The 69308-nt window shown below is 55.4% G+C and overlaps 2 protein-coding genes across 4 annotated transcripts; one reads left to right on the forward strand and one right to left on the reverse strand.

Moving 5' to 3' along the window:
* Window positions 1–8924: 8924 nt before the first annotated feature.
* On the forward strand, window positions 8925–10214 carry ISLR (immunoglobulin superfamily containing leucine rich repeat). The gene has a single exon (XM_065872714.1). It carries the CDS (start codon window positions 8925–8927, stop codon window positions 10212–10214), a length of 1290 nt encoding a protein of 429 aa, XP_065728786.1.
* A 3811-nt stretch (window positions 10215–14025) lies between these two features.
* Window positions 14026–41237, reverse strand: STRA6 (signaling receptor and transporter of retinol STRA6). Of its 3 annotated transcripts, none has more exons than XM_065901149.1 (19): window positions 41193–41237; window positions 34573–34703; window positions 29593–29659; window positions 29220–29305; window positions 27585–27724; window positions 26966–26989; window positions 26616–26782; window positions 25141–25263; window positions 23358–23425; window positions 23115–23191; window positions 22783–22844; window positions 21680–21842; window positions 18679–18754; window positions 17505–17638; window positions 16253–16370; window positions 16062–16163; window positions 15252–15415; window positions 14847–14996; window positions 14026–14195 (listed from the first exon to the last, which is right to left on the reverse strand). In XM_065901149.1, exons 1-19 carry the CDS (start codon window positions 41196–41198, stop codon window positions 14026–14028), a joined length of 2028 nt encoding a protein of 675 aa, XP_065757221.1. In that variant the 5' UTR covers window positions 41199–41237. The 3 variants fall into 3 exon arrangements, with proteins under 3 accessions (XP_065757221.1, XP_065757214.1, XP_065757204.1); XM_065901142.1 differs by lacking the exon at window positions 41193–41237 and adding an exon at window positions 34833–34880; XM_065901132.1 differs by lacking the exon at window positions 41193–41237 and having other exon boundaries at window positions 27585–27697; window positions 34573–34688.
* Window positions 41238–69308: the final 28071 nt, after the last annotated feature.

Genomic DNA, 69308 nt, shown 5'->3' on the forward strand with positions numbered 1-69308 from the left:
TTTAGAGCGCAAATGTAACCAATAGAAGAACCAAAACTATTTTAACTAGCAAAACTCAGGAGGAATGGGGGAGAGAAGAATGGGAGCATATAAGTGAGCTAAAACGTGATTTTCCATAGAACAGTGTATTCCTTTCCTAAGGCTGTCACAACAAAGCACCAAAACCCAGGTGGCTTAAACAACAGAAGTTTACTGTCTCACAGTGCTAGAGACTGGAAGTCTGAGACCAAGGTGTCGGCAGGGCTGGTTCCTCCGAGACTGTGAGGGAACACCTGCTCTATGGCTCCTAGCTTCCTGCGTTTGCTGGTAACCTTTGGGGCTTCTTGGCTTGTAGATGCATCACTCTGATATCTGCCTTCACCTTCACAAGGCATCCTCCCTTGTGTCTTTACATGGTGTTCCCTCTGTGTCCCTTTTCTGAATAAGGATGCCAATTTTATTGGATTAGGGCCCACCTTAATGCCTTCATTTTAAATTGATTATCTCTTTAAAGACCCTATTTCCAAACATCACATTCTGAGGTACCGGGGGACTTCAACATATCTTTCTGGAGGGAATACAATTCAACGCATAGCAAAGAGTCATAGATATTGCCAGCCCTGAGCCCCATGCTTTAGAGGGCTTGGCCTTGACTCTAGCCTACGGTGCCAGGCTTTTTTTTCAGTGTAAGTATGTCCCATGTAATATTGGGGCCACACTTATACTAAAAAATTATTGTTGTCTAACTGGGTGCCCTATATTTTATCTGGCATTCCTACCTGAGACATGCCTTTCAAGGGGACTTTTCCAACTAGATCCTACACCCCAGCTTCTGGAGCTGGGGCCATGGAATTCTCTGCCCAAATGAAATGGCCTGAGCCTGCTTCCAGGGCCTCTGTAAATCTTTCCACAATGACCACTCCTCCCCAGGCAGAACTACACCAGGGTGTGTGTACCCCTAGGCCTGAGTCAGTTCGAGGGAGGTAGGGAATGTGGACAGAGCTTGGGTGTGAGGGCTGCGGTGTTCACTTCCCTATGCCTAGGGCCCCTCGTGATACAGGATGGAGCCTGGGGTGGGAAGAGAAATAGGACAGCTGTAGGTGGGGTGTCCTCTGCCTGCCTGTCTAGTTCTAGGCTGGGACTCCAAGGAGTACAAGAATTCTAAAGTTAAACTTGGCCTTCAAGTGGTAATGAAGGAACATTTGTCAAGGTAGGAGAATAGAACATATTATGTAGCTTCCAGGATTTACAACTTTTAAATATTTAGACATATGTTATGTGCATCCCCAAATGTACCCTTGCCCCAGGTCCTGCAAATGTTCTGGGCAGGCCCAATATGTGTAACCACAGCAGAACTAAAAACAGACACCATCCCAAGTTGTTGCCTCTGGGGAATGGATGGGGGAGGGAAGGGTGGGAGGCAGAGGACTGTAGTATTTTGTATTAAGCCTCTCTGCCCGTTGGATTTTCGCTGGCCTCTCACTGTTGTGGCCTCTCCCGTTGCGGAGCACAGGCTCCGGACGCGCAGGCTCAGCGGCCATGGCTCACGGGCCCAGCCGCTCCGCGGCATGTGGGATCTTCCCAGACCGGGGCACGAACCCACGTGGACTCTCAACCACTGCGCCACTAGGGAAGCCCGCATTCTTTACTTTGTTATGAAAAGTATTCAAGTTCCCAGTTCCTCCCTTAAGTCTTCCTGATCCCCAGCTCACACACCCTTCTCTCAACCCCTACACCCCATGCTGTGCAGCATTCTGTCCTGCCTGGCCCTCTCCCAGAGGTCTTTGCAGCCAATGCCACCTCCCTAGGCAGACTGGCCTCCTGTCTCCTTGTCTTCCCCTGAGAGGTGGCCTTGGACCGAGGTCAGCATGGCCCTGTGACCCTGCCTCCCTGTGGCCAGCAGCCTTGGCCGGAGCTCCTCTCCTCCCTCATCTCCAGCTGGTGCTCCCCACTTGTACACCCTAGGAAGCCCCTCAGGGTTGGGAGAACCTTGACTGCTACCTCTTTCTGCAGGTTGGTGTGGAGCAGCATAGCATGGAAACCTCGCTGCAGCCTGGCCTGTTGATGAGAAGCAGGTGTCCTGAGGGCTTTCTGCTGTAGGTGAGATGCTCCACGCTCCTCCTGGCTGGCCCCTCCTTTCCCACCCCTGTTCTCGCATGTCTCCTCCCTGCCTGCTCCCCTCTCTCTTCTTTTTCTCTCTCTGCCCTTGTCTCCCTATTTCTCCTTTTGCCTCTTTGCATTACTCTGTAGTCCTCTGCCAACTGCCTCTACTGCACTTTCCAACAAGGCATGGGGACCATTGCTACTATTTCAGACCCCAAACCCTGCTTCATACCTGGTGTTAACCTACCTCCGCCCCACCCTCTAAATCTACACCCGCATCTAATCCTGGCCTTTCAAGCTGACCCCTAACAAGTGGCCTTGGCCTGTTCCAGTACACCATAGCTACCTAGGGACTGGGATCCTGACCTTATATCTCTGGTCCCAGTCTAGAACCTTAATTCAAAGACTCACTCATTCACAGCACTCCCCAGTCCCACCCCTAGCCTTTGAGAAGGCGTGAGGCTGAAAACTGGAAATCTGCTGTGTGCCCTGGGTGTGTGGCCGAGGTCTGAATTTCTGGAAACTGTGGGATTGGCGGGCAGAAGAAAGAAAATAATTCCAATGAAATATGCCGCAGTTAGTGCCGCTGCTGAAAACGGCCCCTGCGAACTAAGGGAAAGGTCAGGAGAGGGCAGTGAGGATGGTACTAGGAGGCAGGGACCAGAAATGCCAGATAGAGAGTGTCCAGTGACAGAGAGGGCAGTGCCACACAGAAGGGAGGGGCTGGGGAGGCCCTGGGCAGGTGGAGGAGGGCCAGGGGGCAGAGGTTTCCTGCTAGGAGACTGGAGGTCTTTTCCTTCCTTCATTCATTCAACACTATATACCGAGCACCTGCTAAGTGGCTGACCCTTTGGCAGGCACTGGGGGTATCGCAGTGAACAGAACAAAGTGCCCACCCACGTGGAGCTCATATTCAGACTGGGGAGATGGACAAGAATTACACTCACAGATATGTCAGAGGTAAGTGTTAGGAAGAGGGACGGGGAATTCCCCGCTGGTCCCGTGGTTAGGACTCGGCGATTTCACTGCCATGGCCCGGGTTCAATCCCTGGTCGGGGAGCTAAGATCCTGCCAGCAGAGAGGCATGGCAAAAAAAAAATTAAAAAAGGAAGAGGGACAAATAAAGCAGGGTGAGGGGACAGAGTGACAAAGGCTGATTATGTAAGGTGGTTGGGGAAGGCCTCTCTGGGGAGTTGGCATTTGAAAATCTCCATAGACTAGAGGGAGTGAGCCCTACAGAGTCCAGTTTGAGAAAAGAACGAGAGCAGTGCCCCCAGCGTGGGAGCAGGTGATGCGTGAGGCTGGACACAGTCAGCGGGGTGGAGATGGGGCCAGACAAGTAGCCAGGGGCAGATCAGAGAGGCACCTCCTGGTTTCCAAGTTCTGAAGAACTGAGACTGGAGAAGAGCCGAGAGGCCCTCACACCTGAGCGAAGGGGAGGGGTGTGTGGAGAGGAAGGTGGAGGGTGGGAGAGGAAACGGGAGTGAGGGCATCATGGTAGGGTCAGCCAGGGGCCAGGCCGGCTCTGCCTGGGCTGGGGCCTCTGGGCTGAGGCTGATGGAGGGGAGGAGATGGGGCCTGGCCTGCCGGCCCGACCCACAGCCTCGGGAGCCCACACAACGCGCTGACGCTCGAGCCATCCCCACATACCCGCAGTGTGCGTGCACCAACAAGCACATATGGAAAATCAGCACAGGCTCACGTGCGTGCAAACAGAAATGATTGTGCGTGAACGCACGAGTGCACGCAGACTCCTCATGTGAAGGTAGGCATTAGAAATTCTAGAACATCAGGGCTGAAGGACATCAGACCATCTCATCTGACTCCCACATAGGACAGAGAAACTGTATTCTCAATGGCCCAGGCCAGACTCTCCCTCCTGGGAGACCCACAGGCTTAACCAAGTCCCACCGGGAGCCGCTGAGCTTCCTCCCAATTATTCCAGCAAGCTGTGTGGAGGGAAAGTGGGGTTGGAATCAAGACCAACCTGCCCTCTCCGCATGATGGCAACAGCCCCCAACCATGGCTGGCCACACATCTGAGCACCAACGGTCTCCTTCTTCTCAGAGCCAATTTCAGGGCCCAGCGGACCCTCTTTCTCCATCTCCTTTTCTGTGTCGACCTTTCTCTACCTTTAGGTCTAACCCTGGCTGTCGGTGATTGCTTTCTTTCTCTCTTCCCCCATCTCTGTCTCCCTTTTCTCAGTCTCTCGGTTTCTCTCCAGTTCCCTCTGTGCTGGGCTCTGTCCCTCTCACTCTATTTTCTCTCTCTCTCCAGGATCTTTTTTTGCCTTCCAGGAAAAGCTGACGTGGCCCCCTGGTCAGCTGGAGTGAGGCCTCTTTGGGGTGGTGGAGTCAGGCTGGCTGAGCCTCTGCAGCAGGAAAGGGATTGGCCGCCCTGGTGGGAGGGGAAGGCAGGAGGAATGGGAGGAGAAAGGGCTGGGCTCCTGCGGAGGGCTGGAGAAGGGGGAGCAGAAAGAAAAACTCTGTGGGAAGAAGTGAGCACCACCTCCCCTGCTACGGTGATCAACTGTCCCAGTTGGCCTGGGACTGTCTGCATTTTAACACTGAAAGCCCCGCATCCTGGGACTGTTGGTCACTCTACCCTGAGGCCCACAGGAGCCAGGATGGGGCTGGCAGGATGGGCTCCCAGACCTGACTCCTTTCCTCCACCTCCTAATTCTCCCTTCCACCGTTGCAGGGCTGCTGGGATGGTGGGGGGGTTTTAGGCTCTGAGAGAAGCTCTCTAGCCCTAGGCCTTTGGGCCTCCATCTGTGATCTGGGGACAGTCAAGGTATCCACATACTCACCGAGGATCCCCATCTCCAGGTCCACAGGGAGCTCCCGGCTGGAAAGAGGAAGGGGAGCCGACCTCCAGTTTGTGTCCTTGCCTGCTCACATTATCTCCTGTGGGATGGGCTTTTCAGGAAGAACTTTCAGTCGATGAGGGGATGATGGTGCAGGGAAGGCAAAGGGTGGGGCGGGGGCGGGGTGCTGCCTAGGAGTTGATAAGCCCAGTCCTTGGAGTTGTACCACCGCTTCTCAGGCTCGGCAGGGAGTGGCCCTGCGTGGCCCACTGTGAAGCACCTTGGAGGACACTATGCTTCTTGGTAGAGGCCCACTGGACCCTGACGGCCCTTGTCCTATTGTCCTTCTTGGTAGAGGTGGGGCACACTTCACCCTCAGGAGGTGACGGGATCTGGGCAGATGGGGAAGAGCTGTCAGTGACCAATGTGTGCAGACTCAGCTCTGCCTGGGTGGGCAGGTCCCTCTTGCTGCTCCTGCCATAGCACCACCCCGTTCCCCCCTGCCTCCACCCCCGGCTGCTCTGCATGGGATTCCAAGGGCAGCCTACTGTTGGGCTGCCATCAAGGTCTTTGATGATGGGGAATGGGGGTGAAAGGACCCCCAGGAAGTCTGGTAACGTGCTCACTCACCCAACAGAGGGTGGGTCTCCCACATTGTATGAAATATTCTTAAAATGTCCTGTTCTGAGGAAGCCGGTCTGGGCCCAGGGTCCTTACCTGTAAAATGAGGGGATGGAGAAGGTGGCCTCCAAAGTGCTTTCATTTCTGGCAGCTGACGCCCACGCAACTCATCCATTCATTGAGTCAAGGGGTATTTACTGAGCACTCTCTCTGTGCCAGGGGTTAACAACACCAGGGAAGACAAGATGTCTGCCTTGAACAGGCTTCCTCTCTAGTAGAGGGGTCTCCCATTAAACACATGAGAATAAAGTTATGTCAAGTGAATTAACTGAGAAAATCTCTAATAGGAAAGACAGTTCCAAATAAGTAAGCTAACAGAAAAAAAAATGCAACTTGAAGAAACCAGCAATGCAGATAGAATGAAGCTTTCAAAAAAAAGCTATTATTAACGTCAGAGAAATACAATATATACACATGAAACAAGAACTGGATGCACATCAGAAAATCTACAAACAACAAATGCTGGAGAGGGTGTGGAGAACAGGGAACCCTCTCGCACTGTTGGTGGGAATGTAAATGGATACAGCCACTATGGAGAACAGTATGGAGGTTCCTTAAAAAACTACAAATAGAACTACCATATGACCCAGCAATTCCACTACTGGGCATATACCCTGAGAAAACCATAATTCAAAAAGAGTCATGTACCAAAATGTTCATTGCAGTTCTATTTACAACAACCAGGAGATGGAAACAACCTAAGTGCCCATCATCAGATGAATGGATAAAGGAGATGTGGCACATATATACAATGGAATAAAAAGGAATGAAATTGGGTCATTTGTAGAGACGTGGATGGAGTTAGAGACCGTCATACAGAGTGAAATAAGTCAAAAAGAGAAAAATAAATATCGTACATTAATGCATATATGTGGAATCTAGAAAAATGGTACAGGTGAACCGGTTTGCAGGGCAGAAACAGAGGTACGGACGTAGAGAGCAAATGTATGGACACCAAGGGGGGAAAGCGGGGTGGCGGTGGTGGTGTGATGAAGTGGGAGATTGGGATTGACATATATACACTAATGTGTGTAAAATGGGTAACTAATAAGAACCTGCTGTATAAAATATAAAATTTAAAAAAACAAAGAACTGGACGCAAGTATCCTCTCCCTGGAGGATGCTAGTGTTGGGACAGCAGAGCCCAGGGAGCGACGCTGCGTCCCCAGACAGGCGGCACCTAAGGTGGGGTTTCAGGCACTTGGGAGGCCACAGAGAGACTATTCCAAAAGGAGCGATGTCCTTCAACCTCACCTGGCTGCCAGGTGGGTAGTCCTGGGTGATGGAACTGTCTCTGTGAGCCTGAGTGTCTCAGAATCCCAGTCTGGAAACTGAAGCCCAGCTGGTTCCTGTCCGGAGCTTTCTTTTACCCGCTTGGAGCCCAGTCACACCCCTGCCTCCCGCCCGCCCAAAACTTCCAGCCCAGTGGGGAGCCAGGGCTGGAGCCTTGGAGCCTGGGGACCTCCGGGATGACATGTGTTTAGGGCAGCCCAGCCTCAGAGCCAGCAGGCAGGCCTGACACGGGCGGGCCAGGAGGATGTGTTTTCTTACAAAAACATCTCTAACGTTTTGGCTTCTTACTGAGGCTTCAGAGCATCGTGGGTGTTTTATACACTTTGGCCTCAGCTTTTCACTGGAACACACCCACCACCCACACAGACACACAGTCACAGATATGCACACTCACTGCTACACATAAACATGCACACACACACGCGCCCAAATATACAGACAGACTCACATACACCCACACAAACACAGAGACACACAAAGACTCAGCCTCACACCTACACAAATACACACACCCAAACATTTCCAAACACACAGATTCACCCATACATGGTCTCACACCCACATCCACACAAACACACATACAAACTCATCTGCACATAGAGATGTCACACCCACACTCAGACATGCACACACAAGTGTACACACAATCCCTCACACGGTCTCAGCTTGGAGAATGCCCCCCACCCCCGCGCATTTTTTTCTTGTTCAAAGTGAGGTTAGAAGTCTCCCACCTTCCACGGGATTCAGTTTCTCACCCTTCCCCCCATAAAAATCCTTCTGGCCACATTTTTCTTGGGTCTTGTCCAGCTAGTGCTGTGTCTTTAAGGAAGTTGAAGCTGCTAAAAGTGAGTGAGAGAGAGAAAAAAAAAAAATCAAAAAATTTGGCATCTTTTCCCCCTCAAGTTTCTGGTGTCACTTATGAAACACGGGTCCTTGTTGCTGCAGAGAAGCAGTTGTTTTGCTGGAAGGAGGAAGTATACGGGCTGCCTGGGCTTCCTTCCTGCAGCCTCCTCTCAGCAGACGGTCTCAGGCACCCTGTTCGGATAAGGAAAGGACAGGCCCAGGTGTGCAGACTGAAGGTGGGACAGGGACCAGGCTGCCCCGTCCTCCAGCATCTTCATCTTCCCTTGGCCCTGCAGACCGTCCAGGGCTAACTGTTCCTTTGTTGCTTTTTTGGTCCCATCTTAGAAGAGGTTCTGCTTGACTAAGAAAGAGTACTTTGAAGGTAAGCCAGCTGGAAGAGGGCTCCAAGGGCCAGTGGGAGGAGAGGGCAGCCTGCCGGGCACAGGGGCTGGGCTCCCCTGGGCACTTTCCTGTTGGTTTGGGGTGCTTGGGACAATCCCTTGCTTGGATCTGTCCAGGGGGCCTCAGTCCCTCTAATAACCGCAGCCCTGGAAATCTCAGCAGTGTTTGGGTTGAGCCACGGGCCTCACCCAAGCCAGCTGAGAGGTCCTGGCAGGGGGTTATTTAGGCAGCTGCCTGGCGTAGTTTGAACCGAATAGGCCAAGGGTGTGATTCTGTAGAAAGGGTCTGGTGTCTGCTGTGGTCACGGGCCGGCAGGAACGGGAGAGCGGTGGGTGGGGCGGATGGGGGTGGTGTGCACTGCACAAGGGTCCTTGTCTAGGCCGGGGCAAAGCATACCTATGGGGGGCTTTAGTGGGAGGGACTGCGGCCAGGATGTGGGAGGGCAGGAGGGAGGTTCTGCCGAGTGCTGGGTGGAGGAGGTGGCTGGAAAACAGATCTCAAGCCATAAAGTCAGCTCGGAGCTGGCCGATGCAGGGAGAGCTCTCTGCTCAGAGAAGGAGCTGGGGTCCTCTTCCGTCCGCTCTTCACCTGCTCCTGACTGCATGACCTCGGGCAAGTCCTGGACCTTCTTTGGGCCTCAGTTTCCCCTCCTATAGAATGGGGGTGGTGGGCTAGGTGGTACTGGGTCTTAGCTGGAAGATGCTGGCAGGTCCTTCTGATGGGGAAGAGCTCTGGGTCAGGGTGCTGAGAGGGATGAGTGCCTTCTGTGTGTCCTCGGGGTCACCTTGGTGGCATGTCCTTCTCTGCAGGAGGTAGGATGCAGGAGCTGCGTCTGCTGTGCTGGGTGGTCCTTGTGGGCCTGGTGCAGGCCTGTCCCGAGTCCTGCGACTGTGGGGAAAAGTATGGCTTCCAGATCGCCGACTGTGCCTACCGTGACCTGGAGGCCGTGCCACCCGGCTTCCCGGCCAACGTGACCACGTTAAGCCTGTCGGCCAATCGGCTGCCGAGCTTACCAGAAGGCGCCTTCAGGGAGGTGCCCCTGCTGCAGTCGCTGTGGCTGGCGCACAATGAGATCCGCAGGGTGGCCGCTGGTGCCCTGGCCCCTCTGGGCCAACTCAAGAGCCTGGACCTCAGCCACAACCTCATCTCTGACTTTGCCTGGAGCAATCTGAACAACCTCAGCGCCCTCCAGCTGCTCAAGATGGATAGCAACGAGCTGACCTTCATCCCCCGCGACGCCTTCCGCAGCCTTCGCGCCCTGCGCTCACTGCAGCTCAATCACAACCGCTTGCACACGCTGGCAGAGGGCACCTTCGCGCCGCTCACTGCGCTGTCCCACCTGCAGATCAACGATAACCCCTTCGACTGTACCTGTGGCATCGTGTGGTTCAAGACGTGGGCCCTGACCACTGCTGTGTCCATCCCAGAGCAGGATAACATCACCTGCACTTCACCCCACGTGCTCAAGGGCACACGGCTGAACCGCCTGCTGCCGTTGCCTTGCTCGGCACCCTCAGTGCAGCTCACTTACCAGCCCAGCCAGGACGGCGCCGAGCTGCGTCCTGGCTTCGTGCTGGCGCTCCACTGCGACGTGGACGGGCAGCCAGCCCCCCAGGTTCACTGGCACATCCAGACGCCCGGCGGCACCGTGGAGATTGCCAGCCCCAACGTGGGTGCCGATGGGCGTGCTCTGCCCGGTGTCCTGGCAGCCAGCGGCCGGCCGCGCTTTCAGGCCTTTGCCAATGGCAGCCTGCTCATCCCCGACTTCGGCAAGCTGGAGGAGGGCACCTATAGCTGCCTGGCCACCAACGAGCTGGGCAGTGCGGAGAGCTCAGTGAACGTGGCACTGGCCACACCAGGCGAGGGTGGCGAGGATGCGCTGGGGCGCAGGTTCCATGGCAAAGCGGCCGAGGGTAAGGGCTGCTACACGGTTGACAATGAGGTGCAGCCGTCGGGTCCTGAGGACAACGTCGTCATCATCTACCTCAGCCGTGCTGGGGGCCCCGAGGCTGCAGCAGCAGCAGGAGGAGGGGTCTCCGAGAAGCAGCCCCCAGGGCTGCTCCTGCTGGGCAAGAGCCTCCTCCTCCTCTTCTTCACTGCCTTCTAGCCCCACCCCCACCCAGGCTGGGCTGGAGGAGGCCCAAGGCCTCGCTGACTCCTGCCCCTGACTCTGCAGCCGTCCCTTACAAGTGCTGCAGGGGTCTGGGCTCGGCAACTCTCGAAGCCTGCATCGGGGACTTCCCATCTTCCTACCTCCCTTTCTCATCTCTTCTGGAACACTCACTGCCCCAACTTCTAGACTTGCTCAAAGCTAGTGACTAGGACAGAATTTGATCCCGTAACTCACCGTCTACGGTGCTAATTGCTGCTAACCACAGTGCCCATGCTCCCTTCTCGGGGCAGTGTGCTGACAGGGCGGCGCCCTAACCAAGCGGGGTGGGGGGGACTCACTGATGGAATTCTGGGCACTGGGACTGACAAACTGCCGAAGGCTATGGGTGGGGCTTGGGGATTGGGGCTTGGGGCTTGGCAGGGAGGTAGGCTGAAGCAGACAGGACACAGGAGACTAGGATGTAGCGGAAGTGGCTGGCGTGGCTTTGAAGCTCTCTGACCTGCTTGAGCTCCTGCTGACCTTTGGCGTTCTCTGATGACTTGGGGGCTTGGGATGCTCTGCCCTCATCTCAGACAGGACTGGAGTGTCCAGAATGTCCTTCATCTCCTCACCCTTTCCTCCTTCAGTGTGCCCCTCCCCCCTGGACACCTGCCCTGTCTTCCTCTCCAGGTATGCATCTGTAGCCTGCCTCTCCAGAGAGACCAGGCAGCCTGGGGGCGGCAGAGAAATAAACAGCGTTTCTGGTGCTCCCCTGCATTTGCCTGGTGTTTTGTCTGGATCTAGGGGGCCCCTGGTGGAGGATAGGACTGGAAGGACAGCCAGCCTGCCTGTCCACATGTTCCGGGGCCTGTGAGGCAGGGAGGGGTGGCCTGGTGGTGGGTTCAGGGCTGGGTTGAGCTGCAGATGTTCTCCTCCACCCCCCACCTAGCCCACGGTACAAATCGGGGTATGAGCCTGACAACAATTGCAAAGGCTTCTCTGGGGTCCCTGAGCAGTGGCCTGAAGGAGGTGTTTTGGAGGGGCCATGGGGGAAATCAAGTGCCTGGGTTGTGGCCTCTCTTCCCATTCCTGCTCCGGGAAGAGATGTTAGGGAACAGTGAGGAAAGCGGGGACGGGCAAGGCAAGATGGAGGGGAGAGAGAAGGGAGGAGAGAGGGGATGTAGGATGGGATGAGAAGGAAAGAGAAAGACCCAGAGAGACTGAGGACAAGAGAACATATTTGAAGGAGAAGACAGAGGAAATGAATGGTACTTCCTCCCACATTTCCAGAAAGAGGAAATAGTATTCCTGGAGGAAAGTCTTTTCCTCACAGAGCAGGGGGATCAGGAACTGACTTGAGGGGTGGAGGGCCTGGCAGCAACCTGTGGGTCTCTTAGGATGGGGTCAGAACCTGGAGACCGTAGAACCTGTGCTGGGTCAGAGACACGTCTCCCTAGTGCCTTTATCCCTGCCCCTTTCCTGATCAAATGGTGCTATGCATAGGGACAAGACCCCATGAGAGAGGCTCTGAAGCCTCTGACTAGAGCCCCCAGAACTGCTGAGCCCAGCAAAGTGGAGGCAGGGAGGCCAAGGAACGTGGGGTAGCAGTTGTGAGCCTCGGAGGCTGGCCAGCCCGGCTTCCTCCTCCTTCCACATAGAGCACCTCCCCATCCCCCCTGGTCAGCTTGCAGCTCCTGCTGAGCTGCTGTCACCAGAGCACGTGTCAAGGATGACTGCACCTCAGATGGAAAGCAGCAGGATGGGGCCGAGTCCCCTGTGCTCTGCCACTTTGGGTAAGTCACTGCCCATCTCTGGACTTCAGTTTCCTCAGAAAACAAAGGATGGGCTAGGCTATGGTAACTCATTGACTCTGACCCACTGACTCTGATTATCTAAGGCTTGATAATTCTAACCCAGCTTGGACCCCTTGACCCCATTCACAGTTGAGCAGGCTTGGCTTCTTGGAGTAGGATGTGGGCCTAAGACCTGAGTCGGGGGCAGCTGGGGAACATTTGTGCTCTGAATGAACTAGCTACTCGCTTGTTTTAAAGTCATCCCTGGCCCCCCATGCCCTCAAGGTGAAGCCCAAGTTCCCCAGCCAGATGTTCGTGGCCCCTCTGACTGGCTCTCCAAAGTCACCCCTCCCCACCTCTCTTGGAATGGCTAATTAATCGTTCCTTTAACAGTCTGCGATGTGTCATCCTCTGTACGTTTACTTATACTGTTCCATCAGTCTGGACACCCTTCTCCTGTTCCTCACTTGGCTAAGTCAGCTTTTGAGAGTCGGCTGAGGTACCACCTCCTCCAGAAAGCCTTCCTGGATGCTTTTCCCTCACCACCCCCCCTCCAATTGGACTAGGCCCCCTCCTCTGGCTCACACAGTCCTGAGTGTCCAGCGTCCCAGCCTGATTACACTTTATTATGACTCTGTTTCCATATTTAGGGCAGAGACCCAGTCTGCCTTCTCATTCCTGAGACCCCGTCAATCACTAACACAGGGCTAGGAAGACATTTTTCAGTGGGCTGCAGTGGGACCAGACCCTGCCCCCTTTGCCCTCTTCCTGGGCATCCTCGAAGGTGGGTTGGCGCCCCCTGGCCCTGCCTGGCTTCCTGCGAGTTTGAGGCTGTCGTTTGGGTGCAGGAATGTGATGTGCAGGTACTTCTGGAGGCCCCACTGATCCAGGTGTGTGGGGTGGCCACATCTGCCCCACCCTCGGTAGCCCCAGCGCCACAGTGGCCCCCAAACCCTCACTCATACATGCCCGCACCTCAGTCCCCAGCAGGGGGAGGGACCCCCTCGGTTGCCCTCCCTTCTGCATACTAGTCTCCTCCTACCTCCATACCTTTATTCATATTGTCTCCCCATCTCTTGAAATCTCTCCTCCTCCCCAAATCCTGCCCATTCTCGAAAACCCAGAATCAGTCTTACTTCCAAAGCCAATGCTCACACGACTCAGGGGTGGCACCATAGGCCCCCAGTCTCTCCACCACCCCAAGGGATGTGGCCATGGTTCCCATTCTGCCCCCCATCCGGTGCCCAGCCCAGCATTGAGCAGAGTACCCCAACCCCACCCAAGCCCCATAAACACAGTGTTGATTGACTGAGATGCCAGGTGGTTTTCCCCACGTGCCCCTCCCCTTCAGGAAGACTGTTTCTTAGGGACAAGTTTATTACAGGGAACACACTAACCTCTTTCATAATAGCTAAAGGCATACCAGCTACAAAAATACCAGGCTCTCAAGTGTGGCCAGCTCAGTGTGGGGCCTGGTTTGAGCCGTGACTGCTGCCGGGTAGGAGCCCATGGCTTCCTCCCGGGCTGCCTTGCAGGCCACAGGGACCCCCAGGAGGAGCGGGGAACGCTGCAGGAGAGAGGAAGCGCCGTGTCTGGTCACGGTGGTGTGTTCCAAGGCTGAGTGGGTCCAGCTGGAATCCTAGGTTGTCCCGGCCTGCATCACCAGCCCCGATCAGGAGAAGGCTTCCATGAAGCCTGAAGGCTGGCGGCAGAGCCAGCGTCCGGAGGCTCCTGGACCGAGGGCCTAAACCACCGATTACTTTCTCCAGAGCCCTAGCTGGCTTCCCAGGGTCAAAGGGGCAGACCAGAGCCTTCCCAAGGCTTGAGGTTCACAGTGCTGACAGACTTCCACCCAAGCAAAGCAACCCCCGGCTGGCCCTGAACCCCAGGGACCTGCTGACAGAGCCGGGGCCAAGCAGAGAGGCTGCCATGGCTGGAGTGATGACGCCGGGAGAGCTGGGGAGGGAGTGGGCTGGGAGGATGGCAAGTGCTCCAGCACAGGCAAGGACACGGCGGGGCGGCCTTCCCCACCTTCAGGGCTGGGCACCGTTGGCCCGGGCGTCCGATAGGGCTGTCTTCCGGAAGGCCTGCAGGGCTGGGTTGTGCAGCAGCGTGTATGCCAGACCCCAGCGGGCCCTGCCTCGGCCTACCCGGGGCCCCGCTCCCTTGGCCAGCCGGTCCTTGGTCTGCAGCAGCTGCACCCCTGAAAAGAGACCTTCCGTGAGTCACTCAACACACACCCAGCCAAGCCCCACCCCCAGCACCAAGACCTGAGCAGAGTCTGAAAACCCCTTGTGTATGTAGGGTGAGGGAGGCTGAGACTGGGGCTCCAGGTGCCCGTTCACAGGGTGGGAAGCCAGGAGAGTGTGCGGTGCAGAAGCGTGTTTGTTAAGGCTCAGGGTGTCATCCTCTGGGTGGCCAGCAGAAGAGGGAAAGGATGAGCTCTGTGGAGGGGACTGGAGGCAGGGCTGGGACAAGGGTCCCCCTCCCTACTGCACACTTCCCAGGCAGCAGGGCAGGGGAGGACGTACTGCTTAGGAGAGGCAGGGGGTGGCCTGGGGTGGTCGGGGTGACGGAGCCCCTTAGCTCTGAGACAGCTGTCTCATTCTCCACGTGAGGAGTGCGTGTGTGTGCACACACGTGACAGAAAGGGTGTGTATGCTAGTATTATGGGAAAAATTACCCTGAGACGGACCAGGAGAATTCTCACTTCTTCTCTCCCACAGGCAGCCCAGAGAGGATGCGGGCATTTTCCTAGCCCTGTCTCCCTTGCGTTGCTGGAGAGGGGGCGTGCCTCCTTCCTGGGAGAAGCCGGGTGGGCTCGATTCCCCCCATTCCCAGTGGAAAGGCTCACCTTCCTCTTCCTCCCCCAGTCTGAGGCCATCCCGGGGGGCCGTGCGGGGCTGGGGCCCCCGAGTTCGCAGGAGCAGGACGCAGAATGCCGTCGAGGCTGGATGTGACTGGCTGGCCTCCATCTTCAAGAAGTTGCAGTATGTGTGGTAGCCTGGGTGGGTGGGGAATGGCCGTGCTAGTGCGGGAGGGCCCCAGCCGGCACCTAACACAGACACAGGGAGTGCCCGGCACACCCTGCGTGCGAGCTCGTGGGCACCTGAGCGTGTCGTACATGCGCTGCACGTGGCCCCCTACACAGCCTGGGGTTACAGACCTCCTCTGTAGAGACTAGATCAGGGCAGACCCTCCCGCACTGCTGGGGCAGCCTGAGCATCCCCTGCCCCCAGCTCCTGCCCAGTAACCTTACCGGGGTCGAAAGTGGCGGCTCTAGGTGGCAGCAGGCTGAGGTCCATCTGGCCAAGGTGGACAGCATTGTAGAGGGCAGACAGGAGCACTCGCCAGGTGGCCATCATGGCACCCACCAGCACATTGATGGGGAAGAGGAGGAAGGTGGCTGCATAGACTGCTCGCCTGGGGCCGGGGAGAAGAGAGCTGAGGCAGGTCCTCACACAGAGTCCCTTCCTCAGGGTCAATGGCAGACCTAGATGACCACAACTGCCGTGTATTGGTTGGTTACACCTCTGTGTACCCACCTTCTGGGCTGCGTCTGCTCTCTCAACCCAGCTCGCTCATCCCACCCATCTGGGAGACAGAGGCCCAGAGAGTCTGGGAGCCTTTGCTAAGGCTGTCTGGCTAGTCAGTGGGGTTTAAGTCCAGGTCCACCTGGATCTTTCTATGACCCTGGTGCCCCCACCTCCCTCTTCTGGGTCCCTTGTCCACTGACTCTAAGTCTCTCCTGGGGCCAAGGTGCTCCCACAGCCTAGCACGGAAATAATATTTCTGTTAACCTTCTTCCTGCAAAGGGGAGAGCAGTATCGATCCCCAAAACAGGAAAGGCTCATGGGGGCATTTCTGGCCCTGTGACAGGTAAACAGAGAGGTATTTTGGACTAAGCTGGGTCACTGACCCCTTTTAAGGCAAGCTCTTTTTACTGCTCACTGGGCTCCCCGTTAGAGAAAGAGGAAAGATGGCAGACGAGGGAGAAGGGCACAAGGACAAAGACACCAAAGAAGCAGCTGAGGGCCTAAGGGAGGCGCAAGCCCAGGAGCAACCTCACCGGTTGGTCAGCTCTGGGCGTCCATGGTGAGTGTCTAGGAAGACCCAGTGGGCTGCCATGTTCTGCAGGGTCACAGCCAGGGCCAAGGTCAGCCAGAAGGGCCTGTGGGGGATGAGGGGATGGGGCGGGTGTCACTATTAGTGGTCCTCTGGGAAGCGGTCCCAGAGCCCTCGGTCCCTTGCCTCACTCACCACGAGGATTTCAGGGATCGGAGGAGCAGAAGGTTCCTGCCGTGGAACACGGGCATGAACACCAGGAAGGTAAGGGCCAAGGTCCCCAGGAAGAAGAGGATCTGCTGCACCAGGAGCCCTGCCAGCATGGGGAGGAGAACAGGGAAAGGCATCAGCCCACCCTTGCCACTCCCAGGAGCCCCAGGCTTTGGAACTGGGCAGACCTGGTTTCAGACACCTGCTCTGCCGCTGCTTAGCTGTGCCACCTTGAGCAAGTTATTTGACCTCTCTGAGCCTTGGTTTCTTCCTCTTTAAAAAGGGGATATGCAGCCCCTACCCAGGAGGGCTGTCGTGAGGATCCAATGAGACAGTATCTGTGGTAACTCTTTGAAAACCACAGAGTGCTTTGCAAATGTTATTTTCCCCCAGTTGCTCCTGAGTCCTTGAGGACAAGACAGTATTTGAAATTAATGTTTGCATTCCTACTGGCCAAAGCCTGGCACATGGTAGGTACCTGAAAGTCGCCTGTTGAAACAGTTGGCTAATTGTTTACATGGGATATGTACAAAAGGGTTTCAGAGGCCTAAAGTTTACCTGTACGAGGAATTATGAATCTTAGTGCTGGTGATTCGTCTACCCCTTTATCATCTTTTTCCACCTCCGCCAGCAAGGTGAGAACTGAAGGAACCAGCAGCAGAGGGAGAAACCAGGCCCTTGCTTCGGCAACAATGGCCCCAGCCCCCTCACATTGGCAAGGAATTTATTCACCGCAGTGCCCAGGGGGAGAATCAGAAACTCGGAGCTTGGAGGGGTCCTTGAAGTTAATCTAGTCCAGTTCTCTCAGAGCAGGGCCCTCCTTGCGGCCCCCAAACATGGCCACATAACCATGCTTGAATACTCCCAGTGACAGGGATGACCTCCTGAGACAGCCCATCATGATATGGCCCTCCCTTACAAAAGCAGGAACATGCCTCCTCGAACTTTCCAGCCCTGGGTCACCTTCTGTGTAAACCCCTGGTGGCACCCAGGAGCCATCCTCATGTGATGAGTATCCTTTTACCAAGGGCCCCTGCACCTGCCCCCCCACCCCACCTGTGTGGACTCCCTGAGGGCGGGGAAGGCAAGGTGGGTCCCTCCTCTTGCTTTTGCCCCAGAGCCAGCTCCAGCACAGGCAGACCCCCAGAGGCAGCCAAGACCTGCTGAACCCTCCCCTCCCCCACTCGGGCCAGTGGGGCCTGCCGAGGTCAGGTGGAGTGGGCAAGGGGGCGCTCACCAAGGCAGGTAAAAGCAGTCTGGTAGGCGGTGAAGCTCATCCAACAAAATATGGCCTGGCGGGAGGGGCGAGGGCTCAGGGGCCGGGGGCCCATGTCCAGGGCGCCCCCTCGGTGCAGAGCTCGCAGGTTGGCCCTGGGGTGGGAGTGAGGAAGCCAGCGATCTCAGGGAGCACACACGCTCCCTAATTTCCTGCTCTGGGCCGGCCTCTGGCTGAACTCCCAGTCTAAGTACAACCCACGGCCACGGGCAGGGAAGCCCAGAGCTGTGGGAGCCCAGAGGAGCTACTAACCCAGCCTGGGAGATCAGGGAGGGCTTCCTGGAGGAGGTGATGTCTGAGTTGCATCTTAAAGGATGAATAAGACTAAGCTGGTGGGGGGCGGGGCAGGGATCAAGGGAGACAAATTAAGGCAGAAGGCTCAACCTGAGCCAAGTCAGGAACGTGGGACACAACAGTAGGGATGGAAAGTGATCTGCAGCTCGGCCGTCAGGGCAGGAGGCAAGGTTCCAGGCAGGCAGAAGCTCGAGGGCCTTGACATGCCAGCCTAAGTAGAGCCAGCCCTGTGAGAAAAGATCCTGGGGCAGGAACCCTGGGCTTGATAAATGTACAGCATACGGACCAGCTCCCTGCCAAGTCCGTGGCCCTCCCCTCCCCATCCACTCTACTCCCAGCTAGAAGCTTCTCTCCCTCTCTGCCCACATTTCCTCAGTGCTCTAAGCTTACCATTCACCATGAAAGGGCAAGGTAGGCGGCTTGGCATTCCACGTCCCACAATAATCTCTCTGGAGCCCCAGCGCCCGCCAGTCCACTCCTCACCCACACTTCACACTTGTTCTTGCCCACACAGTTCCTCCCGTCTGTGGCACCCTTCCTCCCTCATCTCCACTCCCAGGTAGCATGCCAGCTTTCCCAGGTGGCCCCGTGCCAGCCCTTCGTCAGCCGTACATCAGTCGCAGATGTTTCTCCAACCGGACAGGGATGCCCCACCATCTCCACCCACCACAGGGCAGCTGGGCAGCTGGGCTCAGTAAGAGCCTGGTCCTGCAGGGACTCTCCCTCCCTCCAGCCCCTAGCTTCTCCCCACAGGCCTCCTGGGTCAGGGGTCCTGCAGGCCCACAGGACTCTGACCCCTTCCCCACGTCTGCACCGGGGGGAGTCAGAGCCTGTCACTCACCTGTGTGTCACCAGCGAGCGGGTCAGCATGAGGAAGGTGAACAAGCAAGACAGAACCAAGGCCGAGATGTAGCAAACTGGAAGGTGGAAAGGAAGCAAAGTGGGAGGTCAGGGCCGGGGAGTCTCCTGGGAGACCCCGAACTGCTGCCAGGATGGTACCTGGGTGGGAGTTATCCCTGCCCCACGCCCCACTCTGAGCGGAGGCCTCTTGTCACATCCCCTGTTCTCAGATCCAGTATAAGTCGATGACCTTGGTTGACCAATACTGCCAGGTGAGATCTGGTGGCCAAGACAGAGAGAGGCCGGCTCTGAGGCTGCAGACCTGGCCCTCACCCCGGTCTTGCTGCTTCCATTGCTGTGTGACCCCCAGTGAGAGACTCCATCCAATGTGGCATCTGCCTTCAGCTCCATGGCTTCCTGGCTGTGTGGGCTTCAGGGGGTCATTTCCTCTCCCAGCCTCAGCTTGCCCATGCCGGGCACACTGCTGGGCTGCCCGTCTCCCAGCATGTTGTGAGCCATAAAACCCCATCAGGGCCTGCGTCAGTGGCCTTCGTTAAGATGTGAGCGCCCGTCAGTGTGGCCTGAGTCCATCAGAATGAGGGAAGTGACCACGGCTATCCATCTCCTCCCTGGGTCGCCACCCACCCTGTCCATTTGCACAGATCATGAGTTCCCTGTATCACCAGCAGCTGGGGGAGAATGTATGGTGTTGCGAACAAGCCTGGCATTTAGCATAGCAGGGATGCGAGCCTTGGGATTTCTTACAAGTTAGCAGGTGATTCTCAGGCACAGCCAGTATTGAGGATGACCGCTACAGAAACCCGCGGCCAATCTGCCTGTCCCTGGCTCACTCGTCCGGGGGTGGAAGAGGTCACTTTTCTGAAAGGCGAGGCTAGGAGAAAGCCCTGGACACGTGCAGCTCTGCCCTGCTCCATCTGCCCTCCTAGAGCCAACACGGTGCCCGCGAAGGTACATTCTGGACTGTTTCTGCCAGGAGGTGAGGAGCCTGCCTGCTGAGGCTACCCAGGTGAGCGAGTAGGTTAATTGGGGTGAAGGGTTAGCCAGCCCCCTTGGCCCCAGCCTGGCCTTTGGTCTCCATTTGTCTACCTCTTGTTCCTCTCTACCTCAAATGTGTCCAAACTTGGGTCCCTCCTAATCCTGGTACCCGTAAAATCTTCCTGCACTTTACCTCCTCTGGGACTCTGCACCTGCCCCCTTCTGGGCACTGATTCCGTGGATCAGTCTGTCTCCCCTATTCAATCAAGTGCCTCTAGGACAAGGTTGCCCTTAGAGCTTCAGCACCCATTTTGCAGGTAGGAAGATGGAGGTCCAAAGGAGTAAAGTGGCTTGCCCGGGTCACACAGCTGGTAAGTGATGGAGCAGGAATTCTAATCTGGTCTGCCTGACTCAGACTGTGAGATTTCTGTGAATGATGCCAGGCTTATAGTCCAGGTGCTAGGGGGGCAGCCCTAAAACAGGCTCTCGGAGCTCAGAAGACATTCGCTTCTTAGGCTAAGAACAGACCAAAGGGTCCCCAGGCTCAGAGCTAATCTCAGTTCCATCCCTGGCTTGCTGAGTGCTTGGGGCATATCTCTAATCCTCTTGGGCCTCAGTTTTCCTTGTCTGTGGACTAGAAGGTTAAACACTGATCTGTTTGACCCCTGCATCCAAGGAGATCCAAAGTGGGAGCATTTGGGCTTGGAAACTGCAACATGTGACTAGAAGTGTCAGGTGTGTTGAGTAGAAACCAAATCCATTGTCCTGGACATGTCGCTTCCTCCCTCTGCCTTTTGATTTCCTGCTCTGTGAGATGAGATCAATGATGCTGACCTAACAGGGCTGCTGTGAGCAAGGTGTGAGCTTGGATGTGGACTGATGTGGGCCATGTCTGCTCCTGCCTGTGGCCCAGATTGCAGCCAACTTGGAAAATCTCCCTGGAGATGTCATTTTCAGCCCATCCAGAACTTGTCACCTGTCTATCTTGTGGGCTTTGGCCACAGTTCCAGGGAGCAGACGCACTCAGGAAAGTGGTGGGAGTGGTGGTCGGGGAAGGAAGCAGTCACTGCACACATCCCTGCCCACTCCTACTCCCTCCCTGATGGTAATCTGTAAGAAAGAGCTGCAGAGCAATCACACCTCCACCTGCCATACTGGCAGCCTAGACTCTGACCATCACATGTTACTCCTCCAGAGCCAGGGTGCCTTTGCCTGTGCCTTTGCCAGGGACTCCCAAGGCAGCAGAGGGTGCCGGCCCCACGACACCTGACCACCAGGCTTTGTCTCAAGGTGATGGAGAGCCCCAGCCTGGGCATCAGGAGATTGTGTTCTCCTCTTGGCTCCCGTCTGCCTGGCTGTACGACCTCAGGTGATTCCTTCCCCATGTGTCAAGTGAGGATACTTCTCAGTCTCGTCCACAAGGCTGTGGAGGTGGCGTAGGTGGGAAACAGGGCTAAGGGATAAGGAGGCATCAGACCACAGAAGGGGAGACTAGTATAGTTCCCGGGCCCTGGAGCTCATTGTCAAGGGAAGGAAGGAGAAAGCAAGTGCCTGGAGGACAGGGATTGGGGAAGAGAAAGCATCCGCCCTGCCTGACCCCACCCACCTGCCATGAGGATTAGCTCAGAATCCTGGTGCACTGTCCCACTTCACTGCCTCCTTTTCCCCTTCCCCACCCGCAGCAAAGGCCCGGGGCTGTCCCCTCAGCTCACACATACCACACCCTCCCCCATCTCCACGCCTGCAGAACTGGGCAAAGTCACTAGGGGTGGGGGTGGGAGACACCACACAAGCTAACAGGGGCCTGCTGAGGTGACCTTCAGGTCTCAGTGACTTGGAACTGGAAGCTCCAACCACCCCAATTTGGACATGAAGCAGCCAAGATGCAGAAAGGGGAAGGGACGTGCTCAAGGACACCCCGCATGTCCGCAGCACCTGGGACAGAGCTCAGGTATCCCAGCTGAGGTCCCCACTGCCGGCCCTCAGGGGCTCCCGAGAGGCCTCACCTTCCAGAGCCCACAGGTAGTGCTTCACCAGCTCCACCACCTCCTGCCTGTCCTCTGAGAGCACGATCCCAAAGCCAGCCAGCAGGTAGGAGATGTCCGCGGTGATCCCTGCCCTCACCTTCTGGATGGTGGGTATCACGCCCACCAGTAGCAGCAGGGCCACCTGGAAGAACCCGCAAATCAGGGCGGCAGGGCCTGGCTGTGCTCACACCAGGCACTCCCATCCCAGGAATAGTGCGTTCTGAGACTTCAGGGAAGAAACTCTGGCAGCACACGGGCTGCCTCCCCGTGCCCCTCACCCTTCACAGTGTTCTCATCTGTCCCTTAGAGCAGCATCCTCTAATCAGCACATTGCAAACAGACACGACTTTAGCCTCATAGGCCTCGGATATGCTTTCAAGCAGCCCGAGTGTACATGTGTGTCTCTGATTGCCTATCAATCATCCATCTACCTGAAACTTCAGAATGTAAACTTTCCAATTTTTCCATGTTGGACAAAGCAAAGTGTCCTATAAATGAGCACAGGCACTGAAGCTGGACAGGCCTGGATTCAAATTTTGGCTACCCTGAGATATTAACTGTAGGAACTTGGCCAAGTCAAGTTCATCTCTCAGCCTCAATTTCCTCCATCTGTAAAATGGAGAAAAATCATACCTACCTTCCAGGGTTTTTGATTTTTTGTTTGTTTTTTTTTTTTCTGAGGGGGGAGTAGTGGTGGTGGGGATTTACCAAACATATATTATCTCACTAAATCTTCCCAACTGAAAGGAATTAATCTATTTCCTCCATTTCACAGCTAAGCTAATTGTTTCAGGGATGTTGAGTAACTTGCCCAAGGTCACTCAGGAGGTAAATAAAGGAGCTAGGATTTAAATCCACATTTATGTGACTCCAAAACTCGTGCTCTGACCCTGTGTGAGCCCAACAAGAGTTACCATCCCCTCTCCTCTGGGTAGGCCAGCATTCCCAAGATGGCCAGAAGCAGCTGGACAGGATTTGGGTCGGGGCTTTTGGAGAGCTGAGCTGAGGGCCTGAGCCATCTCAGCCTTGGGGGTTGGGAGCAGGGGTCCAGAGGCAAGTGGCACTACAGAGGCAGGACATACCTGGTAGATGGCCGTCCCTGTCAGGGTGACTGAAAGCACCAGCTTCAGGGGGAGTCGGAATCCTGCAGTCCCCAAAAGGAGGGGTGTGGTGAACCCCAGCACCATCCAGCCCCGGGAGCCCCATCCCTCCCGAGGCCTAGGACAAGGGCCAGGGCTCACAGGACCCTGGACCACCAAGGCCAGGCCAGGGGATTCCCCTTCTCCCAAGCTGGGGTTGTTCTTCCTGATGACAAGAGTTTTGGGGAAAGGAGCGGACCTTCTACTGCAGCTGTTCTACGCAAAAGAGGGGTGAGGTCACCTGTCACTCTTGACCTCAGCTCCCCACGCCATACCTCGCTGTGGAGTGTAGATGCAGTGTCTGAAGTAGATCCAGGCCCGGGACAGGAAGCCCTGCTTGGACGTGTGGGAGCTGCAGAAAGACCCAGGCAGGAGGGAGCTCTCAGGAGAAGCCCCTGCCCTGAGCCTGGACCCCAGGGTTTGGTTCATTCCTCATCTCTGCCCCACCACGCTGCCCAGTGCCAGCCTCCCAAACAAGCCTGCCTGCCCAGACCTGTCCCCTGGCCCTAGGACCTCACCTGCTTTTCAGCTTCTTCTGGCAAAGGAGGGTCCTCAGATATTCTTCAGAGTAGCTGTTCCGCAGCCCCTGTGGCGACAGACAAATGGACAAGCAGATGGGACCTGTCTCGAGCCATCCCTGGGGCCCTGGCTCAGGGTAGGTGCGCGTACAAACCTCTTGGCAGTGCTGGAGTACAGAGAAGGGCCATCCCGTGGGGACGAGGTCCATGCCCCCCAAAGCTGCCCTTTCCTCCTCCGTAAATGAAAGACTAATCAATCTCCTATCTAAGAACTCTCAATGCAGGGAAGTTCTTCCTAAGGTCTGTCTCCAACTCTCTCCCACCTTACTCAGTCACACCACATCACTGCTTTCCTCCTGGCCCTCCGGCCTCTAGTAGCTAAGACTGAAGCAAAAAGGGAACTTATGTCCCACAAGCACATCCCTGACCGGGACACGGGATAGGGCCATTTCAGGTCAGATCCCCCCAGCCCTCTCCTACTCCAGGGAGATCACAAGGGTGACCTGATTTGTCTAAGCCACATTCCAGGCCTTAAACTCCCTGCCAAGTGGCAGAGGCCCACAGTAAGATGCAGTGAGCCCCTGGCCCCTGACGATTAGGAAAATATAGGCCATTGTCACCTGTTGCCATGGCAACCCTGGGATCCAGGGCAGGTGTGGGTCAGCTCAAAGCTTGACTGTGTCCTTTGAGGCTTAAAACTCTTCGACCAAGGGCCAAAGAGGATTTTAGTTCTCCTAAGACTTCCCAAGAGGAAAGGCATGCAATGGAGGGAGAGGCTGAGAAGATCCCTGGAAGGGAAGGGAAGGGCCTGGATGAGGTGGTGTGTATCCTGCGGAGCTGCTCCCCTCTTCTGAGCATCTGGAGGGCAGTAGTGACAAGTACTGAGGACCCTACTGCTACCCTGTGAGAGCGAAACCCGGAGTCAGGTGGGCCTGCGGGGGACCCAGGGTCGCCCCGCAGATGCTGAGCCCACCCGCCTCTTCTCCCCTCACTCTTCATCCCTCCATGGGGACCTCACTCTTTCTCTGGCTTCAGTCCTAGCCCCTCTCCTGAGCTCCAGGCCCACAGTCCAGCTGCCCGCCAGACCCCTCAGCGCCACACACCTACAGCTACACATCGTCCCCCGCACAACTGCTCTCATCCAGCGTTGTGTATGTCAGCGACTGGCACCACCACCCACCTGCCGTCTGTCCTAGATGCCACCCTTCAAGCCTTTCCTTCACCCTCCACATCTGCAGAGCAATCAGCCTTTTGCATCGGTGTCTTTAACCTTTCTCAAGGGCCTCTGCGGAGCAGTCTCCCTCTTCCTCCCCTCTCGCCAGGAAGAGCACTGGGCCCCGCCTCCACCCATGCTCCCAGGTCAGCTGGATGAGCCCTGGTTGCACTTCTCACAGCACAGTGTAAATATATGTTACTGCGTCCATCTCCCCCAGCAGCCTGGGAGTCCTGGACGTCTGATACGAGCCACTCGGCTAAGTCCATAAACCCAGCCTAGGGCCTGGCACAGGGCAGGTGCTTAGAAGGTCTACCTAATCTCAAATAAGATTGTCATATCTTGTAAGAATTCTCTCTTGCCATGGGTGCCAGCCGAGGGCCTGGCCTGGCCTCTGCCTGGGGAGGGGGGACCAACCAGTCCCTCTACGACTCAGCAAACATTTTCTGAGCACCTGTTATGTTCTAGGCTCCACACCGGGCATGACCACGTGTAGGGGAACAATAGATACGGGCAAGTCCAGGGTGTCTTGGGTGCTGAGTACGAGCCCACCCCAGCCTGCCCCTTTACCTCGGAACCCGCTGTTGCCCCACGACTGAAGCTTTTCACCAGCTGCACCGGGTACCAAAGGCTGAGGAATCCGAGGCCCAGAAGGAGAGGCAGAGAGGCCAACAGAGAGTAGTACCTGTAGATCTGGATGGGCAGAACAACGCCTAGACACACCTACCTTCTGCCTCCTTCCCCCAACCGAAGACCAGGGTTCATTTCCCTTCCCAGCTCCAGGGGGCCCTGAGGGTGGTCTAGGGTGCATGGGAGGCTTCTGGTTCTTTCACTACCCCCAGCCAGGGCCACTTGGCACCAACTTCTACTTCCCCTTCTCAGGCCCTGCAGAGGTGCTTGCCCTCTCCCAGGCCCCTGGACTCCCAGGTCCCTTACAGGAGCCAAAGGGAGTATGTTTTGTAATCCCCTCCTACTCACCCCAGGGGGCTGGGATGGGGCCTGAAACTGGGGACATCCACCTTCTATGTCCCCACGTTCCTGGTGCTTTGACACAGGCCTGATTTTTTCTATTACAGTTTGCAACCTGGGCATCTGGGAAGTTCATGCTCTGCCTCCTGGAGTTGAGGCCCTCCTAGGGTTGAATATGTATTCATCTATTTGTTAATTCAATCTGTTTTTATTGAGAGCTTAGTATGTGCCAGGTCCTGGCTGGTGAAAAAGACCAACGAAGTCCCTGCTCTCACGGAAACCACCTAATCTTCAACTCTACCCTGAGGGATTCGTGTTATCAACTTCATTTATGGGGGCAGGGCAGGGTTGAGGGGAGCCTGAGTCTCAGAAATGTGGTAAGGTGTCCTCAAAACACCTCGCACCACCTGGCGTCATTTCGTATATCTGTGTGTTTGACTGTGTGTCCCCTTCTGGAATGGCAGCTCTTGGGATGTCAGGGACTTCATCTGTCTTGTTCACAGCTGTATTCCAGTGCCTGGAAATGTCCCTGGTGCAGAGTATATGCTCAGATATGTTTGTGGAATGAACAAAGGAAGGAAGGGATAAAGCTGGATTCAAACCTGGGTTGTCTGACTCTGTAGGCCACACCCCCACCCATTGGGCTCTGGACTGGTCAAGCTTCACACCCCAGCCAGCTCCAGTGAACCAGGTTCTGAGGTTCTGGAATTCTCTTTTTAGCCCTCTGAGACCATCCCCCAGCTCAGCACTTGCGTCCTCCAGCTCTCTTCACTCCCACTCCAGTCTGGCCAAGGGAAGTCTGGGAGATCAATAATGGGGGGATTTCAGGCTTCCTCACCCTCCTTCTCTGCCCCTTCCCCCCTCCTTCCCCCTCCCAGACTGGAAGCTCCTGAGGGCAGGCCCGGCTGCTTGGTCCCCAGCCTCTCCCACAGAGGGGCGGAGCTTGGAATGAGCACGTGTGTAAAGGCGTGGAATCCAGCGCAACAGGGAAGCAGGACAGAGAGGAAAGGAGCCACACTGGTTTAAGCAGCTTCTCCACGCCCCACCACCCCAGGCCGTCGTAAGTCAGAGGTTACCTTGGGTGACACCGGACACTCTGCCCTGTGCCAGACCTGGACCCCCAGATGAGCCCAGGACAGCACGCTGCCAAGCAGGTGTGCGGCTCCATGGCTGACCGTGGCACAGACAGCCAGGGGATAGTAGAGGGCAGGGTAATAGAGCAGAGCCAGTATCTTCCACGGCCCTGGAAGGCAAGACAGGCCGAGAGACACAGGATGGAGGGGCAGATGTGGGGCCTGGGTCCAACCCACCCAAGCTTCTCTCCTGTCTCCATCTTCCCAGCCCCTCAGCTGATTCCGTGGGCAAGAGCCCTGCACGCAAATCCAGGCTCTGACTAGTATCAGCTCTGTGATCTTGGGCAAGTTACCTCTTGGAGTCTCAGTTTCCCCGTCTGTAAAATGGAAATAATATATAGTACATTAGCAAAGGTAAAATGAGAAGGTATGTGTACAGTGCCTTAGCCCAGTGCCTGAGTTAGTACTCAATAAATTAGGCTACTATTTTATTACTCTTCCCTTCTCTGACCCTCAGCACCTGCCACTGTAAAATGGGGCGAATATCTGCATTTTGTGGAGTTGCTGTGAGGATCGGATCATCTAAGGAGGTCATGTTGCAGGGTGGTGGTTCCTCTGGATGGCAGCTGTCCTTCTTACCATCACCTCCTTGAGCCCAGCTCAAGTCTCCAGGACCCCTCCCCGCACCCCTCCCCACCCTTCTTCATGCTCACACGGGACTGGGCTGTCTGGGGGACTCAGCCTGTGCTCCCTCCCTCCCGAGGGTAGGATTTGCACAAGAGCAGAGAGGGCAGTATTGACTCAGGACAGAGCAATAGAGGTTTCAGGCACTGTGGTGGGACAGTTGGGGAGGGCAATGGGACAGCGTCTTCTGGTCTATGGCTCATGACTGGAATGGGGAGCCCCAGTACTCTGGATTCCCACCTGCCCCCTCCCATCAATCCAGCCCAGGGCCTCAGCTGTGCTGGGTACCTTGGTCGGGTGGTAAGGCGAGAGTCAGGAAAGGCAGTGGGTCCTCAGTGGGGAGCAGCAAGCACAGGGAGCTGAAGAGGACCGTGAAGACGGCGGCAGGCACGGTCCAGGGCCTGTCCCCAGCCAAGAAGTCCACAGGGCTGGTGCAGAGGCGGGGGCAGGACAGGGGGGAGTTGCTCAGGCCCTGCACACCCATTACCACACACCGAGTTCCATAAACCAGGGAGGTGGAGTCAGTTCCACTTTCCAGATGGGGAAACTGAGGCCCCTTCGTGTATTCATTCCACAGATGTCTGTGTAGTGCCTCCTATGTAACCAGATCTGGGCCCTGTGGCAAAGTGACTCAGGAACATCCCCTGCCCCACCCCCTGCAACAGGCAGACACAGAAGGAACAAGCCTGAGCACTGCTCCCCCCAACCCCGCCCACTCTGGAAGCTTCAGGAAACAGCCGCCTCCACGCTAATCGGTCTGTCTGGGCTGGCTGACCTTCAGAGAGCTGGAGAGTCACAACATCCTTATGCAACAGCCGCCACCCTGGCCTGGGAGTGGCCCTGGGGCAGAGGGCAGACAGCGGGCATGGCTGTCCCAGGCATCACCCTCTGGGCTCAGGGCAAAAGCCACTCAGACGCTCTGCTTCTGTGCTCCAGTTTGCCTTCATGCCCTGAGGGCTCCATCCTGCTTTGGTCTCCCCCAGGCCCTCCCCCAGGCAGGGCACACTCTTTCCTGGGCCAGCCAGTGTGGCAGAAACCCCAGGCTAGTTCCTCACAAAACCAACATGGCAGGCCCCACCTCAGTGTGCGGCCCAGGCCTGGGGTGCAAGACTGTCTACACTGGGGCTCCACCTACCACCTCCCCCAGGCCTTTGGTCTCTCCCACACAAGGCTGCCCGGTCCTGTCTCCTCAGGGTCATCCCCGTCCCAGATTCTGGGGTTGCTGGGCTGAAGGAGACGGGGAGAAAATTTCAGCCAGAGGGACTGCAGGGCAATCCCTCATAAATCTGCCTTGAAGCATCAGGGTCCAGGTAACACCCTCAGGGAAATGAGGCTCAAGATGGCATGGAGAGGGGCTTCCCTGGTGGCGCAGTGGTTAAGAATCCGCACCACGACTACTGAGCCTGTGCCCTAGAGCCCGCGAGCCACAACTACTGAAGCCCGTGTGCCTAGAGCCCGTGCTCCACAGCAAGAGACGCCACCGCAACGAGAAGCCCGGGCTCCGCAATGAAGAGCAGGCCCTGCTGGCCGCAACTAGAGAAAGCCCGCGCACAGCAACGAAGACCCAACACAGACAAAATATTAAAAAAAAAAAAAAAAAAAGACAGTGTGGAGTGATCACGGCCTGTCGAGACCATGGACTGCCTGAGGGGGTGTGTTTTAGAGCTGGGCCCTCTTGGGCTCCGTCTCCCTGGGGTCTGGAACAGGAGTGGGTGCATCTGAATGGGTCCCTCTCCTTCCCTCAGGAGGTCCCAACTAAGCCTGGAGATCTGGGTGGGGATGGGGAGACCCCCTAGACTGAGAGAGTTTGGGGTGTCCCAGAGGCCAGAGCTGGCTTCTAGGTACCTAACAAGCCACCACCCTCCCAGAGTGGCCCTGTCAGCTGGGCCCCCTGAGCGGTGGTGCCCAGGCCAAGGCACCAACCTGGGGAGCCCAGGCCTGCCGTGCCCACAGTGGGGCCAGAGCTGACGGCGCTTCACCAGCATGGCCAGCAGCAGCAACACGAGGATCTGAAAGGAGAGCACAGAGGAGGGCTCGGGTGCCCAGGCCTTCCCTGAGGGGCTGAGTCAGGGCACTCAATCCCAGGACCCCCTACCCCACAGTGCACACTCCTGCAGCAACTGGGGACTGGCTAGGAGGTGACAGAAGTTTGAAAGGTTGGTCTGCATCCTGGTTTGGGTCCCCCGGTACCCACTCCCATATTTGGGATCCCCGAGTCTCCCTTCACCAGCGCCAGCAAAGAACACATATCCCCCTGTTCAGGCTGGCAGTAGGCGGCAAGCCAGTTGGGACTCACCGACAGCACGGCCAGGCAGGCGTGGTAGAGGCCGGGTGGTACGCTGGGGTGGCAGGAGGGTACCAGCCTGCAGAGTGAGTGAAGGCTGGGTCAGGCCGAGGTAGGGAAACCCCAGGTGTGCAGCCCTGTCTGGGGTTCCAGGCTGTCTATACTGGGGCTCCACACACCACCTCCCTTGACCCTCTGATCTCTCCTAGACAGTTCACCTTCTCAGGGCCATTCTGGGCCTCTGATGACCCTGAAGTGTGCCGGTCCCATGCCCAGCTCTGAGGTTACAAGGCTGAAGGAGACAGGGGGCTCCCAGGGGAAGACATGGGGGAAACAGAATGGGCCAGCTTGGCCTTTCTATCCATCAAGGCCCACTTCATTCCTCCCTCCTCCAGGAAGCCTCCCTGACTGCTCCAGGCCTCAGATCTCTCCTCAAAACTGTGGCTGAGCATACTGCCTGGGTCCGGCAATCAGCAATTGGTCCTATGATTTGTCCTTCACTCACTGGAATCCAAGTTTGGTCTGTGTCTCTGACTGGAATGATCTACCTTGGTTTTCCAGGATTTATGTCTCTTCATTACCTGTTTTATTAAGGGCTGAGTCACGTGGCAGAGGGAGGTATCAGGTAGAAGCCCTGAGCTCAGGGCTGGACGTGAACCTGGAAGAGCTGATAGGACTGGGTTCCTGGGGCAGGGGTAGACCTCTGGGTTTGCCCAGTTGGAGCCTGGGAGCGCCAGAAGGAGGTAACCAGTGTGGGCAAGGCCACCAAGTTCTGGTGGGTGAGGCATTAGAGGAAGCCCTGCAGCTGCGCCCTCCCTGCCGCAGGCGGGGCTCACCCACCCAGCTGGGCTCCTTCCTGCTGTGTGGAAAAGAGGGATCCCAACGGTGAGCCTGAGTACTCTGTGCTGGAACACCCCGAGCTTAGAAATCCCAGAGAGTGAGAAGCAGGAAAGAACCCGGTCACATGGGCTTGTCCTTGGGGTGGAGGGACAGAAGAAATCTGTTTTGTGCAATTTCTTGGCCAGGGCAGAGCCAGCCTCTTCCCAAAGCAGTAGAGTTGGTGCCATGTAGGGGATCAGGTTCCTGCTGTCTGAGCTCAGGCCTCACACTCCCCACTTGCAACTCTGAGGCATTTTACTCGAGTATGTGGGGTGGGGTTTGGGTGAGGCAGGGCCCCTCACCAGCCCCAAGAGTTCAGAACCACCACTCCAGGCCCTCTCAGCCTGCATCTCATCACCTGACAAAGTCCTACTCAATCCTGCACCCCCCACCAGGCCCAGCCAGGGCAGGGGCTCCTTAAACTGTCCCTGGAGCAGCCTATTTCCCACTCAACCCAGACCAGGAGCCACCCTCACCTCCATGGACCCCCTCCAGGGCCCTGTCTGGGGGCATCTCTGGCCCTTTCTGTACCACCCAGGGACCCCATCTACCCTTTACTTAGCTCAGTTTGGCTGAGGCTCGTGGCCCCTCAAATGTTTGAGGTCTGAGCGACAGAAATTTGGCTGAGCAAATGTTTGGCTGACAGCTCGTGGACCCATGTTTCGTGCTGTGGGACAGGCAGGATGGCACAGACGCAGAGAACGCTGTGTCAGGGAGGGTGGGCGCTTGATCCTTGAGGGGCCACAAGCACATGCTAACGGATGTAGAAAAGGGAGAGAAATTTGGGGCAAGGCCTCAGAGGGGGTGGTATTTGAGTTTGAAAGATGGTGGCATCTCTTTAGGCAAATAAGGGGCAAGGGAGCTCCATGTAGAGGAAACAGCATGAGAAAGTGGAGTGACAGGCAGTAGACAGTGAGGCTGGGGCCAGGCAAGGTTTTCAGCTTGATTACAGCGCAGAGGGCAGGCTGAGAGCCGGTAATAGCAGGCATGAGAGGCACTAGGGAGCCACTGAGGGCGTCTGAGCAGGACAGTGTTCTAGATTTTAGGAGATTTCTGTGGCTAGATTTGAATAACAACAACAACAGTAACTAGTATTGACTAAGCATCGCGTAAGTGCCAGGCACTTTCTATGTATTAACTCAGTTAATTACCTAAGAGGTGGGTGCTATTAGTATCCCCCTTGCCTAGATAAGGAGACCAAGGCTCAGAGAGGCTAGGTATCTTGCCCACATCACACAGCTAGTAAAGCGCCAGAGCCAGAATTCGAACTGAGGGTAGTCTGACCTCAGCAGCCGCGTGTGACCAGGATGTGAGAGGCAAGGAGTACGTGGAGGAAGATATTAAGTTGAACCACATGAAGCTGCCATTTCTTTCCATCAAAAACAGTTGAGTATCAGCATTTTCAGATGGTTCAGCATAAACAGTCACGGGGGAGCGGGAATGTCAGGCAGTATCTCAGCGGTATTTAGGTGGAAGACTTTACATGCCTTAATGTAGAGGAGCAGAGAGAAGGGGAGTTTCTGGGATGACTGTAGGCTTCTGGGCCTTATTCCAAGACGAAGAGTGAGGACAGAGTCCAATGGAACCCAAGGAAGCTGAGGCTCGGTCTTGGGCAATTCAGAGGTGGTGACGGGCACTCAGGGACAGAGGCCGGCCTGCAGTATGGTGAGGACACTGAGACGGAGAAGAAGCAAGGCAACTGTTTCTAGAAGTTTGGCTCTGAGGTAGAGGTTGCAAAGGGCCCCATCCAGAAGGGAGGGCAGAACACATCTGTGTGGGTGAGAGGGAAAGGCTGACTGTCTGGGGTGGGGGTCTGTGGTCCCCGGGGGGCCTGGAACCCTGCTGCCTGACCCTCTCCCTGCTCCCACAGCAGAAGAACCTGCAGGTCACCCTGGCGTTGACCTCTCTTGGTGGGAGGGCAGGCCATGAAGGAAGCCTCCCAATTCCGCCTTCCAGGCAGCCCTTTGAAGTGGTGGGGAGGTGACTGACATCCTGGACAGCTGCCACAGATGTATTTGTATCCCCAGGCTCTGGCTGGGAAGCTCGGTATTGATGATAAGAGTGGATGACACATGAGCACATGGCAAGTAGGGCCCATAACCTGACCAGAGGAGCCTGTGGGGATAGAAAAGAGCCAGCTCGGCTTATACACATCAATCCTATGTCCACAGAAGACCCCAGACAGTGTGCATCCCATCGCCATCAGACTCACCCCCGCCCCCAACCTCTCCGACCAGGTCCTGGTGCCAAGGGGGCACTTGGATAAATGTGACCAGGAGATTGAGTCCATCCCAGACACTGTCACCAGTGTCCACCACCTCGACTCCAGCCTGCTGGGGCGCGCTGAGGTACAAGGGGGACCACTGTGCAGAGCTCCTCAAAGCTTTGGTGCACCACCTCGCCGGGGTGTCTGACTCACACAGGGAGAAGTGAGTCCAAGTTTGCCTCCTTGGGATTCCGCTGGGATCCCAGCTTCCCACTCCCACCTTTGGCAGGAAGTTCGACTTGGTTTGGCCAAGTAAGTAGATTCAAACAAAGCTCTTCGTTCTTACCTGCAGTGGGAGAAGGGAGCTACAAATTCTAGATGACACCCACCTTAGGAGTGGTACTGCTCATCACCTAGTCCCTGCCATGCACCCAACTTTATTCTAAGGCCATATCTAAATACCTGAGCCACAGAGCTGGCTGCAGGCACCTGGCCCCAGCCAATGCCTGGGCCCTGAAGTGGCTAAGGACACAGCTTCAAATTAGGGCTTTAACTCAGGTCAGATTCTGTGTCCTCTTGGGGCTCCCAGGCCCCTCTCCATTCTGCTGCTTCTCCCACCTCACACATACACAGCAGGAACCTGGGGAGCCCTGGGCTTTCGAGTTCAGCCAGGGAAGGGGAAGAGGGCACCCTTTTGCTGACAGCAGGGCTGCTTTCCAGGTGGTCAGAACCCTGAGTCCTCCAAACAACATCACCTTCCCCCAGGCCTGGGTGGGGTCTCCATCCCTGCCGGGTGACCCCAGCCTGGCCAGGCCACAGCCCTGGCCTCTGGGGAGGCACGCGAGCATTTTTCCCTTCTCCAGTTTTGGTTGTTGATGGAGAACAGATGTGCACACATCTGGCTCGGCAACCCCCAGCCTCACCTTTCTAGTTCCGCAAACCTTCAGACAGAGAAGGGAGGTAGGGGATGGGGCCGAGGCCAGGGACAACAAGGGGAGAACTGGGCTCTGGGGCCCACGCAGGCAAGGAGTCCTTGGCAGCATGGGGGCACAAGGAGGCCCAGCTCCTCCACCAGGGTACCCAGACTAAACAAAGATAGAAGGGATCTGGGCAGAGGCGGCTGTGGGCCGAGTCCTCAGGCCACACTGGGCTGGGCTGAGGCCGCCTCCCTCCCCTGGGCTGCCCGAGCACTCCTGCTGAAGAGAACAGGGCCTCCTCAGCTTCACGGAGCCTCACACCAGCCAAAGCCAACCAGGGCGGCATGTTTCCTCAGGCCTCCCCCTGCCCCAGGCCTGCCCAGAGAACCTGACGCTTGCTAACAGCACACCCCAGATGGTCACCACAGGGGCCAGTAACACCTTGAAGGCAGGCCTGACTCCCTCAACCACTCACCCAGGACTCTCCACCCTGGTTACAGGCCAGAGTCACCCAGGGAGCCACCACAGCCCAGCTGGATCTGAGTTTGCAAGGATGGGGCCCAGGAATCTGTTTTTTAAACACACCACAGGGAATTCCCTGGCGGTCCAGTGGTTAGGACTCAGTGCTCTCACTGCCAGGGCCGGGGTTCAGTCCCTGGTCAGGGAACTAAGATCCCACAAGCCGTGTGGCACAGCCCCCAAAAATAAAATAAAGTCAAAAAAACAAACACACCGCACAGGTGCTTTTTAGGTGACTAGCCTGGCCCAGGTCCTCCACCTCAAGTTTCTTAACACCAGCACAAAGGCTGTTCTCACCTAACAGGCGAGGAGACTGAAGCCCAGAGAGGCTGTGACTTGCCAAGGGTTCACACAGCAAATGAGCGGCAGAGCCCCTCTTAGCAGCCCTCGCTCAGAGTCTTCCCCACACCCCCCATCAGTAACCTGCCACACCCCATGCGCTGGCCGACAGGGCCAGGGGTTCCGACTCACCCTTCCGGCTCAAGCTCCTGGCCACCCTGGGGCTCGTCGATGTACCAGCTGCCGTAGGAGTCATCGTCGTCTGTGGCCCCGGACGAGGTCTGGTTCCCTGCTGCCTGGGTCGACATTCTCTGGCGCTTTTCCTCTGACCCCCAAACCAGAGGGAAAAAGCCACTACAGATGTGAAAAGAGGCTTGTGGGGGGGGGGGGGCGAAGAAAGAAAACTCAAACAAAGAAACGTTTCTCTTTAATCCTAAAGGTTACTTTCTTGCTTTTAGCTCTCTGGGAAAAGCCCTCCTGGGAGTGAGGGCCTGGGCCGGCTGGCACAGGAGAAGGGGAAGGGCTTCTCCTGTCCCCTCCTGTCCCTTCCCGCCCAGTCTCGCGAGGTCCTGCAGGAGGTAGTTATCCCTTGGGGATGGTGCCCCCTCAGGGTCCTTGGGCTTTTGCTGGAGCACCCGTCTGTCTCTATGACTGGCCACCGGTAGGTTTTGACTCAAAGCACCATTTTCAAAGAAGTTTTGTCCAATCCAAGCTGCCCACAGAGAGCACCCCCTTCCTTCCCCCTCCTCAAGCCCACCCAGATGGACCCACAGACACACACTCAAGGAAGGACCAGGGAGGAAGGAGCTGCGGAGATGAAAGGGTGGGCGGGCAGCGGGCAGCGGGCGGGCTCAGCACAGTCTGCCGGCCCCTCCCAGCTGGACTCCCAGCCCCTTCCGCTCTCAGGGGTCCAGCCCAATCCCCCCTCTTTGTTCAGGCTCCCTCGAGACCATCCCCCAGCCTCAGCCTGCCCCTCGCTGGCCCCCTTGGGCCTCAGTGATGGGAACACACCGTGGTCCTCACAAGACCCCCTTCCGGAGGTGGAGGTCCGGCTCCATTGGCGGCCTGAGCCTGGGAGGAGTGCGGCCAGGAGGGCCGGCACCTGACTGCACGCACATACCTGCCTTCGGTGCCTGCCCCAAATCGCCCACACATCTGCAGGGCCTTACAGACAAGTCAGGCATTCCAGCAACCCAGGGAGACTGCTGGGCCAGGGCCAGAAGGAGGGGAGGGAGCCCGTCCATTCCTTCTCCTGGAGGAACATGTGTCTCACTGGTAAAATCTTTTTGTTTCTCCAACTTGATTTCACAAGGAGATAACTCACCACCACAAGGCAGAAATTAGTCCTTTAAACATGAACCAGACCCACGGGGAGGCAAGAACCCTGCCTGCCTCCTGTTCCTCCCGGAGTGTGGGGTGAGAGTGAGGGCGGGAGATGGAGGTTCCTCTCCCCGTCCTGGCCCCCAACCTGGGGTGGAGGTATGGCAAGATGCAGACAAGGCAGAGAGCAGTTCTCAGGCCCCCTATCCCTGGGTGGGAGTCAGGCCCCCTGAAACTTTGAGGGCCCCTGTCCTTCCAATACCCCTCAGGGTGCCTGGGCCATGGCCCTACCCACCTAAGGCATTCATTCAACAAGCTTTTCAAAAGGACGTTCATCCATTTATTATTTTAACATAAATTAATTGAACACCTACTTAGTGCCAGCACTGTTTGGGGTCCTGGGACGGGAGAGTCTACAGTTCAGGGGGACACAGCCAAGTAGGTAAATGACCTCGGATCTGAGGGTTACAAAGGGAAGGCAAGGGAGTGCCCTGATGTACACCACAGGAAACGGAATTTGGTCTGAAAGAATGGGCGGCGGGGGTGGTGCGGTGTGTGTCTTGAAGAAAGAAACCTTTCAGTGGAGATCCCAGGGCAGGGAAAAGTCAGCTGTGCAGAGGGTGGAGTTGGTGGGTGGGGTGGGTAGTGGAGGGAAGCGTGTTCCTGATAGAGGGAACAGCATGAGGGATGCTCAGAGGGACAGAGCTTGAAATCCTAAAAGCTCCCCATCCAAATTCTGTAGCCAGGCTCACAAGGCCTTCCAGAATTAGGGTCTGAGGGCTCTGTTGGCTTTGGTTCCTCCCCCTCCTTCCCAAATGACCAGGAAGAGGGCTTCCTTCTTCCAGGAAGAGGGCTCTGGCCTCCCCTCTGCCACCCCACAGAGATGTCACCATCTGCTGACTCAGAGCTGAGCCTGAACTTTGTTTGATGCGACGCAGGAGCCCACACTGCCCATCTGATCCCAGGGATCAGACCTGGCTAGGATCTCCTGAGGGCAGAGTTCTACCTCTTCTCCTCCTCATGCCTCCTTCCCCTGATGCACAGTACCCAGCACTGGGGCCACAGGGACTTTCTAAACTGGGTTTGGCGAAGCCATTGCTTGTTCTGGTGACCATCGCTCCTCCATGGGCCTGTCCCGTGCAGCCTGCTGTTTCTCCAGCCAGGTTTCCAGAGCCCTGCATTCCCTTCACTGCTCAGGAGTCCTAGACCCATAGCTTAGGGAGCAACTCACTATCTGATTTTAAATCCCCCTCATGATTCCTCCAACAGTTGGAGTCCAGTCTGTGCCGGGGAGCTCACTCCCTCTACAAGGTGGAGAAGTTCATAGCTGGATAAATCCCTGTCCGAAACTGCTTTCTACCCTGCAGGGAGCGAGTCTGCCTCCTCAGTCTGGTTTGTTCATTCCCTCATTTATTCCACAGATGTTGACGGCATACCGATTATGGGCCAGGCAAGGTTCTCCACGCTGAGAATATAGCAGCGAGCAAGATAGATAAAGTCCTGTGCCCCAGGGAACCTCATGTGTAGTGGGGGGCAGGGGGGACAAAACATGTGTCATGTGTGCTGAGAGGGAAAATACAGTGGGATACGAGAGGAGAGACAGACAGACGGGAGTTGGCTATTTTAGGCAGGATGGTGAGGACAGGCACAGTCGAGAAGGTGATATTTGAGCAGACCCCTGAATGAAGGGGGGCGGTACCCATTCAGGCTGCCTGGAGGAGACTCCATCAGCCTCAGGGGCTACAGCAAGGCCGGCAGGGAGGGGCCCAAGCTAAGTCCAGGCACAGTCCCTTCCCCACTGCACTCTTCCCCGACCCAGACCCTGCTCTGCCCCCAAAGAGACCTCAAGTGGAGACAGCGCCTCCCCTCATCCTCCCACCCCGGGCTAGCCCAGTGCCCATGGTGCCACCTCCGTCCTTACTGGGGAGATGCAGAGGCCACTTTCAGGGAGGCCCTAAGCAGAGGTGAGAAAGTGTGAGCTTGTCTCTCTCCCCAGGTGTAGGCACAGCGGACAGAGGGCAGTCTTTTGTTCAGTACCTCTAGAGCTGGGTTTCTTTATGGCAGGGAGAAATGCCCTGGTTGGGGAGGCAGCCTACCTGGGTTTGAGCCCTGGGACTGGCTGTGTGACCTTGAGTGATTCCCTTGGCTTCTCTGAGTCTCAGCCCTGCCTCTCTCCCAGGAGGAATAGGTTATCCAGCCAGGAGATTCTTTGATTGTGGGCTCTCCTCTCCCCAAGGCCCCCACTCCCTGCCCTCAATGACTTCACGGCCCAGGAATGTGGAGCCAGCACAGCAGGCACTGGTTGTAGTAAGAAGGTCAAAGCTACAGAGAGCAGCTGTGACTGCCCAGGCATCCCCCATTGTCTTCCACCCACCCTCCTGGCCCCCAGCTCCCCTATACACTCTGATGGGGGCAGGGAGGCAGGCTGGGTCAAAGATCTATGGCTACTAGGTGGCTGCATAGCTCAGGCTGGAAAGGGGACCCCACTCCTTGAGCCCAAAGTACCTCCTCAGCTTGAAGCTAGGAGAGCTCACATCTGTGAAATGGAAGGTTACCTCTGAGGTGTTAGGAAGGATGCCACCTGGCCAGACTGCAAGCTGGCAAGGAAAAGTATTGAGAGGAGGAAGATGGTAATGATGTGCTCCTGAAGAATTTCTCCAAAGGCCTGGCGGCAGAGTCCAGGGCCTACCCTCTGGAGTTGGGCCTACCCTTTATAGGGGGACTCGTATCCAAAAAAGGCAGAGACCTGCAGGAGAGGAGGAGCTGGCCGGTGGAGTTACTTGGAAGACAGACAGTAAAAACTCGGAGAAGGGAGAAGAGAGGAGAAAGAATAAGGAGATGGACTGAGCAGTCTTGAAGGCTTCCTGGAGGAGGGGGCCTGGAGCAGGGAGGGCCCTGAGGTCAGACAGAGTCAGCAATGGCAGCAAGAATAGGTATAAGTGTCATAGGAGAGTTGAGAAGGGAAGTCTGAGAGGCAAGGAGAGAGCAGGGCAGGGCTCAGGGCTGCCTGGCTGTGCCCTCGTGAGCCCACACGGGCACATTTAGATGAGGCTGACACCAGCACCCAGGGAGCAGCCCACGCCAGCAGTGCTCCTAGCTGAGCACAGACTGGGGTGGGGGGGGTCGCAAAAAGCCTCTGGGCTCTGAGCAGACGAAGGCCATCTGCCATCTGGGCCTGACACGGAGCTCCCCTTGGGCTGGAGCTGGACCACGAAGCCCTCGGGACAGGGCTTCCTTCCTCCCCATGTTTTTGTTCAAGTTGATTAAATCTGAGGAATTTTGGCGTCCAGGAAGAGAGGCCCACGTGTGTGCCTCCAGCAGCCTGTGGTTATCAAAATCCTCAAAGGGTAAAGCGCTAAGCTTAAAAGGAGCTGACAGTGGGCCTGAAGGAGTGAGGAACAACCTCAGAGACACCCCCAAGGACTCCCAGATCCTCCGGGGCACCTCCAGGATCTCAGCAATATCCCCAGAATTTTAGTAACACCACAAGAACTCCCAGAACTTCAGAATCACCCGCCATCAGCCCCCAGAACTTCAGTAACACACCAGAACCTCTAAAACACCTCAGAACCTCGGCCCACATTCCAAGGACCCTCAAACTCCGGCAAATCAAGCACTGGTAGGGGCAAGATGGTCAAAACCATGGTACGCAGTTGCAAAAGGCCCAGAGACCCCTCATTGTTCACCACCCTCCCATCCCAGCTTTTGGCTCTCTGAGTCCAACTGCGCCCCCCAAAAGTTCTACAGCACCCAAACCTCAGTAACACCCAGAGCCTCAGCAACACCCCAGTCCCCAGCAGCACAGCAGAGAATGGCCAAGGGTTGCCTCAGTCCGGGAGTGGGGGATGGCCCACGTGCCTGCCTGTGCCCACCATGAACCCATGGATAAACAGCCAAGGCAGGTTCAACCCCATGTGGACCAGTGAGCTCTGGGTCCGCCCCCATCTACACAGCACACTCACATACACACATATCGAACTGCCCCCGGCACACACAGGCGCCTAACCCTGGCTCCAGACCCAGCCCGACCCCATTCAGTGGCCGGAAGGCAGTGCTGTTGGCTGCTAAGCTCACGACAGGAAAGTGTGGATGGCTCTCTACCTCCTACCTCCCTTGCCATGTGGGAGCATCAGAAGCATCTAAGACATGCCTTTCTTAGAATTCTCCTGCCCCCCTCACCAATAACATCATCATAGCATGAGTGATGTAAGCCAGACTGCTCTGGTATGGGTGTGGACACTGGTGGGGAGAAGGAGGGTAGCCAACTGTTCCAGGGGAGCAGTGTGTTCTTCCCCTCCCAGAGTGCCAGCTAGAACTGACTCAGAGGAGGCAGGTTTCAGCTCAGGACAAAGGTAGCTTTCTTTGTCTCACAGAGCAGTGAGCCCCCCATCAGAGGAGGCAATCAAGAATAGGCTGGTAACATCAAGATGCCTTCAGAGGAGGACTGGCCAAAAGGCCATGAAGATGCCCCCAGCTATTAGAGGCCTGGATTCTCCCTTCCCAGCACGTCCTCCCTGGGATGGTGCCACCATGGTCTGGTCTTGAGATGTGGGCTTCGTGCTGTCCTCCTTCCTCACTGAGGACACCAACTCCCGGGCAGATCCCCTGAGTTCTCTCTCCTTCTTCCCTGCTGACCACAGGACAGGGCTCTCCACCAATCTCTTGCCTACCAGCAGACCCTACTCAGACACAACTCTCCTGATGTCGCCCTGTGTTTTGGAGCTCGTACTAGCTCCCCAGGGTCCCCCAAGTACAGCAATCTTGAGGTCTCCAACCTCATCCCTCGGAATTGCTCAACCCTACCATCCCTGCCCCCTTGCTGCCCTGCACCTGTGTGCTCTGTCGTACCCCCTCCCCGCCGTGCCTCTTCCTTGCTCCCTCACCTGTCCCGATCCTACCTGGCCCGCAAGGCTTGGCTCCAGCCCCACCTCCACCAGGCGTTCTCTTGACCTCTCCCTTCTGTATCTCTTCCTTCTCCTTAGTGGTCACCCTGGGGAGTCCTGTGCTTCCAGGCAGGCAAGGTGCTCCCCACTCCCTGCGGCCTCCCCCGCTGAGCCGCCAGCGCCAGCTCTGGCTGGGATCCCGGAGGGACGGCTGGTTGTGCAGTCTCAGCACTTGGCCCTGAGCAGAGTCCCCAGCACCTGCTTTAAAAGGTGTTTGATCTCCTCCTCCCAGAAAGGCAGCTCCCTCCTTCCCAGCAGCTCTGGCCCTGCCCCTCCTCCCGCCCCCCAGGCCTCCCGCCTGTGATTCTAGCATCAGAGAAGCCCACCCCACCCCCACCTCGCCAGCTCAGGGCCACAGCCCAGCTGGGGCCCCACACAACACACAGGGCGGCTTGTCTTTGGCGGAGACTCTCCAACCCCCAAACCATTTGCCCGAAACTTGATCTCCTTGGCCCTCAGAGTCACCTCAGTGGAGAAGCCTGCACAGGGCTTTAATGGCCGAGTTTCCCCAGCTGTGGTCCAGGATGGGCTAAGGAACCCCCTACCTACCTTCATTTGTCACCATCCGTCACTCCCGGGGAGCCATTGCCTGATGAACTGCACTAAGCCGGAGGGGAACCACCAGCTAAGCTTGTAATAACCCGATCAGCACCCTGCTGCTGCCCGACTGGGCCGAGGGCCCTGACCATGGGAAGGGGGGAATTTGTCACACTTTCATGGGGCTTTGGGGCTCAAATTTCAGGTATGATCCACTCCAGGGGGAGGGCCAAAAAGCTCTCTCAGAGAGCTTTCTCTTCAACTCCTCATAGCCCAGTCTGTCTCTAGAAGAAGTCTGGGGTTCTGGGGCCTGCTACTCACCCCAAGCACCTTCCTACAACCCCCAAGTCTGCAGGGACAGTCGCCCCGATCACCATCCCAGAACTTGGAAGGGGAGGTGATTAGCTCAGATTCACCATGCTCTTCCCTCCCCCTCCTAGCAGGGGTGCCCTGGAGGGGGGTAAATGAGAAGGAGAAAAGGGCTCAGAAGGTGCTAAAACATGGTGCTATGGTAGTCAGGGAGGGAAGGGATAAAGGTGGGGACCAGAAGAAGGGCCCTAAATTCCCAAGAGAAGGATACCAGGGGAGGTGTCTTCTTCCTCCTCAAAGGAGAAAGGGTGTACAGTCGACAAAAGGGTGGGGCCGCCAGGCAGCATTAAGATGTGAGATTGGATTCCAGTGATGGTAAAGACCCCAGAACAGAGGGCACAGTGAGGATGGTGCCAGGCCTGTGCTTGCTTAGTGGGAGGGAGGGAGGAAGGGAGAGGGCACAGTCCAAACCAAGATGGAAGGGGCCTCTGAGCTGACTGCAATTTTCCCCATGGAGAAGAAGGATTTTCAAAGAAAGAGTTAAACCCACGACACTAGGAGAGAATTAAACTTTGGCCCATTTTTAGGAATCTATCCTCAAGTACCACTTGCATATATATGCAGAGAAGATACCCAAGGCTGTTAGTAATGTAAAAATTTGACAAGCCTGATATCCATCAATAAGCTTTGATAAGTCTATATGGTAAGGCACTATTCAGTTGTCACAAAGAATGAGGTACCTCCTTGTGGACTGGCACGGCAGAACCTCCAAGACATAATGCCATGTAACAATAACCAAGAATGCAAGTTGCAGAATAATACACACCTATGTTCCTTTAAACTAGGTATACGTGTGTGTGTGTGTGTGTGTAAATACATAAAAAATGAATCTAGAAGACACACAGAAAACTGTTCACAGTGATCACACTCAGGGGAGGGATGAGTTTGGGGAAATGAAGGGAGATTTGCACTAGTAAAAACTATCTATTATCTATCTATCTATCTATCTATCTATCTTTAGTAAGCAAAAGGAAAACATTGTAAGGCTGTGTTGAAGCTGCTGTGAGGAGCTGTGATGGCATCACTGAACTGTGTGAAATACGTTGTCTCCAACCCAGTATTGCACATTCCACAGCCTCCCTTGAAGTTAGATGCGGCCCTGAGTCTAAGCATTAGCCAATAAGATGGAAAAAGAAATGTTGAGCATAACTTCCAAAGAGGTGTTCTTTAAAAGAGAGGTGTTTTCTTTAGTCTTTCCTCCTTCCAATTGGTTGAAATGTGCTTGTGATGGCTGGCTCTCAAGCAGCCACCTTGGACTATGAGGTGAAGGTCATGAGTTAAATAGGATAGAGCAGTAAGTGAGCTGCAAAGACAGAGAAGTCTGAGCTAAGACCAGATCTTAGGGCTGGAGGAGACCTCAGAGACCCCTGTTCTACCCCTACTCACCCTCACATCCAGAGGAAACTGAGGACCAGAGAGGCCACATGATGTGTCAGGGACAGTGACTGAGCTAGGAGTTTTGCCTGAGATCCCCCACCCCCACCCCACCCACATGCACACACAGAGTTCATGGTTCTTTCCCCAGAAAACTTCCTTTCCCAGAGCTTTAACGCTGCTCCATTCTGTGGCTAGGGGACACCCTCTGGGGCCCAGTCCGAGGATTAGGTGAAGGCCCCCAGGGTTGGTTAAGTGGTAGACCTGGGACATACCTCTCAGCACTCTGATGAGAACACAGCAGAACCTCTGCCCAGAACCTCTGTGGGTCTGTCAGTATCTCCTATTTGGCTTCTTTCTTTCTTTCTCTCTCTCTGTCCTTCTGTCTGCCTGTCTGTCCCTGTCCATTAGCGCCTCTTTTCATCCCTATTATTGTCTCTCTGTCCGCCTCAGTCGGCCTGTCTGCTATCTTTCTATCTCTCTTTCTAACTCTCTGTCTCTGCCTCTTTCTTTCGCTGTCAATCTCTGTCTCTCTCTACCCTTCCTGTCTTTCCCTTTCTGTTTCTCTCTCCTGCTCTTGTATTGTTTCTCTGTCTCCCTGTCTCTGAGCCTGACTGTGAAGTGCATCTCTCTTCCTAAAGGTTTTAGGCGGTACCTTTTCTTGGGTCATGTTGTGTGCTGACTTGGTGCTGCCCCTACCAGCTCCTGCCTCCTCTCTCCCCCACTTACCTCCTCTGGCCCCCAAGCAGGCTGGACTCCCTCTCAGGGGTTTGAGTCCTTGGAGCCAGTGGAGCAGCTGGGCAACCGGGCACAGAAAAGGCAAAGGTCAGTGCCGTTGATGCTGCCAGAGAGGCTAGCACCCTCGCCCTCCTGCAACCGCAGGAACGCCATTCTTCCTGAGCCAAGGCTGGCAGAGAGGGCTGTTGGGGAGAGCCCAGGGATCATGGGTATGGCCCCAGCCCAGGCTGAAGGCCAGAGCCAGAGGGCTTCAGGGGTGACCCAAGACTCTCCTGGCAGTGTTCCATGCTGGAGCCTGGAGCAAACGGCCGGGAGGGGAAGGGTGGGGCCGGAGGCATGGAGGCTGGATCAGTTGCCACGCAGAGGGGAGAGTTTCAAGGTAGCCAGGCCCCAGTCCTAACCACCACAACCAATGGAGGGAAGAAACCAGGCTTCTAATTTTGCGTTTACCACTTACTAGCTGAGTGACCACAGACAAGGCCGTTTCCAGCTCTGGCCTCAGTTTTCTCATCTGTGCCGTGGAGAGAGACTGCTACGTTTCACTTTGCCAGTTGGAGTCTGTTCTATCATCCCATGAGCCTCTGGCACTGTGGATTTGAAGGGAGTGGGGTGTGGACCTTGGGCAGTTCCACTGCCCAGTTCCAAGAGCTGGGGGCTGAAATCCCAGTGTGGAGCAGTGATGATCGCTTGATCCCACTGGCCTGGGAATCAGGAGTCTGAGGTCCAGGTCCATCCCTTCACTCACCCACCTGATCTCTCTGTGCCTGTTTTGCCATGTGTAACCCCATCTGGTGTTAATAGTCCCAGCTCCCAGGCCTTGGGAGGATCCAGTGAACTCACAGATGTCCCTGCCATGAGCAGAGGTGGCGGGTGAGGGAGGGGGGAGTTGGAGGTGGGCCTTTGGGGATGAGGGTCTGAGGGCCCACAGGAGCCATGGGGGCTGTCAGCAGGGGAGGCTGAAAGGAACTATTGTGGGAAGCAGGAAGGGGGCTCTCTGGGGCAGGCTAATTACAGGCCCAGGCTCTTCCAGACAAAGCCAGCAGCCTCTGAGTGGCCATTCTTCTGGAGAAGAAAGAAGACTTGAGGGCCCCATGAAGTTGTTTCACGCTGGGACTACGGAAGGCGGACTGGAAGGTGGCCTGGAAGTCAGCACTGTCGCCTCCTGTCTTCACCTCACACCCTGCCCCTTCTTGGCTCCTTCTGTGGGAGTCGGGAGTTTAAACCTTTTGAAAAACCACAGGAGGCTGAATCAGGGAGGCAGCTGGGAGTGAAGAGAACTCTGGGAAGGGAGTTGGGATCTGGTCCTGCTCTACTATCCCGGGCTCAGTTTCTCCATCTATAACATGGGGGAACTATCCGGTCCTGACCTGCTAAAATTCACTGAGGTGTCCAGAGACTTCCTCGGTGGAACTGAGGCCAGGCCCAGAGAAGCCTGAGCATCAGAACACTGCCTCCTGCCCTGTGGCTTAGCCCCCAGCGCTGCTGCCCTCCCTCCTGGGCACCAGCCTGCCCACTGAGACACCAGGATGCATCTCTGAGTCCAAGTGCAAGTCAAAAACCCAAAATGGTCTTCCCTTCTCACAAATGGACTCGAGATGAAATAGCCAAAAGGACTATTCCTTATTCTTTTATGCACAAGCAAAAGCTGGGTTGGGCTTGTTGATCACTTCTCCCTCCCTCCCTCCTTCCCTCCCTCCCTCCTTCCCTCCCTCCCTCCCTCCCTCCCTCCCTCCCTTCCTTTCTTTCTAGAAGGTGTTAAAGGTCCCCCAGGCACCTATCTCTTGCCCAGCCCTGTCCTGGGCACACAGACGTGATTCCTGAAGGCACCTGCAGTCGAGCGTGGTCAAGTTTGAGGTGTGTGCAGTGTGTGGCAGTCGGGTGGAGTCACCAGCCTGATTCCAGAGGAGGAGGCTTTAGGCCAGACTGGAGGAGGAGTAGCATGACATCAGATGGGGCTGGGCAGCTTGGGCAGAGGAAAGAGCACCAGCAAAGGCAGGGAGGAGAGACGGGGCGGGCCTGGCTTGGGGCAAAAGTGAGCCTTGCCCGGGACATTATGCTGAGTGAAATAAGCCAGTCCCCAAAGGACAAATACCATGTGATTCCACTTATATGAGGTGCCTAGAGTAACCTCATTCACAGAGACAGAAAGTAGAACGGTGGTTGCCAGAGGCAATGGAGAGATGTTGTGTAATGGTGTAGAGTTTCAGTATTACAAGATGAAAAGAGCTCTGGAGCCTGGCTGCACACTACCGAACCTGCGCACTTAAAAATGGTTAAGATGGTCGGTTTTATCTTGTGTATATTTTACCAGAATTAAAAAGAAAAAAATAACCAAACATACACACCAAAGCATGAGCTCTGCCCAGAGACTGAGTAGGGGAGGGGAGGCTAGAAGTGGGAGGGGTGGGTCATCAGATGCAGAGGACCCTCAAACCACACTGTGGCTGCTGGCACAGTCACCTCAGATCTTCTGCAGAAAGCTGGAGGGAGGGAAAGAAGGAAGGAAGGGGGAAAGAGAGAAGCGTTGAGGAAGGGGCTCAGGATAAACCCTGAACGGTGGTGTGCATGGGGCCTGCTTGCAGGGGCGTGGGTCTGGCTGTAGTGCACAGAGGTCTGCCCGAGGGCAGAAGAGACTGGCTCCCGTCTTGTAACATCTCTGAGGGTCACTTCAAACATGCAAGAGAAGAGAGCTACTTCTACCGAATCACTGCGTCTCCAAGACTTTAGACCTAGCAGAGGCAAACCATGGCTTCCAGACCCAGGCTGGTTGGCCAGGCCCAGCTGTGGAAGCAAAGGTTTCCAGGTAACCTCTGCCAGCCACCCTCTTCCCCAAATGGCCAGACTGTGGCCTTTTCCGACATGACTTGCAGAATTTTAAACCGCCAGAACTTATCTGCGAAGACTTATCCGTCCAACTCCTACCCATCATACAGATGGGTCCACTGATACCCAGAAAGGGAAAGGAATCTGCCCAAGATCACCTGCAAGTCAGGTGACTAGAACTCTGGTCTTATAAACCCTCTCTGCCTCAGTTTCTCCTTGGGGGACCTGAAGAAACTGAATTTTAATCATTGCAGAGGAAGCCGGCCACATACATCGGGACCCTTATCTGGGCTGGCCAGACCATCTTTAGACTGGTTATCTCCTACTTTTTGAAAATGATGCCTTGCAGTCAAGGTGACTTCAAAGGAACTCTTGAATGAAATCTATGCTGTCCGTAAATCTACTCTTTAGACTCAGAACGAAGGTACAGAAGTCCCTAATAGTTTGAATTTAAATCTTTGAGCCAGTCCCAGGCCACATTTAGTAGGGGAAAATGTAGATAGGTTTAGAATCTCTAGGTTCAGATCTCAGCTCTGTTTCTTACTAGCTACATTATCTGAGATTCTCTCAGCTTCAGATTCTTCATCTGTAAGATGAGGATGATTATATCTATCTCACAGAGCCATATAGAGTGCCTGGTACCCAGTAGCTGCTCAGTGAAGAGTATCACAAATGATGGTGATGATATTGGCTAATGATGGTGGTATAGTGGTGATGGTAGAGATGGTTCTTCCTGAGGAGTGTCCAGAATCCACCCTCTCCCACTGGATATCAGCAAGACCCAGGGTCAGGAAGGATGGGTTCCAGCTTGACAATTCTTTGGTGCGACAAGCTCTGGGCTCTCTGTAAAGTGAAGCTGTGCCCCATATTCTGCATTTTGATTCAGAAGGTAAACAAACTGGTTCTAGAAGCAGGTGCTAAGGGTATGCTCCCAGGGAACAGACACTTCCCCAACTCAAGAACTCTAGGGAACGAACAGGCATGTGGAGATAGGCTCTCCCGGAAATGGGAAGCCCTGATTACCCCATACCTGTGTGCTCCCCACACCGGTACTCCTTATCCCTGACCCTGCTCTAATTTTTCCATAGAACTTATCATCATCTAGCAGACATCATAGTTAACTTACTTTCTATATTTAGTGTTTACTTTTATCTGTCCCCACCTCCCTCCCCCACTCGAAGATAAGCTTCAGGAGGGCAGGAATCTTTGGTTCACTGCTATATTCTAGATGCCTAAAATAGTGCCTGGCACACAGTAGATGCTCAATAAATATCTGCTGAATGAACAAAAGCTAAATGGGAGGAATCCATTGCTGTCTTTTTTCCCTGGGACGGGCCCAGCTTCCTGGCTTGTTACCTGGGTTCTCCTCAAACAGAGAAACGTCGGGGTGTGGCCCTGAGCGCCCAGCCAGTAGGCTTTCAGACTGGGCCCAGGCAGGGACGTGGCTGGGAGGGGGCAGCACTCAGCCCGGGGCTCAGTCCCTGACATGGGCATGGCCTTCAGGGGGCCTGAACCCTGGGTCCCTGCATCCCTGCTGAGCCAGAGGCTGAAGGCCGAAGAAAAGACTTTGGACCTGGAGTTCGAGGTCTTGAGCGTGGGGTTTAACGAGGAGGGCAGATACGCCCTGCAGCTGTCAGCTGAGAGGCCCCGGCAGGCCGGCTCTGGGGCTGGGGTGCAGTTGCAGGTGAATGATGGGGACACCTTCCCTGCCTGCTCTGCTGTCACTGATGTCGTTGAGCAGAAAGACCCTGGCCGGAGCCTCACCCTCACCAGGAACAAGTTTGTCTTTACTTTGCTTAAAGGTATGAAGTAAGGGTGGAGGCTGGGGAGAGACAGGGACCCTGCAAATCCTGCCCGGCCCCTGTCAGGGACTCCAGGGAGCCTCAGGGGAACCAGGAGGGGCAGGGGCAGAGCTCCAGATTGAATCCTAAAGCTCTGCCTGTGTCACTTGGGCCAAGTTGACCCTTTGTGAGCCCCTGCCTCCTTCAGTATGACATGGGGATGCTGACGCTGGTCACCCAGGGTCGGGTGAGGAAGAAATGAAAGGACAGCTGAGGAATGGCTTTGTGAATTTGTAAGAGCTGAGCACACAGTAGGTTTGGGGCCAGTCCCACCGGCCATCACACTGAGTAGCCTTAGAGCCACTGGACTGTGGGTAGGCAGGGTAGACAGAGAGATGGAGACCTGGGCCCTGCCATCAGGAAGATTCCAGCCATCAGGTAGAGAGGCAGGAATTCCAAAGAGAGAATAGTTAAGTGACCTGGAAAGAGCAGAAGATCCATACCTAGACTGTGAAGACATCCAAATGGGCTTCCTGGAGGAGGAGGCGCATGCAGGAATAGGGAACCTTAGTTCCAGGCCTTCCTGTGGTCAGAGATCAGAGTCAGGTTGAACTCCTCCCTCTGTGTGGCAGGACCCAGGACCATCTCACAGGCTAAGAGCCCTCCACTCCCCACATTAGTAAAGGGAGGGGGCCATGGATGGGGCCTGAGAGGGGGGTCATCCACAGGGAAACCAAGCCTGGCTTCAACTCAAAGGCCAGGCAGCCCGGGTTTCCCAAGGGCCTTGCCTGTCCTCCTCATCCCCTGGGGGAGGCAGAGAGAGACCCCAGAGACCACCTCTGAGACCCCTGTTCCCTACCCAGCTTTCTGCAAGAATGATGGACAGCACGACGCACAGCTGCGCCTGAAGTCTGAGCAGGGCCTCCGGAAGGGTGGCCCAGAGGGTGGGCGAGGCCATTTTTCCCATCTACCCACGCCTGGACCAACCCTGAATGAACCTCTCGGCCCGGGAGCACGAGGACCCGCACCACTACTGCGGCAACCTGGCTCTGCTCCGGGCCAGTGCAGACCCCACGGCCTGCCACTGCGGGGGCCTGGCCTACAGGGTGGCCTTCCACATGCACCGGGCCCCTCAGCCTCCTGCCACAAACTGCCCCCCCAGCGCCAGCTAGCCAGAACCAATGTCACCGCACCCAGAGCCCCAGCTGCCCGGGCTGCAGGTGGGTGTTCCCTGGGTCCCCATCAGGTTCTAGCATCACTGCTCCCCCAGTTAGAAGACCTGTGTCTTTGATAAGCCTGGCTGTCCCCACAATCTTTCACTGAGCAGAGCAGCAGGACTTGCCAAGGTTGCCTCATTCAGTTCTTAAGAACAAGCAGTCTGAGGGTGTAGCAGGGAGTCCCAGTTTGAAGGAGGAGGCAGAAAATGGAGCAAAGGCCACACAGATCAAGGACATCACTGGGTGGGGTTTCTCTGCCCAGCGGGTGAGTGTCCCCTGAGACCCTTCGGTCCTCAAACTCACTCTCGCACGTTCTCACCAGGTTTTGAGGGAGACAGAAGTCTCTCTGTGCCCACCCTCAAGCCCAACCAGCTCCTACCACGGCCAGGAGGGACTCAGCCCTGAACCAGGACCCTGGCAGCCTCAGGCCCAGGTGAGAGGGTCTAGTCCTTGTCCAAGCGGAGGAAGGTTCCCCAACGCGATAGTGTTCCGCAACCAGTGTGTCTGGTGGGCCTCACAGTCAGTATAGATAGACACTAGTAGAGCAAGCAGCCCATTTCACAGGTAGAGAAACTGAGGATCATCCCCAAGGATGCTTGATTCCATTTAATGCCAACAACATTTCCTGGGGACCTTAGTGCACAATAGTGCATGGAATCCAAAGCTAGGTCAAACCCCAGGTTCAAGGTGCCACCTGGCTTGAAAACAGTCTGGCGTATTGTGGGCATCATATGGTCCCACAGGTTATGTGCTGGAAGGAGAGCTCCGGTGAGGAAGTGTGTGGGTCTGATTTTGGAGCCTAGGAAAGGCGTTTCAGAAGAGGTGTCATTTGAGGTGAATCTTCCATTCATTCATTCCCTCATTCATCCGTTCATTCATCCATCAAACATTTGTTAAGTGCTGACTCTAACAGATCCCATGCTAGGCGGGTAAGATTGAGGAATGGCAGTTCTGGACTTTGAGGAGCACATTCCAAGGAGGAGGGACCAGAATGAGCTGGCTGAAAACGAAAGGGTTTGGCTAGCAGCAGAATGAGCTGAGGTTGAAACCAAAAATTTACAGCCAAAGGTGCCTGGCTCTCCTGCAGCACCTCCACTCCACAGCGCATTGGTCTGGGCTGAAGTGGAGCCCACTGTGGTGGGCTGAGTTGGGCTGGAAGACGGCTGACGGATGCGAGAAAGTGGAAGGAATCGGGAACAGTGACAAAAGAGCTAGGTGGATATTCAATTCAGGAGGCAATGGGGGACCACCAGAGGGGTTTGTGCATGAGAAAGACAATCTGACCCGTGGTTTAGACAGAGTCATCTGGCAGAATGTGCCAGGAGAACTGGAAGGATGGACCAGGGACCACGCACCGACCTCTCTTGCCCAGGTCTCAGTCTGTTACATGGACTACTTTGGTCCCTGTTTAATCATTCATTAGTCAGTCGATCAACAAACACTTTTGACCACCTATTGTATCATTCATTAGTCAGTCGATCAACAAATACTTTTGACCACCTATTGTATGCCCAGCTCTGTGCTGGGTGCTGAGGATACAGCGGTGAGCTTGTGAGTGAGATAGATGATACCTGGGTTCTGACGTGTTCTAGAGTTTGTTACAGGACTAGATATGCAAGAAGCTTAGAGCTCAGGGAGAAGCAGTCCCCTGCTGTCTATGTCCCAGCCTGTCCTGGCCACCTGAGCCAGGGGCCACGTGGACAGTTCTTTGCAGGCTGCAGCTCTGAATGCCTCTGAGGGAGGGTGGGACTGCTGCAGGGAAGGGGGACTGTGAGATGGCTGAGCCATCGGAGGCAGCTCTAATTTCGGTTATTTAATGCTGTCATTTCCCTGCCGTTCTCCCTCTTAAAGTGTCAGATGTCTGCTTCTACCAAGACAAGAAAATGGCTTTCAAGGGAGAGGAAAATCGCTTCCCTCCTGGGGGTGGGGTCAGCCATCACAGCCCTGACAACAGGGCCAGGAAGCCAGGGGGGAACAGACAACGGAGAGGGGTCCTTCAGAGAATAGAGGGGCTGTTTCTTTCAGTTCAGGCAAACTCATCCAGCAGTTCAGCCTAAGGAAGGAGGGGGGCACCTTTCTGGTGTGTTTGGAGGCTCAAAGGCACAGCTGGTAGGACAGCACCATGACCAGGCTCTCAGCGCAGGGTGGGGCCGCAGGCTGTCCTCCGGGCCTGTGGCCAGCTCCCTGGGGAAGTGGATGTGGCCTAGAACGACAGGGATCCTTAAAACCATCCTCCCTCCCCTCCTTGCAGATAGGGAAAATGAAGCCCAGGACAGAAGGACTTAACCCAGCTCTCTTTGATTCTCAACCGAAGAGGAGGAGAAAGCAATCTTGGGGTGGGTGGGGATGGTGAGGGGAAAAGGTGGTGAGCAGGACAGATGGAGAGGAGGGAACTGCATTCTTGAGTGTAGCCCAACTTCAGCAATATTCAGTTCAAGGACAGGAATAGATTTCTAGGCTATAGATGCCAATGGATAGACTCAAGGCCACCTCGTACAGGAAGCCTTCCCTGCATTGATTTTGTCCCTTCCAAACTAGCCTCGGTCCTGTCTGGTCAGGCATTTCAACCATTGAATCTATTCAATTTCAAACTTTATTGTTAAGCTCACAAGTTGCTCTCCAACTTGTGTGTCAGTTTTTTAAGCCAGAACTGATGATGGTTATGGGTTGAGAGATGGGGTAAGTATGGAGTCGGGGGCAGAGGGCAGGGGGATTACTAATGCAGTGATCAAGAGTGAGTAGGGAACGGGAGGCAGGGCTCAGTGTGAAGCTTCAGTGACTGACTTTGAATCACTTTGCTTCTCAGCCATGGCTCACAGGCTTCACAGCCATGGTCATAGCATTCCAGAAATCTTGGAGACTCTGCTGGGACAATGAATTCCCCTGAGCTAACATCTTCCCTTCTTCAGTACTCACGTTTCCTGTTATGTGTGTGGGGAGATGGGGAGGTGGCGGGGTGGGGAGGGAGTGGGGGTTGCTGGTAGTGCGGGCTTATCCCCCATGAGTATTTCCAGCAGGTGCTAACAGACTCCGGGGTAGAGATCACTCCCTCGGGCCCTGACCCACGAGTTGGGGGACTGGGCTGTGCAGGCAGTGGCTGGAGAGGGAAGTTTACTGTGCATGGGAAGGAACGAGCTCCAGGTTTCCTGCCAGCTGCAGTGTCCTCTAGCAGCTTCCTTTCTGGGCGGAGCTCCACCAGACTCATCCTGTCCCTTGACCCTGCCTCCTTCCCCTCTTGGCAGGTTTGAGACCACAGGGCTGTGCCACCCCGGCACCCCCAAGGCCCTTTCTCCCCAGGGCAAGAGATTGTTTATCTGACCAGAATGAGGGTGGCCCGTCCAGTGCCAGGCAGGGTAGGTCCCGAAGGATGAGGGAAGCAGCGAGGTGCAGGCCAAATCTGGCTGCTGAGCCCTTGGGGGTGACTCCCGCTCAACTCTTTTAAGGGCATATGAGGCCACAACTGCTTTGGGCTGGGAGCCGCAGGGCCCTCAGGGGCCGCAATCCCTCCTTGTACCTCACTCACCTCTCTAAGAGGTCCTGAAGGCGTAAGGACAAACTCCTGCGGGGCAGCACCGTTTAGGAGGGAAACTATGGACTGGAAATTCCCAGTCAAGAAATTTCGGGAAACATGAACTTTAAAATTCCTTGCTGGTAGCTCTGTGAGCCATCCTGGGGGCTCCTTCATGCTAGGCCCTGGAGCTTCCTCCCACGTGGGAGGGGAGGGGGGAGGGGAAGGAGGGGAAGGAGGGAAGGAGGGGGAGGGGAAGGAGGGGGCGAGGTGGGCTCCCTCCCCTGCATTTACCTCTTGCAAACAATGGCACTTTTGTTTCGAGGAAATGATTCTGTTCCCGAGGAACCTTTTAAATGATGCTTTCAAGGGTCTTTTTTTTTTCAATTCTTTCCATTTAAAACATTTTTTTTTTTGCCCTGGAGGGGAAAAAAAGAGAAGAAAAAGCTAATAAAGCAATCACCAAATGCTGAGCACCCGGCTCTAATCCTGTGGATTCTGATTGTGGCTTTGGCACCAACAGGCTGGGGGGGGGGGCGGTTCATAAAAAGGAGTGGAGGGGAACGAGCAGTCAGTGGCTCTCCTGGCGTCCCTGCTGCCTGAGGTCCCCGAAACTCTGTCTCTGCGTCTGTGTCCCTTTGTTCCTTTCCTCCTCCCCTCCCCCACCCCCCTCTCTGATTCTCTCCATCCTTTTCGGGTCCCAGTTCTGGCTGGATCTCCAGACCCGCACACTTCCATCCCCAGGTGTCTTTCTGCCTTCGGACCAGAGCACTCCAGGCCCTCACTCTCTTCCCCTTCCTGCTCTGCTTTGCAATTCATTCCGCCTTTTATTGCGGCACTATTGTATATACTATTTCTGTTGCCCTGGAGATGGAAACAGTTCTAGTGGGGAAAGGCGCACACACTGTTGGATTTCATTAACATTCCTGCCCGGTTCATCTGGGGTGGGGGTGGGGAGCTGGCCTGGCGGGGGAGCTGGGTACTTCTTTGCTCACACCCCTACACCTCAGTGCCAGACCTTCAGGGTCAGTGTCAGGCTTCCCTCCTGTATCCAATCTCATGGTGGAGGGGGATGCCCACAGCCCATTTCACAGGTGGGGAAACAGAGGCTTGGACTGCTACTAACAAGGTGGGAAAGGTGGGAACAGGTTAGGTCAGGACTGCTAACCCCCTCCCAAGATAATGCTCCAGTCCCTCGGTATTGGGGCCCCAATGTCACCCTTCCCCCTCCCTTCCTGTGCTCCATCACATACGGAGGATGTGAGCAGGTCAGCTCCTCCTTGCAAATGAGGCAGTTTTACGGGCTTTAGAAAAACACTCCAATTGTTCCCTCAATTACCCCGAGTGGATTGAATATATTAATCTCTCTCTTAACTCGAGTGAGAGACTCGGCTGCTGCCCCTCCCCCAGCCACCGGCACCCCTCCACGGGCACGTGCTGCAGAGTGACTCCCAGCCCCTGCTCCCCTGGCCTGGGCCCCAGATCAGGTCAGCCTGGGTCCAGGCAGCATACTTCTGCTGTGCCTAATACACACACACACACACACACACGCACACACACACGCGCGCGCGCACACACACGCGGCTGCTTTACATTTCTCTATCAATTCTCATTGATTTTGCTCCTTTGCTGCTATTTGGAAGAGCCTTTTCCTTGTGTAAACTCAATCAAGGGGGCGAGGGTGGTGGGAGAGGACTGCGGGCAGCTCCCCCTTCTGCTTCTGTGACAACTGCCTCCAGCTTAAACACGCTCTGCCCCAGGCGTCTGAGCTCCGTTAAAAGCTACCTGAGGTTTCCCTTTGTAGCTCGATTTTCTTTTATTTCTGGGGAACAAAGGCACTGTCAAGACGTTCCCAGAGAGCGCTGTCACCCATGCAGGGAGGGGTGTAGACCCATCACCAGTGGCCGCCGAGGAGAGCTGAGGCTGGCAGGAGAGGCGGGGTTGGCCAGGGCTGGCCCCAGGTTGGGGTGGAGGGGCGCTGAGGGACGTGGCCAGGCCCTCCTCAGGAAGAGAAAGGCCCTTGGCTATTTGTACCACAATGACCCTGCAAGCTGCCTGCTGTCCCTTCTTGCTCCTGGGTGGCCCTGAAAGACTTTCTGCCCACAGGGGCCTCTGAAGGGCCTCAAAAGTCCCTGGACATAGTGGATATGACCTGAAAATATGTAAGTTGGGGGGCGTCCCATATTTATGTCCTTGCCTGAGCCAGTCTCTTCACCCCGCCTGCCTGATTTCCAAGTCTCTATATATGCCTTTGGAGTCGGTGCCTAGAGCTCAGACGGGTGGGTTATAGGAGAGTTTGGGGTTCAGCCAACTTGTAGTGAGAGGCAGGTACAGTGGGGTCAGGTAGATCTGGGTTCAGATCAGTCTCTAACATTTATTTAGTAGCTGTGTGACCTTGTGCAGGTTATATAACTTCCCTCAGCCTCCATTTTCACATCTGTAAAATGGGGGAGAGCAATTCCTATGCCCTCTGTTGCTGGGAAAATTAAATGAGCTGGTATATGGTTAGCCATGCCCTGCAGGCAGGGTTTAATAGATGCTCTTCTAGTAATGAGTTGGGATGTCTGTACTAGGCAAAGCAGATGCGTCTGGGCCTCAGTTTCTGCATCTAAAAGAGAAGGTAGCTCCTGCTTGCCTAGCTGGCCTCCCATGGGAAGGGTGTTGGGAACTTGTGAAGCCCACTGTCTCTGGGACCTGGGTACCAGTTTTCAGGGTTGAGAAGGCTGGATCAGCCTGAGCGCTGGTCTGGGAAGAAACTCCATTAGCAGATTGTTGTATCTGAGCACACCAGATGGCCCCGCTGCCCCTCCCCCATCACTGCCTTCCCCCACCCCAGCCAGGGGCTGCTGCTGACTCACACCTCCTACAGGCCCTGTGTATGTGTGTGTGTGTGTGAATGTGTGATATGTGTGTGGTGAAGGGGAAATGGAGAGGAAGGGGGTACCTGGCTCTGATGTCCTCCCAGCCAGCCCAGGCCCAGCAGCTGAAGGGCTCTGGGGTTGCGGGGGTGGGGCGGGGGGGACTAGGGTAGCCTTCTCATCTCCAGAAATCACCTTCATGTGAAAGGAGGGAGGAGTGGCAGGAGGGTCCAGTTGTCATGCCTTTTAGGGTCATCTTTCTCTCTTCTCCCTCACTCACACCCTTGGAAAGTAGATGTTCCCCCAAAAGACACTCTGGAACACAGCCACTCTCACAGACGTGCAGACACACAAGGACACACACATGTTGGATATACACAACCCACCACATCCTGGACATGCAGAGACCCACTGCCCACATCACAATGATAGATTCATACCAACTCATTGACGGATATACATGGGGCACACCCCCTCCCACACACAGACCCATACCTCCTTGGGACCCTCCTGGCTTTATCTCTGTACAAACCCTCCAAGTGCAGCCTCTAGCAGAGGAGAAAGAAGCTTTGGGGATATGGCATGTATGATGTTAAATTAAAACCCCATATGAAACCAGTCTTTAATAACTGGTCTCTAGGACTTCCCTCGTGGTGCAGTGGTTAAGAATCCGCCTGCCAATGCAGGGGACATGGGTTCAATCCCTGGGCCGGGAAGATCCCACATGCTGCGGAGCAACTAAGCTCACGCACCACAACTACTAAGCCTGCGCTCTAGAGCCTGCGAGCCGCAACTACTGAAGCCCACATGCCTAGAGGCCGTGCTCTGCAACAAGAGAAGCCACCGCAATGAGAAGCCCGTGCACTTCAACGAATGGTCGCCCCCGCTCACCGCAACTAGAGAAAGCCCACGCACAGCAACGAAGACCCAACACAGCTAAAAATAAATAAATTTTTTTTAAGAAAAACATAAATAACTGGTCTCTAATATTAAACAGCGGATGGGGGAGGGCGGAAGGGAAAGAAAGTTGACAGTGACCAGTTGGCCTGCTATGGCCCTGGTGAGGGGTTGGCCCGTCAGGAGTCAGCCGAGACGCCCCAGCCTGGGTCCCCGGCTGGTTCTGCAGAGTCCCTGGGCTCAGGCGCAGCTGAGGCCAGCAGGATGGATGGCGGATGAGTCAGGGGTATCCTTTCTCTACCTGGATCTGACAGCCTGCCCTTGGGTCCAATGGTCCAACCTCCCTTGGCCCACAGTGATCATCTGTCCATCCAACCATTCATCCATCCGCTCCCCAGCAGTAAACAAGTTAGCTGATCTCCCAGCCCTTGGGGAGCCACCAGGCTAGGTGGGGAGAGGAAATAGGAGGAGTTGGAAGACCATGACTTAAAAAGCTCACTGTGAGGGCTGCTGGAGCTTGGGGAGGAAGCGATGGGCATGAGCTGGGTGGTCATCAAGGACTCAGTCTGCCGTAGGAAAGCCAGTTCTGACTGGGAATCAAAAGACCTTGATTTAGGACTCCATTTTGCAGTTGCATAAGAGCTGTATGACTTTGAACAAATCACATACTTCCCTGGGCCTCAAGTTCCTCATCTGTACGGTGGGCAGAGCAGTACCCACTGACACGGAGGTTGTGAGGCTCGGGTGAGGAAGAGGGTGAAAAATTGCTTGGTTCATTAAAACCCACCTCACAAATGGGGAACATCTGATCCCTGCCTCAAAGAATGGGTGCGATTCCAGTAGGGACTGAGGAGAGTCGTTTTCAAGCGGAGAGAACAGGGTAAGCAAAGGTGTGGGTGCACGAGGTGTGTGAAGGAACAGCAAGAAGGGAGAAAGGATGGAGTGGAGAGAGCATGTTTGTGGGATGAGGAGTTGCAGGGGGTGCCGAGGGAATGGAGGGTCGGTGCCAGCTCCCAGGCTCTGAGCCCTTTGCTATACCGTTTGCCCAGGCTGCTCAGAGCCAGGCTGGCAAAGGGGGAAGGTACAAAGCCCATTAGAGCACTGCATGGGTCTTGGGAGGTGGGCAGGTTAGCCTTGAAAATGTCCATTTTCTGGAGCAAGAAACTGAGCCCTTGGGAAGTAAACCATTTACTCATGGCTTCCTATTGGCTCGGTAGCAAAGCCAGGCTAGAATCCAGGTCCCCACCATATATTTTGCTTTTCCTGATACAGTAATCAGCACAGAGGAGGGAATGACTTGTAGTGTTCTTTCCCAGGGAGACTCATTCTTCGATGGGCTTTCTAGGCGACATGACAGGCTCATGGGCAAGCATTTGGGGCAACAGATTTCTTCCTGGTGGCCCCATCTCACTGCAAGTCCAGCCCAGACAGATTACTCAGTGTTAAGCTGACCCTAACAGCAACTGCTCATTGTTGCGCCGGGTGGTTTGGGAGCAGGACTGGGGATGGGGTTGGGGCTGTCAGTGCCTCAGAGTCCCCAGGCAAACCCCCTGGCCTACTGGAGTTGGCTGATGACACCTAGAAAGAAGTGTCGCATAAATAGCCCCAGCACAGAATTAAGCCCTTACCCACCCTGTCTGAGGAGTGAGAGTGAGTCTCTGCCAAGAAGATGCTGTGGATCAACATCGAAGCTGGATTCAGGCATGAATTCAGGTCCCTGCTCTGCCTCATACTTAGTGTTCCTGGTCGAGTCACTTCACTTCCCTGACCCTCTGTTTTCTCCTCTGTAATATGGGGATAATGATGCCTACTGTGCAGTGTGATTATGAAGGTTAAATGATATGCTAACCTGACTGCCTGCAGTCCAGGAGCCCTTCCTGGAGGAGAGGGGATTCCAAATAGATTCCAATTTCAATACGGATCAACTGGAAGGCACCACTGGAAGGATACAGCTTCGGAGGCAAGAGTGGGACACCCATTCGCACCCCTTCTATCCCTGTAGGGAGGTGTGTCGATTCTTCCACCCAAGAATTATTTGTTAAATCCCGATTCTCCTCCAGGCCTGGCCTCTCAGAGTCCTCAGGGAGATAAGACACCACAGTGAGGCCGCTGCAGTCATGGGTACAGGAGGGGAAGCAGCTGGGCTTACCCTGGGCGAAAGGGTAAATGTTCTCCTTTAAATTCCTGCTCTGCCTCCTTCCAGCTATGGGACTTCTTCTCTGTGGCCCTCTTTCTTCATCTATAAAATGGGAATAATGACAATAGTCCCCTGACAGAATTGTTGAATTGAACATGTAGTACATTTAAAGAACACACTAAATGCTTAACCTATGATTATTATGTGGAGTGAATGGCAGCCTGCTGGGTAAACAAGGGTTCGGGGGCTACATTCCAGGCAGAGGGAACAGCCTGGGCAAAGGCCCAGAGGCTTGAGAGGGCATAGTTTCTTTGGGGAACTCAGGGAGGTAAAGAGTGGTGAATGTGGGGGCAGGTGAGGGGCCAGGCCTTGGGGGCACGTCCTCCTCAGAGGGAGAGAACTGAGTCTGCCGCCCCGCCCCCCAGCAGGAAGCCTCCCTTGAATCACAGTCGGAGGTGGTGGAGGCTGGGTGGAGCTGAGGCCCTCGGGTGGGGATTGTTGCAGAGGATATTATTTTAATCTTCCTCTTAAAGCATAATTGCTTTTCCTCGGTGGATGTTCCGGGACGCACCTCCCCACAAGATTGCTTTCCAGGCTCCTCTCCTCCAGGAGACAGGCAGGGCTGGGCCAGCTCCATGCTGCATTAATAACGAACGCTGCAAACGCGATTTCATGGCCGCAAATGAGATTAGGGCCAGAGGCTCTTGGGCAGCCGGTGTGGATGAGGGGCTGGTGCTGAGGAGGGAATGAGAGAGAGGGAATCAAGGGATCCCAGCAGGTAAAGCCTGAGTAAGCAGGAGCTGGAGCTCCTCGGACCTGCTGGCTCATTCCAGCTGCAGAGTGGGCCCTGAGGCCCCATCCTGGGAGTGGGGTGCTCTGGGCTGTCCCCCCCACCCCCAAACTCCCCACAAGCCTCATTAAAGGAGAGGGCTGTGATGACAAATGCAGGTTCTACAGCCACATGGCCTGGGTCTAAGCTTGGCTGTTCAGCTCCTGGTACTGCCTCTGTTTTCCCATCTGTAAAAAGGGGTCACAGTTGTACCTACCTCACACGCAGTTGTGAGCACCGAGTTAACAGATGTAAAATGCACGGAATAGTGCCTGGCACATAACAAGCGGTTGTTAATCGTTAGCTCTTCTTATGAGGTTCACACCAAATATTCATGCCCGAGTAGGGGAAGAAGGCCCCTGAGGGCTTGTTCTCTGGAAGAGAGAGGGCTATTTGGGGAGCAGGCATCACTGTCCCAGGCTGAAGTGGGGGCGTCTGGGGAACTAGTGGAGAGGAGGAAAGCATCTGATGCTAACGTCATCCCTCACTCATTCAATGAGCACCCACCTGACACCAGTTCTGTACCAGGCAACAGCCTGGGCCTTGGGGACAAGGCATCACCAGGCACAGTCTCTACCCTCAGAGGAGACAGACCCTCTCCCAGAAAAGTCAATAGTGGGTCATGAGCCAGGCCAGGGGGAGGCCCAGGGGCTATGGATCTGATGCCCCTGGGTGGAAGTGGAGGCAGTGGGGGAAGGTTTCAGGGAAGATTCGCCTGAGGTTGTTCCATTTGTGTCTTGAAGAAACACGATGAATTATTCAGGCTGGTAGAGGGAGGACAGTCCAGGCAGAGCTTAGGTGAAGGCCAGGAGGCTGGAGAGACCAGAGCCCTTTCAGGGGACTGCAGATGTGTAGTGTGGCTGGAGTGTGGGTGTGAGGCAGGGATCTGCAGCAGTGAGGCTGGAGGGGCTGAGGCGAGCCGAACATGAGGCTCCTGAGAGAGTCAGCATCTCTCCTGTGAGCCGTGAGGCCTACTGAAGCATTTACCAAAGCGGAGGAGGAACTTGGTCAGATTTGTGGGTCAGAAGAGTTGGGGGGAGGGAACTGGTTGAGCCTACTGCCCACCCCCCCTCAGGCCTCTCTGCCCTGAGTGGACCCCTCGACCTTGGTGCCACTCGACCTTGGCAGGGTCCCTCTTCCGCCCCCTCCTGATGGAAGGAAATCGCATGTGGCCTTCCCTGCTTACCCCTTTATTCAGTCCTTTGTTAACGAGTTATTGATTCTGCAAAAGAAAAATGCCCAAAAGCCACGTTGCTTCTTTAGCAAAGTGATTCATGGCACGATGATGGGACCTGGGCTGCCCTAAACCAGAGCTCTGGTTACCGATGCTGAGAGGACTCCTTCAATGCGGTGATCAATAAACATGCCTGCTGAGCTAAGGGACGCGGTGTCAGCCAACAAGGAGAATAGCGTATCCGTGACAATCACCCCAAGTCTCCCGTTGCACAGCTGGGGCCGCAGGGGCTCCGGATTGGCACAAACTGGCGTAAACATGGGGGAAGCTCGGTTTTCTGGGCCACCTGCCATGTCCCAGGCGTCCATTCTCTCACCTGATCCTCACCGTACCCCTGCAAGGTAGATTCTCCTTGCTGCTTTGCAGGTGAGGAATCGAGGCCCCAGGTGGTCAAAGGACTTGTGCAAATGCTTGTTGCTGGGGCTGGAGGAGCCACAGTTAAAGCCTCGCTTGGCAGATTCCAAGCCGGTGGATGGTGTTTTTTACTGCCCAGTGTGATGGTGCTGGGCCAGGCTGGTCAGTCCTGAGGGACAGAAACAAGGCACAGTGACAAGTTTGGGACTATCAAGTAAGCCATGATGGAGGCACATGCATTAGGCCCAGGAGCCAATGACTGAGCAGATCCAGGTCACCTCTGCATAGTAGGGCACCAGAGGAAGGTCAGAGGGCAGCCGCCCAGTGCCTCCAGGATCCACCACTCAGACAGCAGACAGGCTGCCTTGAAGGGGCTTAGCTGGAACTGGGAGCTTGATCCCAGGCATAGCCCCCAAGCACCAGGGCTCCACCAAACAACACTGCCACGCATTTGTGCTGGATACAATGACCTCCTCTGGACATCCCAGCTTCTGCCCTGGTTTACAGAGGCCTGGCCCAGCCGTGCCCAGTGAGCCTCCGGGATGCTCTGCCTCTCTCTCCTTTGACTCTTTGTGTCTGTGGACAGCACTGTCACAGAGCAGCTCTCTGGCCCCATTCAAGAGGTTGGATGTTTTCATCTCTGAACTTGACCTTTTACGTGTTGTCCCAGTTTTAGGAGTGAAGGATGGAGAGATGTGACCCCTTGCCCTGGGAGTAAAGGAAAAAACAATATGCTTTGGTGGTTATGACCACAGGCTTTGGAGCCAGCAGATCTGCATTTGGATCCCAACTCTGTTGCTTCAAAGTTTGGACAAGTCCCTTCATTTCTCAGAGCGTCTGTTTCCTCTTCTCTAAAATGGAGTAAAAACAATAACTCCTGGGGCTGTGAGTGTGAGGATGAAATGAGACAGTGAGGTAAACTCTGGGCACAGCGCCTGGCACAAAGTAAGAGCTCACTCATCGTTAGCAGGGTGTGAAGATGTGGAGGTGATGAATGGCGGCAATACCAGGGTATTTATCGGATGAGCGCTCAGGCCCACAAAGAAGGGCTCACCATCAGTTGAGGGCCTTGTAGGAAAAAGAAGGCATTCAAATTCTGTCATTTGAGGGGAATTTATTAGAGGCGCCATTTGCAAAGTTGAGAGTGATGTTTAGGAAAAACAAAAGGGACAATGTAGTCCCCTGGGGGGTAGTAAGCGAGAGGAGCCGTCACTGTCTCTTAGACCTGAACAGGCAAGAGGGGGAACATGACCTGGAGGGGCAGCTGTATGGAGAGTGCTACCTGCTAGGCAGGGTGGCCCTGGGGAGAGGGACCAGCCAACCCAGAGAACCAGCGAGGAGGATCTTCCTAGCTCCCTGATGGCCCTCCCGTAAACCCAAGCCAACCAGAACCCACTGAAGTGGCCACGTGGGTCAGCCTCCTGGGCACAGCGCAGGGTGGAGAAGAGGGAGAATGGATGTACGGTACAAATGGGAGCCGCCCAGCACCATAGGTGATGGGAGAGGACCCTCCTGCTCCCCAGTTGGAACACTCTCAGAGGAAGCGGTGGCCCTGTCCTTGGGCTGCTTCTTTGGTGTGGGCGGGACTAAGGGCAGGAAGGAGGACAGGCTGGAGGGAACCACAGAGAGAGGGGCTTCCGGGTGCCCCCAGCAGAGCTCTGGCTGCAGTGACTTAAGCTCAAACTCTGCCCAGTGCCTTAAGGGGTAGGGTGTGAACGGCCCCCAGGGGCCCCAGTGGGAGATGAAATTGAAGCACAAGGTGGAGCCAGTCCTCCCCTACTCACCCCCAAATCTCTCTGCATGATCTGAGGAGGGGGCCCTCCTGGAGTCTGCCATCCTTCAGCCAATGAGTGAGCATCTGCTGTATACACTACTGATGCTGAGGGGAAGTGGCATTTGGAGGGTAGCAGCCCTCTAAAGGAACTGCCTTGGGCTTCCCTGGTGGCGCAGTGGTTGAGAGTCTGCCTGCCAATGCAGGGGACACAGGTTCGTGCCCCGGTCCGGGAAGATCCCACATGCCGCGGAGCGGCTGGGCCCGTGAGCCATGGCCGCTGAGCCTGCACATCCGGAGCTTGTGCTCCGCAACGGGAGAGGCCACAACAGTGAGAGGCCCGCATACTGCAAAATAAAATAAAATAAAATAAAGGAACTGCCTTGGCTGACAATTGCCAATAACTCGGGGAGGGGCAGGCACTTGACCTCAGGTTTATTTCCTATCGGGAGTGAACTCACGAACACAGCCACAGGCAGGTGTTACCGTGGACAGAGGACTGTTCAGAGCAGGAGAGAAGGGGGCTCAGGAAGGCTTCCTGGATGAAATGTCTTGAGCTGGACCCTGCCCTGAAGATAAATTGGATTTAGGTAGGAGGGGAGAAGAGATTTCTGGCGAGGGAGCTGCCTGGAGAAAGGTGGCTGTGGGCATGGTCTTGGAAGCTGGGAACAGAGTGGGTCTGGGGAAGAGAAGAGGGAGGCTGGGATATCTGAGGTGGGGGTGAAGGCTCAGGCGCTGGGGGGAGACTGCACCCTGCAGACATTTCTCACTTTTCTGGCCCATTTCTTCTGGGGACAACCTGCCAAGTCCAAGGTTGTTTAGCAGGGAAAAGAGCGAACATTTCTGGAGAACTTAAATGAGTATCAGCACTAAGGGCTTGACCGGCATTGTCTCTTTCAGTCCTCAAAGCTGCCTGGTTTCCCCACTGTATAAAGAAGGGAACCAAAGCTCAGAGAAGGTTAGTATGTGAACCAAGATCACACAGCTATTGGCTGCTATTTGCTACAAAAATCACACTAAATTTCCACCTCATCTATCCCTTCCCTTTCCCAGAAGCCCAATTCAACTGCCCAAAAGAAATGAAGAGAAAGTGATGGGGGTGGGGAAGTGGTGGTGAAAGAATGGGGGAGGCGGAGGGGTAGGCTCTTCCCGCTGCCCAGCAAGCCCAGTGCAAAGCCAGCGGAAGAAGCAGGACCCCTCCTTCCCCAAGAGCCAGCCTCAGATCTAGTGCACAGTGACTGTGGGCTCCCTAATGGCTGTGTTTAACCCCTGGCCCTACCAAATGGTGCAGCACCAAGTGTTCTCTCCTGAGGGGAGGGGTTGGGTAGGGTTACTTATTAGCTGTGAGATCAATCATTACCTGCTTCCCCTAACAGTGGAATCTCCTTGAGTCATCAGAGCTTGGGGCTGGTCCCCTGGGCAGGGGAGCAGAAGGTCTTCTGGACATTTGGGGAGCAGGTTCCTTTCCCTTGGCTGGTGGAGGTGGAGTTCCCTTTACGGGGAAAGGGCAACGAGGCAGGTAGAACAGCGTGCGCGGGAGGGGGGATGGGGTTCGTAGCGCTGTTAGGTAGGAGAGCCACATCCAGTCCCCAGGCTGATGGCCGTCTCACTGGTGAGGAGTGAGCAGTTCTGGAGGGAAGGTGAGTGTAGCACAGGAGTGAGTGTCCCAGGGGCCCTTGGCCCAGGGAGCCGGGCAGCCCGTGAGTGAGGCGCTGGGAAGGCTCTCTTTCCGTCCACTGCTGAGCATGCAGGGCTCAGGGCTCACTAGGGCTCTGGAGCCAGACGGCCTGGAACCAGTGCCCAATTGCATTATCCTCTTCCCAGGCAGGAAGGCCGACAGGCTGGGAGCTGCAGCTGTAGAAAGCTCAGGTGCCAGCAGGGAGCTGCAGGGCAGGGCAGGCAAGGCATTTAGGGTGCAGGATTTAAGGAGGTGCGGCGGCAGGCGCTTGGGACTGAGTGGAAGGGGGAGGCACTCTAGGGAGACTAGGGAACCACCCACTGAGGCCTTCTCCACGCATGCTCGATTGTGACAGTGTCGGCCCAGGCCTGGGAGGGGAGAAACCTGGAAGTGGGACTCACAGCGTGCATCCCCAACCATCTGGGTGACCTTGGCTGGTGACCTTTCAGTTCTAATCAAAGGTGAGTCCTCAGCTTTTCTGCTGCCAAGGTGGGCCTGCTCTTGGCCCCCAAACCAAGGAAAATGGGAAGAACCCTCCGTATGGTGTCTAAAGCAGCTGGCAAAAGAATGGGGCAGGCCACAGGGGTCTTCCAGACATCTCTCAACCCCACCCCGTACTGATCATCCTTTGAGGCCAGTTCACACCTCGTCTCCCCATGGAGCAGACCCCACCCCCATGCCAAGGGCCAGTCACTCCTCATTCTGCCATCTCATGGTGGCAGAACCGTGCCCGGCGTGTGGTAAGTGCTCAAAAACCAAAAGAGTCGTTATTTATGTAATCATTTCTTGTGGAGCTCAGAATTGGATCAGTCATAATCTTTGGTCCATACTCTAGAACAATTGCTGACCCATACATAGCCCTCTTTAGTGATCTATCATGTATCTTCAATAATATAATGAACACCTCTTAACTAAGGGGAAAACGTTACAATACCACAACTACTTATTTCCCATTCTCTCCCCCATCTTCCCACACACCCTCCAAGAGGAAACCATTCTCCTGAACTTTGTGTTTATTACTATTATACAAACAGAAGGCTACAGGCATCCAAAGAGGCAGGATGCCAGCAGGTTCACTAACAGAAACAGCTGTTTTTCCAACCAAGCTGCAACTTCCTTGCAGGCAGTGTCTGGGTCTCCTCCTTTCCTGCACGGTGGTCAGCATGTGACCGGGCACACAGGACCACTGGTGAATCTTGGTTGATGGGCTGTTTGGGGTACCCAGAGCAGGAAGGATGAGGACTGAATGCCGGAGAGCAGACAGGACACAACCCCAGGAATAGGAGGAAGGGCTTCGGACTCCCCCGCCACCGCACCTGACAGGTGTCTGTGTGACTTCTGCCCTGCCCTGTGATCTCACACAGTGTCGCCCAGGTGACCCAAGTGGGTGGAAGAGCTCACTGCTTTTCCAGGTCTGGGCAGAGAGCGGTCCACCCCTATCTTTTCCTTCTGGGGGTGCCAAGAGCCGGTTGCCCAGCAGCTGACCCCTGCCCAGCTGGCCATGGCCCAGAGCCCACACATCACCTCCGCTCGCAGAATGTCTCCCTGCTGAGAAAGTGCCAGACCCTTGCCCTCCCCCTTCCCCCTGCCCAGGTCCCAGAGCCGGTGTCCGGTACCCCTGAGACCACATTGATGCTCCATACTGTGCGCCACCCCCAAAGACTCCAAGGTACCCAGGCCAGCTGTCTGAGCAGGATTGATCACCCAGCAATACCAAGTACTGCTCCCCAAGATTTGCAAACAAGGCCAAACACTCCTGCCCCCAAGAGGATGGTACGGAAAAAGAAAAAGGTGACGCCTGGGGTCATGGGGAGTGCACCTGCATGAACTCATCTCTCCTTCAAAGTCCCTTATTTTGTTTGCTCCTGAATCATGACAGAAGCTTCCTTTCTCTGGGCCTCAGTTTTCACAGCTGTGAAATGGGGAAGGAGGTAGGCGCTGTGGCTTTTCCCAGTGAGGTGTCCTATACTCCTGGAACACATGGGCTCTGAAATGCGGTGTGCCTGCAGGTGTCATCAACTCAATCTGGTGATTTCTGCCCATCTCCCTGTGACCCAGAGAGAAATGTAGCTTGAACTGGGTATATGACTCCCACCCGCACACACACACACAGCCTGGAAAGGAGTTTTTGTCCTCTTGTCGCTGGGGCGTCACAGAGGCTCAGAGAGCCTATTGCGATGGCTCACCATCATCCTCCAAGATCCTCCAGGAGATTCCCAGGTTGCTGCCCGGGCAGTGCCCATGCCCCACTGCTCCACCGTCTCCCAGCCCTGGCCCAGCCCTCTCCCCCGGCCACAAATGCTCCAATGTCTGGAGAGAAGGGATTTTTGTCTGTTTCCATCACTACTCTATTGCCAGTACTCAGAAGAGTGCCTGACACATAATAGGTGCTTAATAACAGTGACAGAGTAGCATGACCCTTACTTGTGCTAACTGGCAAGGCTGAACCCATGCCCTTCACTGTGTCACTTGCCAAAGGTACACAGGTAGTTGCTAACTAGGGAACACCCTCTTTGCAATTACACTCCTAGGTCAAATAAACCAAACAGCTAAGGGTACCGAGACCCCAGTGCCGTTTCTACTTTATTACCCTTGACTTTGGTGTCTCTGGTTCCTTGTGTTCTCTACCCATAGCTGGCTCCTCCTCTTGACTCCACCCTCCTGCTTTAAGCCTCCTTCCGGAATGTCACACACGTGGGACCAGGCACCCAGCCAGCCTGACCTGGGGGCCCTAAGCTGCCAGCTGGTTCCGGAGCTCATTCCCACCTGCCCACCCAACCGGATTCGGGGATGCAGGGAGGGTGCATGGGAGCCCTGAGAAGGAGCCAGCTTTGTTTTATTTGATTCATAGCTTTGGGAAACATTTTTGATAGCTGGGTAGAATCCCCTATAAGGATGTTCACAATGTACATAATTACATGTCACATATTAATATCACATATTAGTATTTCTTTGTGAGTCCTCCATTCATGTCTTTTTTGTTATGGTAATGTTTACAGGTTTCAGTGTTCTTTGTGTATGTATTAGGGCTATCCATCCTTTTATATATACTGCAGATATTCCCTCCAGTTTGTCTTTTTTTTTTTATGTCTTGTGGTGAATTTTGAACCATTATAGAAGTTGGCATGGATTTTTTAAAAATAAATTTATTTATTTATTATTTTTTGGCTGCGTTGGATCTTTCTTGCTGTGCCCAGCTTTCTCTAGTTGCAGCGAGCAGGGGCTACTCTTCATTGTGGTGCGCGGGCTTCTCATTGCGGTGGCTTCTCTTGTTGTGGAGCTTGGGCTCTAGGCACGCGGGCTTCAGTAGTTGTGGCACATGGACTCAGTAGTTGTGGCTCGCAGGCTCTAGAGAGCAGGCTCAGTAGTTGTGGCACACGGGCTTAGTTGCTCTGCGGCATGTGGGATCTTCCGGGACCAGGGCTGGAACCCGTGTCCCCTGCATTGGCAGGTGGATTCTTAACCACTGCGCCACCAGGGAAGCCCCAGTATGGATTTTTTAATGTAATCATATCAATCCTTTTCTTTATGATTTTTGAATTTTGTGTCCTTTTGAAAAGCCTCTACTGCTCCAAACACCACAACTCCTATTGTTAGTACCATGTGTTAGTACTAGCTACTCGGGTTATGAGCTTTAGGGTGTATACATTGTGGCCCAGAGAAAGCACGTCACATACAAAGAACGGCTGGTGAGAGAGGAGAGTAGAGACAGCAGGAAGTGGAGGTGGATGGACCCTGGTTCTATTTCCGGCTCTGTGCCTGTGAGCTAAGCTGTGTGCTTTGGTGCAAGGGCTTTTGTATCCCTGAGCCTGTTTCCTCACCTATAGAAGGGCCTCACCATGGCCATCATAGCTCCCAGGCAAGTTTAGATGCTGAAACGAGAAGGAACATGAGGGACCATTTTCAACTCGAAGCCCTGGTGATAGAGCTGAGGAAACAGAGGCCCCTGGAGTGAATTAGCCCAAATGACTATTCCCAGCCCAGTGCCCCCTCCTCTGGCCACCATCAGAGCCTCTCCAGCGGCATGGCTTTCAGATCCAGAGGCATCCTGGAGGGTGGAACTTGGCTTCCTTGCTTCCCATGGCCTCCCAGATTGCTGGGCAGAGGAGTGGCCAGGGAAGGGTGGAGGAGACTGTCTTCTTCCATCTCTCCCTTCAGGAGAACCAATTTAAGTCCCTTCCCAATAGACCATTAACTCCTTCACTGCTGGTGCAATCTTCCTACTCCCTCCCACCTTGTCCCCTCCCCCCAGCACACATATCCCCAAATGCCCTGAGTGATGGGCAGTCACAGGTCCCTCAGGACATCTGCTGGCTAATCCTGGCTTATTGAGGGCAAGGCAGGCTGTCTGGAGGTAAGACGTTGGAATTAGCAACTTCTGAGCCTTCCCACATGACAGGCCCCAGTGGAGCAGCTGAGAGAGCTGTGTTTTGGAATCATAACCCTGCCCTGCCAGTACCGGCTGAGTGGCCTTGGGCGGTGGTAAACCAGCTAAACCTCTGCCTAGAAATACTGCCCAGTGATTTCTGCACCCTAGCAGTGTTGCACGAGTTAACAGGG

The sequence above is a fragment of the Phocoena phocoena genome, chromosome 2 (genome assembly GCF_963924675.1).
Source record: "Phocoena phocoena chromosome 2, mPhoPho1.1, whole genome shotgun sequence".
NCBI classification, from domain to species: Eukaryota; Metazoa; Chordata; class Mammalia; order Artiodactyla; family Phocoenidae; genus Phocoena; species Phocoena phocoena.

Excerpts from the sequence above, each read along its gene's own strand:
- ISLR (XM_065872714.1), top strand. The coding sequence starts at position 8,925 with ATGCAGGAGCTGCGTCTGCTGTGCTGGGTGGTCCTTGTGGGCCTGGTG.
- STRA6 (XM_065901149.1), bottom strand. Across the intron at positions 29,306-29,592 it reads CCTGCCTGGCCGTGCTGTCG|ATCCTCGTGTTGCTGCTGCT; the intron begins GTGAGTCCCAAC and ends CTCTCCTTTCAG. Across the intron at positions 22,845-23,114 it reads CATCTACACTCCACAGCGAG|GATTCCGACTCCCCCTGAAG; the intron begins GTATGGCGTGGG and ends TGGGGACTGCAG.